General features: G+C 66.1%; 7 protein-coding genes across 8 annotated transcripts in view; 6 read left to right on the forward strand and 1 right to left on the reverse strand.

Annotated features, from left to right (window-relative positions):
* The first annotated feature begins 449 nt into the window (after window positions 1-449).
* RCE1 (Ras converting CAAX endopeptidase 1) lies at window positions 450-5219 on the forward strand. Its single transcript, XM_068998096.1, has 8 exons — window positions 450-633; window positions 1090-1192; window positions 1296-1379; window positions 1841-1919; window positions 2795-2962; window positions 3407-3478; window positions 4169-4231; window positions 4977-5219. The coding sequence occupies exons 1-8, from the start codon at window positions 461-463 to the stop codon at window positions 5186-5188; spliced, it is 954 nt and encodes a 317-aa protein (XP_068854197.1). The 5' UTR covers window positions 450-460; the 3' UTR covers window positions 5189-5219.
* Window positions 5220-5749: 530 nt separating this feature from the next.
* Window positions 5750-8305, reverse strand: ZBTB3 (zinc finger and BTB domain containing 3). The gene is given in 4 exon segments (XM_068998083.1): window positions 5750-6817; window positions 6819-6866; window positions 6868-7584; window positions 8249-8305. Coding segments are annotated over 3 exon segments (1107 nt in total). The 5' UTR covers window positions 7581-7584; window positions 8249-8305; the 3' UTR covers window positions 5750-6471.
* A 488-nt stretch (window positions 8306-8793) lies between these two features.
* Window positions 8794-29880, forward strand: GANAB (glucosidase II alpha subunit). The gene is made up of 25 exons (XM_068998103.1): window positions 8794-8856; window positions 9429-9518; window positions 9640-9748; window positions 10515-10642; window positions 11257-11436; window positions 11669-11722; window positions 12255-12339; window positions 12451-12535; window positions 13309-13405; window positions 14375-14555; window positions 15078-15231; window positions 18200-18435; window positions 20103-20229; window positions 20683-20762; window positions 21222-21365; window positions 22765-22861; window positions 22968-23069; window positions 23864-24107; window positions 25269-25333; window positions 25455-25531; window positions 25627-25701; window positions 26512-26625; window positions 27231-27343; window positions 28257-28357; window positions 29708-29880. The coding sequence occupies exons 1-25, from the start codon at window positions 8837-8839 to the stop codon at window positions 29815-29817; spliced, it is 2868 nt and encodes a 955-aa protein (XP_068854204.1). The 5' UTR covers window positions 8794-8836; the 3' UTR covers window positions 29818-29880.
* A 1471-nt stretch (window positions 29881-31351) lies between these two features.
* On the forward strand, window positions 31352-37323 carry B3GAT3 (beta-1,3-glucuronyltransferase 3). Its single transcript, XM_068998097.1, is given in 6 exon segments — window positions 31352-31453; window positions 31727-31859; window positions 32460-32790; window positions 35468-35608; window positions 35610-35759; window positions 37092-37323. Coding segments are annotated over 6 exon segments (936 nt in total). The 5' UTR covers window positions 31352-31371; the 3' UTR covers window positions 37191-37323.
* Window positions 37324-38869: 1546 nt separating this feature from the next.
* Window positions 38870-51170, forward strand: EML3 (EMAP like 3). Of its 2 annotated transcripts, XM_068998078.1 has the most exons (21): window positions 38870-38927; window positions 39254-39355; window positions 39992-40020; window positions 40661-40687; window positions 40762-40885; window positions 41473-41622; window positions 42942-43011; window positions 43547-43657; window positions 44271-44366; window positions 45053-45187; window positions 45273-45393; window positions 46236-46387; window positions 46963-47088; window positions 47195-47326; window positions 47748-47815; window positions 48153-48241; window positions 48626-48723; window positions 48822-48909; window positions 49544-49642; window positions 49732-49862; window positions 50894-51170. In XM_068998078.1, exons 5-21 carry the CDS (start codon window positions 40779-40781, stop codon window positions 51038-51040), a joined length of 1920 nt encoding a protein of 639 aa, XP_068854179.1. In that variant the 5' UTR covers window positions 38870-38927; window positions 39254-39355; window positions 39992-40020; window positions 40661-40687; window positions 40762-40778; the 3' UTR covers window positions 51041-51170. The 2 variants fall into 2 exon arrangements, with proteins under 2 accessions (XP_068854179.1, XP_068854178.1); XM_068998077.1 differs by lacking the exons at window positions 38870-38927; window positions 39254-39355 and having other exon boundaries at window positions 39995-40020; window positions 45300-45393.
* A 310-nt stretch (window positions 51171-51480) lies between these two features.
* Window positions 51481-63540, forward strand: MTA2 (metastasis associated 1 family member 2). Its single transcript, XM_068998076.1, is given in 20 exon segments — window positions 51481-51737; window positions 52771-52838; window positions 52939-53032; window positions 53854-53971; window positions 54079-54142; window positions 54239-54356; window positions 54438-54540; window positions 54621-54720; window positions 56140-56328; window positions 56416-56490; window positions 57340-57398; window positions 57507-57604; window positions 57869-58008; window positions 59846-60074; window positions 61299-61388; window positions 61806-61957; window positions 62396-62461; window positions 62463-62545; window positions 63365-63461; window positions 63463-63540. Coding segments are annotated over 20 exon segments (2043 nt in total). The 5' UTR covers window positions 51481-51709; the 3' UTR covers window positions 63535-63540.
* Window positions 63541-63969: 429 nt separating this feature from the next.
* Window positions 63970-64757, forward strand: part of TUT1 (terminal uridylyl transferase 1, U6 snRNA-specific) — a 6554-nt gene continuing 5766 nt past the window's right edge. Inside the window, 2 exon segments of the mRNA XM_068998138.1 lie at window positions 63970-64202; window positions 64319-64509. Coding sequence (XP_068854239.1) covers window positions 63986-64202; window positions 64319-64509 — 408 coding nt within the window. The 5' untranslated portion in view covers window positions 63970-63985.

Genomic DNA, 64757 nt, shown 5'->3' on the forward strand with positions numbered 1-64757 from the left:
TCCCAGTCCCTCCCAGTTCCCCAGACCCCTCGTCCCTCCCAGTCCATCCCAGTCCCTCCCAGTCCCTCCCAGTCCCTCCCAGTTCCCCAGACCCCTCGTCCCTCCCAGTCCCTCCCAGTCCCTCCCAGTCCCTCTCAGTCCCTCCCAGTCCCTCTCAGTCCCTCCCAGTTCCCCAGACCCCTCGTCCCTCCCAGTCCCTCCCAGTCCTTCCCAGTCCATCCCAGTCCTTCCCAGTCCTTCCCAGTCCCTCCCAGTCCCTCCCAGTCCATCCCAGTTCCCCTCGGCTCCGCCCCGTTTCCCACCCAATTAATCCCGCCCCGCCCACTCCGCCTTGGCCCCGCCCCTTTCCTCAAGCCCCGCCCACCTCCCGCTTCCCCATCGCTGCTCCGGCCCCGCCCCCCGCGCAGGCCCCGCCCCCGCCGCCCCCGGCCCCGCCCCCCGCGCAGGCCCCGCCCCCGCCATGGCGGCCCCGCAGCCCCCCGGTTCCCCCTGGGCCGGGCCGGGGTCGGGAGCGGCCCCCGGAGCCCCCGGAGCCGCCCGGGCCGGGCCGTGCTGGGCCGCCGTGCTCGGCTGCCTCAGCCTGGCCTGCTCCTACGTGGGGAGCCTGTACGTGTGGGGCAGCCCCCTGCCCAGGTACGGCCCGCGGGGCTTTGGGGGGCCTGGGGGGGGGGGGGGCTTCGGGGGCGTCCAGGGAGCGTCGGGGAGGGATCCGGGGGGGATCTGTGGGGGAAACTTGGGGGGGTCTGTGGGTTATGGGGGGGCTGAGGGTGCGTACAGGGTGTTGAGGGGGGTCTGGGGGGGGGATTGGGGGGTGTGTGGCTTGTGGGAGGGGGCTGGGGGTTCCTGGGGAGCTTTGGGGGGTTCTGGGGACACGTTCAGGGTATGGGGGGGGGTCCCTGAGGTACCTGGGGAGGATTTGGGGTCCCTGGAGGGGTTGTCCAGGGTTGGGACGGGCCCTTGGGAGCTTTGGGGGGGGTCGGAGGTAAATAAATGGGCGCTGGGGGTTCTCCTCAGGGCCTGGGGATGGGGGGGGGAGGGGGGATTATCGGGGGGATTTTGGGGTGCAAACCCCCCCTCCCCAAACGCCAGGGACCACCCGTCGGTCATCAAGCGCCGCTTCACGAGCGTCCTGGTGGTGTCGGGGCTGTCCCCGGCCCTGGTGTGGCTCTGGAAGGAGCTCACGGGGGTCAAGGTGAGCTGCTGGGGGGGGGGGGGGTCCTCTAAAATGTGGGGAGGGGTCTCAGAGCCCTCCCCAGACCGCGCTGACCCCCCCATTGTGTCCCCTCCCCCCCCAGGCTGACACCCCCCTGCCCGCGCTGCTGGGGCTGCGCCTCGAGGGGCTGGTCCCGGCCACGCTGCTGCCTCTGCTGCTCACCATGGTGGGTCTGGGGGGGCTGCGACCCCCCCAAAAACCCCCTCGGGACCCCCAATATCCCCCTGACCTCCCATGACCCCCAGGATCCCCCCCCAGACTTCCCTGACCCCCTCCCCCCCGCCCCGATCCTCTGCCTGGGCCCCAATCCTGCTCTCCAGGGTGGGCGTGAGAGGGGCTGGGACCCCCCCGAAATCCCCCCTGGACCCCCAAAACCCACCCACAACCCCCCCCCAAACCCTCCTGGACCCCACAAGCCTCCGCTGACCCTCCCAGGACCCCCCCAAAACCCCCCCAGCCCCCAAACAAATCCTGTTCCTGCTCCTCTCTCTGACCCTGCTCCCCATGGTGGGTGTGGGGTGGAAAACGGGGACCCCCCCCAAAAAACCCCCCCCAAACCCCCCCATTGACACCCCAGGGGATGGAAAAGGGGGGTGCGACCCCCCCCAACCCCCCCTGGCCCCCCAGATCCTGTTCCTGGGGCCCCTGATCCAGCTGTCCATGGATTGTCCCTGGCGGTGGCTCGATGGCATCAGGGTGGCCCTGGGTAAGGGGGGCACAATTTGGGGAGGGGGCGCGAATTTGGGGGGGCTCAGGAATGGGGGTCCCCAACACGGGGAGTGGAACTGGGAGCGGGGGGGTTGGGGGGGTTTCTGGGGGGGGTTTTGGGGGGGTTTGGGGGATTTGGAGACCCTATGGGAGCCCAGGGTTTTGGGGTGGGTCTCGGTGGGTTTTGGGGTCTCCACTGGGATTTGGGGTCCCTTTGGTGCCCCCCAGAACCCCGATTTGGGACGTAGAACCCGGGGGCTGCGTGGAACGGGGGGTGGGGTTTGGGGGGGATAATCTGTGTGGTTTTTTGGGGTGTTCTCGGGGGACTCGCTGGGTGGTTTTTGGGGTGTTTTGGGGGGATTTTCTGGGTGGTTTTGGGGTGTTTGGGGGGGATTTTCTGGGTGGTTTTTGGGGTGTTTGGGGGGGTTTTCTGTGTGGTTTTTTGGGGTGTTCTGGGGGATTCGCTGGGTGTTTTTGGGGGCGTTTTTTGGGGATTATCTGTGTGGTTTTTGAGGTGTTCTGGGGGGATGTTCTGGGTGGTTTTTGGGGTGTTTTTGGGGGATTGTGTGGTTTTTGGGGTGTTCTGGGGGATTCGCTGGGTGTTTTTTGGGGATTATCTGTGTGGTTTTTGGGGTGTTTTGGGGGGATTCGCTGGGTGGTTTGGGGGGGATTTTCTGGGTGGTTTTGGGGTGTTTTGGGGGGATTTTCTGTGTGTTTTTTGGGGTGTTCTGGGGGGATTATCTGTGTGGCTTTCAGGGTGTTTTTGGGGGATTCGCTGGGTGTTTTTTTTGGGGGTGTCCGTTCAGTTTGCAGCCCCTGTGTGGGTTTAGGGTTCTGGGGCTCAGTTCTCTGGGGCTTTTGGGGTGTCCCCAGACCCGCGGGTGTGGGCGCTGTGCCTGGGGGACGTGCGCTGGCTGCGGAACCAGGTGGTGGCCCCGCTGACCGAGGAGTTGGTGTTCAGGGCCTGCATGCTGCCCATGCTGGTGCCCTGCACCGGGCCCGGCCCCGCCGTGCTGGCCTGCCCGCTCTTCTTCGGGGTGGGTGAGTGAAACCCCCAAAATATCCCAAAAACGCCCCAAAAATACCCCCCCGTGCTGGCCTGCCCGCTCTTCTTCGGGGTGGGTGAGTGGAACCCCCAAAATATCCCAAAACCAGCCCCTAATGCTGGCCTGCCCCCTGTTCTTTGTGGTCGGTGAGTGGGACCCCAAAACCCCCCAAACCCCTCCCAAAATCCCCCAAACCCCCACCCCAAAACTGGCCTGTCTTTTCTTCTTTGGGATCAGCGAGTTGCACCCCAAACCCCCCCAAAATAACCCCAAAAACAACTCCCTGCGCTGGCCTCTCCCCTCTTCTTCGGGATCAGTGAGTGAGGACCCCAAACCACCCCCAAACTCCCTCTGCCTCTTCCCCCCGTACCCCAAAACGCTCCCTGGCCCCCCAAAAACCCCCAAAGCCCCCCAAAACCCCAAACCCCGCTGCCCCCAGCCCATTTCCACCACGTGATCGAGCAGCTGCGCTTCCGCCACGGCTCCGTCGGCAGCATCTTCATGGCAGCGGGTGAGGGGGGGTCTGGGGGGTCTGGGGGCAATCTGGGGGGGTCCAGAGGGAGTTTGGAGTGTCCAGAGTGAAGATTTGGGGTGTCCGGGGATGCCCAGAGGGAGTTTGGGGTGCCCTGAAAGCATCTGGGGTGTCCAGGGGGGAATTTGGGGGGTCTGGGGGAGAATTTGGGGTGTCCGTGGGGGAATTTGGGGTGTCCAGGGGGGAATTTGGGGGGTCTGTGGGGGAATTTGGGGTGTCCAGGGGGGAATTTGGGGGGTCTGTGGGGGAATTTGGGGTGTCCAGGGGGGAATTTGGGGGGTCTGGGGGGGAACTTGGGGTGTCCAGGGGAGAGTTTGGAGTGTCCACGGGGAAATCTGGGGTGTCTGGGGGAAAATTTGGGGTGTCCAGGGGGGAGTTTGGGGTGTCCAGGGAGAATTTGGGGTGTCCGGGGCTGTCCAGGGGGAGGTTGGGATGTCCTGAGTGGAATTCGGGGTGTCCAGGTGGGGTTTGAGGTGCTCAGGGTGGGGTTTGTAGGGCCAGGGTGGCTCTTGGGGTGCCCTGGCAGGGGTGAGGAGGGGACATTGGGGTTCCTGGGGGCCTTGGGGTGGATTTGGGGGTCCTGGGGTGGATTTGGGGGCCTTGGGGTGGATTTGGGGGTCCTGGGTGGGATTTGGGGTGTCCCTGACCCCCCCTTTTCCCCACCTCCAGCGTTCCAGTTCTCCTACACGGCCGTGTTCGGGGCCTACACGGCCTTTCTGTTCCTCAGGACGGGTGGGTTTGGGGTCCCGGGGGGGTTTGGGGGTCCCAGAGGGGTTTGGGGGTGGTCCCAGAGGGGTTTGGGGCTCCCAGAGTGGGTTTGGGGTTCTGGAAGGGTTTGAGGTTCTGGGGGCGGTTTGGAGTCCCAAAGGGGTTTGGGGGTCCCAGGGGGATTTGGGAGTGGTCCCAGGGGGGTTTGGGGGTCCCAGGGGGGTTTGGGGGTCCCAGGGGGATTTGGGAGTGGTCCCAGAGGGGTTTTGGGGTCCCAGAGGGGTTTGGGGGTCCCAGGGGGATTTGGGAGTGGTCCCAGAGGGGTTTTGGGGTCCCAGAGGGGTTTTGGGGTCCCAGGGGGGTTTGGGGGTCCCAGGGGGATTTGGGGTTCTGGAAGGGTTTGGGGTTCCCGGCTGTGTTTTTGGGGTTCCCGGCTGTGTTTCTGGGGTTCCCGGCTGTGTTTCTGGGGTCCCGGCTGTGTTTTGGGGTTCCCGGTTCGGTTTGGGGTTCCTGGCTCTGTTTCTGGGGTTCCCGGCTGTGTTTCTGGGGTCCCGGCTGTGTTTTTGGGGTCCCGGGGGCGGTTTGGGGTTCCCGGCTGTGTTTCTGGGGTTCCCGGCTGTGTTTCTGGGGTCCCGGGTTGGTTTGGGGTTCCCGGCTGTGTTTCTGGGGTCCCGGGTCGGTTTGGGGTCCCGGCTGTGTTTCTGGGGTCCCGGCTGTGTTTCTGGGGTGTTTCTGGGGTGCCCGACGGCCCCGATCCCGCTGTGCCCAGGTCACCTGGCGGGCCCGGTGCTGTGCCACTCCTTCTGTAACTCCATGGGGTTCCCGGCGCTGGGCGCGGCCCTGGGGCACCCGCGGCGCCGGGCGCTGCTCCCCGCGTACCTGCTGGGGGTCCTGGGCTTCCTGCTGCTGCTGCACCCCCTGACCGAGCCCGCCTTCTTCGGGGCGCGGCCCCCCTGCCGCGGGCCCCCCGCCTGCTCCTGACACGGGCGGGGGGCGCCCGCCCCACCCCCACCCCCGCCCCCGCCCCCTTTTTATAGCAGCCGCCGCACAGAGTCTCTATTTTTGTGATTAAAGTGGTTTAAGGCTTTGCGGGCCGCACTGGGGTGGACTGGGAGGGGACTGGGGTGGGACTGGGGGAGACCTGGATGGGACTGGGATGGATTGGGGGGGACTGGGAGGGGACTGGGATGGATTGGGGGGACTGGGAGTGGACTGGGGGGCACTGGGAGGGGACTGGGGTGGGACTGGGGTGGACGGGGGGACTGGGAAGGGACTGGGATGGATTGGGGTGGACTGGGGTGGGACTGGGAGGGCACTGGGAAGGGACTGGGGGGTACTGGGAGGGGACTGGGGTGGGCGTGGGGGACTGGGGGGTACTGGGAAGGGACTGGGAGGGGACTGGGAAGGAACTGGGATGGATTGGGGGATGCTGAGGTGGACTGGGAGGGGACTGGGATGGATTTAGGGGGACTGGGATGGACTGGGAGGGGACTGGGATGGACTGGGGGGGACTGGGAAGGGACTGGGATGGATTTAGGAGGGACTGGGATGGATTTAGGGGGACTGGGATGGACTGGTGGGGACTGGGGGGATTTAGGGGAACTGGGAGGGAGTGGAAGGGGCCTGGGACTGAGCGGGATGGACGGGAAAGGGGAATGGAAGTGACTGGGATGGAAGCGGAGAAGGGAACTGGGATGGACTGGGACAGACGTGATGGAATCGCCACGAACTGGGCCGAACTGGGCCGGCACCGAGCGGGGCCTGGGGCTACCCGAGGTCCTCCCAGCCGCCAGGCGGCGCCGCCCCCAGAGACCCCCCTCACCCATTGGACAGAAGCGCAGCCAATGGGCAACGCCGGGCCAGGCCCCGCCCACCGCCCGTGTCCAGCGGCGCTTTATTCCCACGTGACCCCCGTACACCCGCGCCAGGCCACGCCCCCAAAAGGCCACGCCCCCAAAAGGCCACGCCCCCACCGCTCCCTCTTGGGGCGGGGTCCCGGGGGTCCCGCTCAGGGCAGGGGCGCGTTCCCGGTCCCGGGGGTCCCGCTCAGGGCAGGGGCGCGTTCCCGGTGCCGGGGGTCCCGGGGGTCCCGCTCAGGGCAGGGGCGCGTTCCCGGTGCCGGGGGTCCCGCTCAGGGGTGCTGTCCCAGTCCCGGTGGTCCCGGTGGTCCCGGTGGCGCAGAACAGTCCCGGCGTCCCCGTCCCGGCCCCGCTGTCGCCACCCCGCAGCCGTGCCTGTCCCCGTTGCCTGCGCGGCTGCCGCGGTCAGGACGGGTTGTCGCCGTCGCGGGCGGGGTCCCGGGGGTCGCGGGGGCCGCGGGCGGGCCCGCCGTGGCTGTGGGCCTTGCGGACGTGCCGGTACAGGTCCCCGGACTGGGTGTAGGAGCGCAGGCAGTGGCGGCACTCGTAGGGCCGCTCGCGCGTGTGCACCGTGGCGTGCCGCCGCAGCGTGTACGAGCACGAGAACGTCTTCCCGCACGTGGGACACGTCGGGGCCTCCTCGGCGAACAGCCCGAAGCCCCCGCGGGGCTCCAGCGGCGCCAGGAACAGCGGCTCCCGCAGCCCCCCCAGCGCCGGGCCCAGCGCCGCCCCCTCCCCAAACGCCGCCGCTCGGGGCGGGGGGCGGCGGCGGCGGCGGCGGGGGAGGGGGCGCGGGGGGGGCGGCGGGCGCCGTCGGGCTCCTCGTCCGAGATCACGATGGCCTCGGCCTTGACGGCGGCGCCCGGGGCGGGGGGCGCGGCCCAGCCCGGCCCGCAAGGACCCCCGCCCGCAGCGGGGGCGGCTCCGGGCCCCGGCGCGGCCTCGCTGGAGCTGCTGGGGCTGGGCGGGGGTCGCTCGCCCCCCACGCCGGGCTGGGTCGTGTCGGCCGCGTCCACCAGCGGCGGCTCCGGGGGTGTCCCCGCGTCGGCGAGCGGGGGCTGGGGGGGCTGCGGCGGGCGGGGCGGCGGCGGGGGCGGGCTGGGGGCGTCCTCCTCGCGCTTGGTGCTGTCGGCCTCGGCCGGGCCCCGCGCCTGCAGCTTCTTCTTGCACAGCTTGACCACGTCGTTCATGTGCAGGTAACTGGCGGCCGCCAGCACGTCCTCGAGCGGCGCCGCCAGCGCCAGCCGCCCCTCGTACATGAACTCGAGCAGCAGCGCGAAGGCCGGCGCCGTGACGATGTCGCTGTTCAGGGCCACCACGGCCCCCCGGGCCCCGCCAGCGCCGCCGGGCTCGGCGTAGCACAGGTGGAAGAAGGAGCTGCAGGCGGCCAGGACCGCGCGGTGAGCGGGGAACGGCGCCGAGCCCACGAGCACCGTGCAGTCGCACAGGATCCCCCGGGAGCGCTGCTCCCGCAGCCCCCGCAGCAGCTGCCGGCTGTGCTCCGGGAACTCCATGGGGCTGGGGAAAAAGAGGGGGAAACGGGGGGAAAAGGAGGGGGAAACGGGGAGAAAGAGGCGGTCAGTGCTCCGGGAACGCCATTGGGTTGTGGGGAAAATGGGGGAAAATCAGGGAAAAACGGGGAGTCGGTGCTCCGGGAACTCCATCGGGCTGGGGGGAGATGGAACCGAGGATGGGGAGAAAGGGAGGGCGAGCGCGCTTGGAATTCCGGGGGGGGCTGGAGAGGGAGAAAAGGGGTTTAGGAGGAGGAAATTGGGGGGGTGGTCTGTGAACTCCATGGTGGGAGAAAAGGGGGGCGAGGAAAAGGGGGGATCAGTGGTCCTGGAATGCCGGGGGGCGGCTGGGGGGAGGTGGGGGGGCTAAAGGGGGTGGGGGGACACATGGGGAGGGGCTGCTCCGGCTGGGCAATCCCGGTGCGGCCCAGTCCATCCCAGTCGGGCCCGGTGGGGCGCATCCCAGTCCATCCCAGCTTGGCCCTGTGTCACCAACTGGGTTCCAGTCAATCCCGAGGGGGCCCATCCCAGGCAATCCTGGTCAGCCCCAGTGCGTCCCAGTCAATCCCAGCTGGGCCCAGCGGTACCCGACGAGTCCCGGTTTGCCCCAGCCCGTCCCAGTTGGCCCCAGTTTGTCCCAGTTCCCCCCCAGCGCCCCCGGCCCCGCTCACCACAAAGCCGCGGCCTGCCGACGCCCCGCCCCCCCGCGCTGATTGGCGGCGCGGCACGCCCGCCGCTCCGCTCTCATTGGTCAGCTTATCTGTCATTCAGTGTGACCGGGGCGAGCAGAGGAGCGGCGCTCGTTGATTGGCTGGAAGCGCCGCCGCTCAGGAATACGCGCTGTTGATTGGCTCTTCGGAAAGGGGCGGCCCGCGGTCGCCAGGGCCGTGGTCGCCATGGGCGCGGGGGCGGGGCGTTGCCAGGGAAGCCCTCGGGGGCGGGGCATCAGGCAGAAGCAGCATTCTGATTGGGCGCGGGGATGTGTCACTCAGCGTTCCCGCGCTTTCATTGGATTTTCGTTCCTCCCTCACGCCGCGTTCCCGCCTCTTCCCGGAGCCGCGCTCTGATTGGCTCAAGCCGCCGTCGCTCATCTCCCGCGCGCGAATCAAGACGAGGGAGGCGGGGTCTTCGTCTCCCCGGCAACCAGGTGAGGCGGGAACCCCCGCCAGGGGGCGGGGCGGGGGGCGGGGCTCCGCGCAGCCAATGGGACGCGGCGGCGTCGGGCCGGGGGTGGGGTCAAGGGTCAGGCCGGATCCAAGATGGCGGCGGCGCCGGGGCGGTGAGCGCGCGCCAGGGGCCCGACCCCCCCCCCCCCGCCACCCCCTGGGACCCCCCCAGGGTCACCCCCGACCCCCCCCCCCCCGCGACCCCCCGCCCCAAGAACCCCCCGGGACCCTCCCCGGGACCCCCCGGCCGGGCTCTGGGTGCCCGGGACCCCCCAACCCCCCGGGCCTGGGCTGCGGCCCAGCCCCCCCGCAGCCCCCCCCACACCCCCGGCCTCCCCCCCCAGCCCCTGTGGGACCCTCCCCCTGCAGAACCCCCGGGACCCCCGCCCCATGTGCTCTGTGACCTCCCCCGTGGCCCCCCCATGCTGCCTCCAGGCGGGGTTGGGGGGTCCCTGTGCCTTTGGGGAGGGTCCCTACCCCGGCTTTGACTCCCCCAGCGCCCCCCCCCACGTCCTCCCCGCTGGTTTGGGGTGCCCGTGCCCCCGCGGTGCCCCCCAGATGCCATTCGGCGCTCCTTGAAGCCCCCCGTGCCCACCTCAGGGGGGCTTGGGGGGGGTCCCCTTCCCTCCCCCCACCCCCCCCCGGCGTTCCGGGGGTCGCTGACCCCCCCCCCCGTGCCCCCCAGGTGGCCGCTGTGGGTGACTCTGTGCCTCGGGGCCGCGCTCGCCGTCGACCGAAGCAACTTCAAGACGTGCGAGCAGAGCGGCTTCTGCAGGTGGGGGCGGGGCGGGGGGGGCGGGGAGGGGGCACTGAGGGCCCGGGGGGGGCGGGGAGGGGGCACTGAGGGCCCGGGGGCGGCACTGAGGGCCCGGCTCCCCTCCCGTCCCCTCCCGCAGGCGCCAGCGCCGCCTCCAGCCCGGGAATTCGCCGTACCGGGCACTGCTGGAGTCGCTGGAGCTCGGCCCCGACGTGGCCAGGATCCAGCTGGTCAATGAGGCCACCCAGGTGAGGGGGCAGGGGGGCACAGAGGGCATCGGGGGGGCACCGGGGGGGCACAGCGGCACAGGACCCAGCTGGTCAGTGAGGTCACTCAGGGACAGGGGGGCACAGGGGCACAGGGCCCAGCTGGTCAGCGAGGTCACTCAGGTGAGGGGACAGGGGGGGGCACGGGGGGGGGGTACAGGGGGGTCAGACGGGCACAGGGCCCAGCTGGTCAGTGAGGTCACTCAGGTGAGGGGACACTCAGGTCAAGGAGGGGTCGCTGCGTCCCCGTGCCCGCCTTTCCCGGTGCCACCCGAGCGCTGTCCCCGCTTTTCCAAGGTGTGGGGTGACCCTGTCCAGGTGTGGGTGACCCTGTCCAGGTGTGGGTGACCCTGTCCAGGTGTGGGTGACCCTGGGGCTGTGTGGGTGACCCTGGGTGACCCTGTCCAGGTGTGGGTGACCCTGTCCAGGTGTGGGTGACCCTGGGGCTGTGTGGGTGACCCTGGGTGACCCTGTCCAGGTGTGGGTGACCCTGTCCAGGTGTGGGTGACCCTGGGGCTGTCTGGGTGATCCTGGGGCTGTGTGAGTGACCCTGGGTGACCCTGTCCAGGTGTGGGTGACCCTGAGGTTGCCTGGGTGACCCTGGGGCTTTCCAGGTGCCCCCGTCCAGGTGTGGGGTGACTGTGTCTGGGTGTGGGGTGACCCTGGGGCTGTGTGGGTGCCCCTGTCCAGGTGTGGGTGCCCCTGGCTGACCCTGGCTGAGCCCATCCCTGTGCCCGTGCCCTGGCAGGTGCCGCTGCTGCTGGAGGTGTGGGGGCTCTCGGGGAACATCACTCGCCTGCGCATCTCGGAGCTGGCCCCGCTCCGGCCCCGCTTCCAGGTGCCCGACGTGCTGGTGGGGGAGCCCCCGGCCGAGAGGTGAGGGGGGCACCGCGGGGGGGTCTCTGCCGGTCACCCCCATGCCCGCGGTGCCCTGGGTGCGGGGGGCGCCCTGCAGCTGGCCCTGGGCCCCTGGGGGGGGGGAATCGCACGGCTTTGGGGGGCTCTGGGGTGTCCCAGCCCCCTCCCCAAATCCTGCTGTCCTCAGGCTGGAGCTGTCCCTGTGCCCCAGGGGTGGTTCTGGGGTGTCCCAGGCCCCCCAAATCCTGCTGTTCCCAGGCTGGAGGTGACAAGGGGGCACCCTGGACTTGTCCCTGTGCCCTGGGGGTCTCTGGGGTGTCCCAACCCCCCCAAATCCCACTGTCCTCAGGCTGGAGGTGACAAGGGGGCACCCTAGACCTGTCCCTGTGCCCTGGGGGTCTCTGGGGTGTCCCAACCCCCCCAAATCGTGCTGTCCCCAGGCTGGAGGTGACAGAATGGGGTGAGGGCACCTTGGAGCTGTCCCTGTGCCCCAGGGGTGATTCTGGGATGTCCCAGCCCCCCCAAATCCCGCTGTCCCCAGGCTGGAGGTGACAAGGGGGCACCCTAGACCTGTCCCTGTGCCCTGGGGGTCTCTGGGGTGTCCCAGCCCCCCCAAATCCCGCTGTCCCCAGGCTGGAGGTGACGGGCCGTGACGAGGGCACCCTGGAGCTGTCTCTGGGCCCCGGGGGCCACCGGCTGCTGGTGACGGAGCGGCCGTTCCGCCTGGACCTGCTGCGGCAGCGGGAGCTGCTCTGCAGCGTCAACGCCCGCGGCCTCCTCGTCTTCGAGCACCAGCGGCGCCGCCGGGACTCGTGAGTGATCCCCCCCCCCCTCTCAAAAACCCCCCCAAAATTACCCCAAAACCCCTTCTCCCCCCCCCCCCACTTCGATTGCAGCGGGAGCGGGGCCGGCAGCGCTTTTTTGGGGGGGTGGGGGTCGCCCCCCCGAGGCGCAGGGGGGTCCCCTTGGGCCGGGGGGGGGCGGCGCTGACCGTGTCTGTGTTTCTGTTTTGGTGCCCCCCCCTCACCCCGCCCACCCCCCCAGTCTGGCGGATAAAGTTAGTTCTGTGTGGGATAAGATCAAGAGCCTTTTCCGTAGGTAAATCCATGGATTCGCTGCGCCCCCCAAATCCCCCTCCCCCAACACCCCCAAATCCACCCTCTGGACCCCCCCTCTAAAGGGGAACCCCCCCCTGCCCTGCCCCGGCTCCCCGGACCCCCCCTCGTTCAGGGCAGGCTGCGGTGGGAGGGGGCAGCAGCAGCTGGGGGGGGGTTGGGGTCAAATCCCCCCCCAGAAATAAAAAAGGGGTGGGGGTGCAGGAGCAGCTGGGGGGTCCCTGCAGCCCCCAAAATTGGGGAGGGGGCCAGAGCAGCCTGGGGGGAGGGGAGGGGTCAGTGCCCCCCCCCAGATTGAGGGGTCAGGTGCAGCCAGGGGGGGTCTGTGCACCCCAAAAATGAGGAGTCCCCCCTCACTCCTCTCACCCCCCCAAGCGGGCAGGAGCAGCTGGGGGGGGGGTGGGGGTGCATGTCCCCCCCCTCCCCCCCCCCCCCCCCCCAAAATTCGGGGTGCTGGGGGTGCCCCGTGTCCCTGCCCCCCCCCCGGGGCACCCCAGGACCCCGAATTCCCACAGGGACCCCCCCAAGGACCCCCCGGGCGAGGAGGGGGCGGCGCAGGAGGGGCCCGAGGACGGCGCCGGCGCCCCCCGGAGCGAGAAGGTGCCGGGGGAGGGGGGTGGGGACACCCCAAAATAACCCCCCCAGCTGTTTTGGGGAGGGGTCTCCGCGTTGCTGATGGGATTTTCCTGCCCCCCCCCCCCCCCCCCCCAGGCTGAGGAGCCCCCGGCAGAGCCCGAGGAGGAGCCGGGGGCGTGGGAGGAGACGTTCAAAACACACACGGACAGCAAACCCTACGGTGGGGGACTGGGGGGACTGGGGAGACTGGGGAGACTGGGGGGACTGGGGGAGACTGGGGATACTGGGGAGACTGGGGGGACGGGGGAGACTGGGGAGACTGGGGAGACTGGGGGGGATTGGGTGGATTGGGGGGTACTGGGAAGACTGGGTGTACTGCAGGGGACTGGGGGGACTGGGAGGTAGTGGGGAGACTGGGGGGTACTGGGGGGATTGGGGGACGGGATAATGGGGGAGACCGGGGGGACTGGGGCGGGCTGGAGATACTGGGGGTATTGGGGTGACTGGGGGGTACTGGGGGGACTGGGGAGACTGGGGCAGACTGGGGCGGACTGGGGGTATTGGGGAGACTGGGGGCACTGGGGATAATGTGGAGGACACTGGGGATACTGGGGGAGACTGGGAGATACTGGGAGCATTGGGGATATTGGGGATACTGGGGGACACTAGGGATGCTGGGGGGGACACTGGGGGTACCGGGGGAGGTACTGGGAGTACTGGGGATATTGGGGGTAGTGGGGATACTGGGGAGGATACTGGATACTGGGGGAGACTGGAAGATACTGTGGGTATTGGGGGATATTGGCGACACTGGACGATACTGGTGGGGGATACTGGACACACTGGAGAATATTGGAGGGGACACTGGCGGAGGACATTGGGGGACACTGGGGATAGTGGGGACGTGGGAGGGGATACTGGGGGACACACTGGGGCATACTGGGGGACACCGGGGGGGGAAACCCCCGTGACCTCCCCCCTCCCTCCCCGCAGGACCCACCTCGGTGGGGTTGGATTTCTCCCTGCCGGGGTTCGAGCACGTCTACGGCATCCCCGAGCACGCCGAGAGCCTGCGGCTGCGGCCCACCGAGTGAGGGCACTGGGGGCACTGGGGGCACTGGGGAGGGGCACTGGGGGCACTGGGGAGGGTCACAGGGACACTGGGGGCACTGGGGAGGGTCACAGGGACACTGGGGAGGGTCACAGGGGCACTGGGGGCACTGGGGAGGGTCACAGGGACACTGGGGAGGGTCACAGGGGCACTGGGGGCACTGGGGAGGGTCACAGGGACACTGGGGAGGGTCACAGGGGCACTGGGGGCACTGGGGAGGGTCACAGGGACACTGGGGAGGGTCACAGGGGCACTGGGGGCACTGGGGAGGGTCACAGGGACACTGGGGAGGGTCACAGGGGCACTGGGGACGCTGGGGGCACTGGGGAGGGTCACAGAGACACTGGGGGATACTGGGGGCACTGGGGAGCGTCACAGGGACACTGGGGATGCTGGGAGTGCTGGGGGACACCGGGGGACACTGGGGAGGGTCACAGGGGCACGGGGGGATACTGGGTGACACTGGGGATGCTGGGAATGCTGGGGGACACTGGGGACATTGAGGGACACTGGGGAGCGTCACAGGGACACTGTGGATACTGGGGACACTGGGGACACAGAGGGACAAGGAGGACGTGGGGACACAGGAGTGGGGGGGTGACCCTGGTGCCAAGGGGACATCCCTGAGTCCCCTGGCAGTGACCCCGACCCATCCCTGAGTCCTCTGGCAGTGACCCCGACCCATCTGTGCCCCCCTGGCAGTGACCCCGACCCATCCCTGCTCCCAGGGGGGTGACCCTGACCTGTCCCTGTCCCCAGGGGGGTGACCCTGACCCATCCCTGTCCCCAGGGGGGGTGACCCTGACCCATCCCTGTCCCCGGGGGGGTGACCCTGACCCATCCCTGTCCCCCGGGGGGGTGACCCTGGTCTGTCCCTGTCCCCAGGGGGGTGACCCTGACCCATCCCTGTCCCCAGGGGGGGTGACCCTGACCCATCCCTGTCCCCAGGGGGGGTGACCCGTACCGCCTGTACAACCTGGACGTGTTCCAGTACGAGCTGTTCACGCCCATGGCCCTGTACGGCTCCGTGCCGCTGCTGCTCGCCCACCGGCCCCGCCTCAGCCTCGGCCTCTTCTGGCTCAACGCCGCCGAGACCTGGGTGGACATCGGCTCCAACACGGCCGGCAAGGTCCTGGGGGGTCATCCTGGGGGGGTCCTGGGTGGACATCGGCTCCAACACGGCCGGCAAGGTCCTGGGGGGTCATCCTGGGGGGGTCCTGGGTGGACATCGGCTCCAACACGGCCGGCAAGGTCCTGGGGGGTCATCCTGGGGGGGTCCTGGGTGGACATCGGCTCCAACACGGCCGGCAAGGTCCTGGGGGGGTCATCCTGGGGGAATTTGGGGGGTCCCGGGTGGGATTGGGGGTGGCCTAGGGGATATTTGGGGTGCCTGGAGGGGATTTGGGGGTCCTGGCGGACTCTGAGGGATCCATGAGAGAGGTTTGGGGTTCTTAAAGGGCTTTTGGAGGGGTCCTGAGCGCCTTTCCCAGCCCCAGACCCTTTTTGGGAAGCTGCTGGATTACGGAGGAGCATCTCTGGTTATCCCAGTGCGAATTTGGGGATTCCTGGGGGGAATTTGGGGGTCTGCGCTTATCCCAGCGGGGATTTGGGGTCCCTGACCCCCTCTCCACCCCCCGTGTGCCACCCCCAGACCCTTTTTGGGAAGCTGCTGGATTACATGCAGGGGGGGGGCGAGACCCCCCAGACCGAGGTGCGCTGGATGTCCGAGAGCGGCGTCATCGACGTCTTCCTGCTGCTGGGGCCGGCGCCCGCCGACGTCTGCGCCCAGTACGGGGCCCTGACCGGTACGGGACGGGCACTGGGACAGGGACACTGGGACAGGGACACTGGGACAGGGATGGGGACACTGGGACAGGGATACTGGGACAGGGATGGGGACACTGGGACAGGGATACTGGGACAGGGATACTGGGACAGGGATGGGGACACTGGGACAGGGATACTGGGACAGGGATACTGGGACAGGGATACTGGGACATTGGGACAGGGATACTGGGACAGGGATACTGGGACAGGGATGGGGACATTGGGACAGGGATGGGGACACTGGGACAGGGATACTGGGACATTGGGACAGGGATACTGGGACAGGAATGGGGACACTGGGACAGGGATACTGGGACAGGGATGGGGACACTGAGACAGGAATGGGGACACTGGGACAGGGATGGGGACACTGAGACAGGGATACTGGGACAGGGATGGGGACACTGAGACAGGAATGGGGACACTGGGACAGGGATACTGGGACAGGGATGGGGACACTGAGACAGGAATGGGGACACTGGGACAGGGATGGGGACACTGGGACAGGGATACTGGGACAGGGATGGGGGCACTGGGGTGGGGACGGCGGGACGGGGACACTGGGACAGAGACAGGCACACTGGGATGGGGACCGTGGGACAGGGACACTGGGATGGGGACACCGGGATGGGGACAGGGATGGGGACAGGGATGGGGACAGTGGGGCAGGGATGGGGACAGTGGGGTGGGGACAGCAGGACAAGGGATGGGGACACTGGGATGGGGACAGTGGGACGGGGATGGGGACACTGGGATGGGGACGGCGGGGTGGGGACAGCAGGGTGGGGATGGGGACAGGGATGGGGACACAGGGACAGCGGGACAGGGACACTGGGATGGGGACAGTGGGACAGGGACAGTGGGGTTGGGATGGGGACAGGGATGGGGACACTGGAACAGGGACAGCAGGATGGGGACAGGGACAGCGGGACAGGGCCACGGGGACGGGGACAGGGATGGGGACATTGGGATGGGGACAGCAGGATGGGGACAGGGACACGGGGACGGGGACAGGGATGGGGACACTGGGATGGGGACAATGGGGTGGGGACAGCAGGACAGGGACAGCAGGACAGGGATAGCAGGACAGGGATTGGGACAGTGGGATAGGGATAAGAACAGGGATGGGGTTAGGGATGGGAACAGGGACAGTGGGGTGGGAACACTGGGATGGGCACAGGAACAGCGGGATGGGGACAGGGTTAGTGGGACAGGGACAGGGATTGGAGAAGGGGACAGGGACAGTGGAGTGGGGACACTGGGATGGGGATGAGGACAGGAATGAGGACAGGAACAGTGGGACAGGGATGGGGACAAGGACAGCAGGATGGGAGCAGTGGGATGGGAACAGGGACCCTGGGATAAGGACAGGGACAGCGGGATGGGGACAGGGATTGGGGACAGGGACAGTGGGACGGGGACAGGGACAGCAGCACAGGGCTGAGGACGCTGGAGCTTTTTTCCTGTAGCCGTTCGAGGCTCATTCTGTTCCCGTTTTTAGGGGATTTTCAGGGGGGTTTTGCCCCATCCCCATTTTTAGGCCTCTTTTTGGGGTTTTCTGTTTTCTGGCACTGCCCCATCCCCATTTTTCGGGTTCTTTCCTAGGGATTTCTGCCCCATTCCCATTTCCAGGGCATTTCCCCTCCCCACCCCACCCCCATCCCCATTTTTGGGGCTGTTTCCCGGAGATTTCTGTCGCCCCCATCCCCATTTTTGGGGCTGTTTCCCAGGATTTCTGTCCCTATCCCCATTTTTGGGGCTGTTTCCCAGGATTTCTGTCCCCATCCCCATTTTTGGGGCTGTTTCCCGGCCATTGCCGCCGCCCCCATCCCCATTTTTGGGGCTGTTTCCCGGGATTTCTGTCCCCATCCCCGTTTTTGGGGCTGTTTCCCAGGATTTCTGTCCCCATCCCCATCCCCATTTTTGGGGCTGTTTCCCAGGATTTCTATCCCCATCCCCATTTTTGGGGCTGTTTCCCAGGATTTCTATCCCCATCCCCATCCCCATTTTTGGGGCTGTTTCCCAGGATTTCTATCCCCATCCCCATTTTTGGGGCTGTTTCCCAGGATTTCTGTCCCAAACCCCATCCCCATTTTTGGGGCTGTTTCCCAGGATTTCTATCCCCATCCCCATTTTTGGGGCTGTTTCCCAGGATTTCTATCCCCATCCCCATCCCCATTTTTGGGGCTGTTTCCCAGGATTTCTGTCCCCATCCCCATTTTTGGGGCTGTTTCCCAGGATTTCTATCCCCATCCCCATCCCCATTTTTGGGGTTGTTTCCCAGGATTTCTATCCCCATCCCCATCCCCATTTTTGGGGCTGTTTCCCAGGATTTCTATCCCCATCCCCATCCCCATTTTTGGGGCTGTTTCCCAGGATTTCTATCCCCATCCCCATCCCCATTTTTGGGGCTGTTTCCCAGGATTTCTATCCCCATCCCCATTTTTGGGGCTGTTTCCCAGGATTTCTATCCCCATCCCCATCCCCATTTTTGGGGCTGTTTCCCAGGATTTCTATCCCCATCCCCATCCCCATTTTTGGGGCTGTTTCCCAGGATTTCTATCCCCATCCCCATCCCCATTTTTGGGGCTGTTTCCCAGGATTTCTGTCCCAAACCCCATCCCCATTTTTGGGGCTGTTTCCCAGGATTTCTGTCCCCATCCCCATTTTTGGGGCTGTTTCCCGGGATTTCTGTCCCCATCCCCATTTTTGGGGCTGTTTCCCGGGATTTCTGTCCCCATCCCCATTTTTGGGGCTGTTTCCCAGGATTTCTATCCCCATCCCCATCCCCATTTTTGGGGCTGTTTCCCAGGATTTCTATCCCCATCCCCATCCCCATTTTTGGGGCTGTTTCCCAGGATTTCTATCCCCATCCCCATCCCCATTTTTGGGGCTGTTTCCCGGCCATTGCCGCCGCCCCCATCCCCGTTTCCCCCCGCCCCGCAGGCACGCAGGCGCTGCCGCCGCTCTTCTCCCTGGGCTACCACCAGAGCCGCTGGAATTACCAGGACGAGGCGGACGTGGAGGCCGTGGAGCGCGGCTTCGAGGAGCACGAGCTGCCCCTGGACGTGCTGTGGCTGGACATCGAGCACGCCGACGGCAAGCGCTACTTCACCTGGGACCCCGCCAAGTTCCCCAAGCCCCGCGAGATGCTCGAGCGCCTGGCGGCCCGCAAGCGCAGGGTGGGGACGGGAACGGGGTTGGGAATGGGGTTGGGAACGGGAATGGGTTCATTTGGGATCCCCAGGAGCGCCTGGCAGCCCGCAAGCGCAGGGTGGGGACGGGAACGGGGTTGGGAATGGGATTGGGAATGGGAATGGCTTCATTTGGGATCCCCAGGAGCGCCTGGCGGCCCGCAAGCGCAGGGTGGGGACGGGAACGGGGTTGGGGTGGGGTTGGGAATGGGATTGGGAATGGGAATGGGATGGGATTGGGGTTGGGGTGGGATTGGGAACGGGAATGGCTTCATTTGGGATCGCCAGGAGCGCCTGGGGGCCTGCAAGCGCAGGGTGGGGACGGGAATGGGATGGGAATGGGGTTGGGATTGGGAATGGCTTCATTTGGGATCCCCAGGAGCGCCTGGCGGCCCGCAAGCGCAGGGTGGGGACGGGAACGGGGTGGGAACGGGGTTGGGATGGGGTTGGGAATGGGAATGGGATGGGATTGGGGTTGGGATGGGGTTGGGAATGGGAATGGCTTCATTTGGGATCCCCAGGAGCGCCTGGCGGCCTGCAAGCGCAGGGTGGGGACGGGAACGGGGTTGGGGTGGGGTTGGAAACGGGAATGGCTTCATTTGGGATTCCCAGGAGCGCCTGGCGGCCCGCAAGCGCAGGGTGGGGACGGGAACGGGGTTGGGAATGGGATTGGGATTGGGAATGGCTTCATTTGGGATCCCCAGGAGCGCCTGGCAGCCCGCAAGCGCAGGGTGGGGACGGGAACGGGGTGGGAACGGGGTTGGGATGGGGTTGGGAATGGGAATGGGATGGGATTGGGGTTGGGATGGGGTTGGGAATGGGAATGGCTTCATTTGGGATCGCCAGGAGCGCCTGGCGGCCTGCAAGCGCAGGGTGGGGACGGGAATGGGATGGGATGGGATGGGTTTGGGGTGGGATTGGGATGGGGATGGGGATGGGGTTGGGATGGGGAATGGGGTTGGGATGGATTTGGGGTTGCGATGGGGCTGGCATTGGGTTTGGGATGGGTTTGAGGTGGGTTTGAGGTGGGTTTGGGGTTGGAATTGGGTTTGGGATGGGAATGGGGTTGGGATGTGTCTGGAGTGGGTTTGAGGTCTCTGGGAGGGCTTGGTGGCCCAGAAACGCCGAGGGGATGGGATTAGGAACGGGATTGGGATGGGGGTCGGGAATGGGTTTGGGAAAAGGGGCAGGGATGGGTTTGGGGTCGGGTCTGGGGTTGGGATCGGTCAGGAACAGGGTTGGGAGGGGGATGGGGAGCACAGAACGAGGAACGGGGCTGGAACGGGATCGGGATCGGGAATTGGGATCAGGATTGGGAATTGGGAATTGGGATCGGGATTGGGAATTGGGATTGGAATTGGGAATTGGGATTGGAATTGGGATCGGGATTGGGGATGGGATCGGGATTGGGAATTGGGATCGGGATCGGGGATGGGATTGGGATTGGGAATTGGGATCGGGGTCGGGAATTGGGGTCCCCCCCTTCCCGGGCAGACAGTGGGGGAGGGGCGGCTGCTCCAGGCCGCTCGTTCCGGGTGGGTTTTTTTTTTCTATCCGGGCTCGGGCTCAGGACGGGAATTTGGGCATTTGGGAATTATTTGGGAACTTTGTGGGGCCGTCGCCGTGGCCGCTGAGCCCCGGTGCCGGCCCCACAGCTGGTCAGCATCGTGGACCCGCACATCAAGGTGGACGGGGGGTACCGGGTGCACGCGGAGCTGCGGGCCCGCGGCCTCTACGTCAAAACCAAGGACGGCAACGACTACGAGGGCTGGTGCTGGCCCGGTCAGTGGGGCTGGGGGGGGGTTTGGGGGGGTCCTGAGGGGATTTTGGGGGGGATTTTGGGGGGTTTGGGGTGCTCGGGGAGTTCCGAGGTCTCTGCGCGAAGGCCGAGGATGGCAACGGCGACGAGGGCCGGTGCTGCTCGGGTCAGTGGGGCTGGGGAAGGGTTTGGGGGCTCCTGGGGAGGGTTTGGGGTGTCCTGGAGGGGTTTTGAGGGGGGTTTTTGGGGGGGGATTTGGGGGGGTTTGGGGCCGGGGGTGCTCGCAGAGCTTCGCATCCCGACCGAGAAGGGCGACGGCTGCAAAGGTCGGTGCTGGTGCGGCCAGGGGGGCTGGAGGGGGGTTTTGGGGTGGTTTGGGGGGATTTTGGGGTGGTTTGGGGGGTTTTGGGGTGGTTTGGGGGGGTTTTGGGGTGGTTTTGGGGTCTCCAGAGGGGTCACAGCCCCCCTGCCCCCAGGCTCCTCGGCGTACCCCGACTTCACCAACCCCGAGATGCGCGAGTGGTGGGCGAACATGTTCGCCTTCGACCAGTACGAGGTGGGGACCCCCAAAATCCCTGTCAGACCCCCCCAGAGCCTTGGGGACCCCCCCCAAAATCCCCAAATCATTCTCAGACCCCCTCCCCAAAAGCCCGGGACCCCCTCCCCACCCTTTTCCTTTTTACCTCCCTCTCCTCCCTCAGGGCTTTTTTGGGGACCCCCCCCCCCCCCCGCGATTTTGGGGGATCCCACAGAGGTTTTGGAACCTCCCCTTAAGTTTGGGGCACCCCCTGAGCCCCAAACTCCCCCTGATTTTGGGGGAAATCCCCCCTCAACCCCCCCCTCACCCCTTCACCCCCTCCTCCTCTCCCGCCGCCGGTTCGGATCTCTTGGATTTTAGGGGATCCCCTGGAGATTTTCGGAACTCCCCCCTCCCAAATCCTCCTCCCCTCATCGTATTTCTGGGGCGTCCCCGCTGATTTCTGGGGTGTCCCCGCTGGTTTTTGGGGTCCCGCAGGGCTCCACGGAGGCTCTGTTCACGTGGAACGACATGAACGAGCCGTCGGTGTTCAGCGGCCCCGAGGTGACGATGCACAAGGACGCGCGGCACTTCGGGGGCTGGGAGCACCGCGAGCTGCACAACCTCTACGGGCTCTACGTGGTGAGACCCCCCCCCAAAAACCCCAGAGAGACCCCCCTAGGCTCCTCCAAAACAACCTCAAACCCCCAAAAAACCCCAGACCTCAAAAAAAAAACCCAAACCCCAAAAAAACTCCCTAAAAAACCCCAAACGCCCAAAAAACCCCAGACCTCAAAAAAACCCAGACCTCAAAAAAACCCCCCAAAAAAACCCCAAACCTGCAAAAAAACCCCAAACCCCCAAAACAACCCCAAACCCCAAAACAGCCACAAACCCCAAAAAATCCCCAAACCCCCCAAAAAACCCCAAACCCCCAAAACAGCGCCCAACCCCAAAAAACCCCAACCCCCTCCAAAAAACCCCAACCCCCCAAAAAAACCCCAAACCCCCCCAAAAACCCCAAACCCCCAAAAAACCCCAAACCCCAAAAACCCCCAAATCCCCCAAAAAACCCAAAAAAAACCCCAAACCCACAAAAAACCCCCAAACCTCCAAAAAACCCCAAACCCCCAAAACCACCCCAAACCCCCCAAAAAACCCCAAACCCCCAAAACAACGCCCAACCCCAAAAAACCCTGAAACCCTCAAAAAACCCCAAACCCCAAAAAACCCCAAACCCCCCAAAAAACCCCAAACCCCAAAAAAGCCCCAAACCCCACAGAGAGCCCCGAGCCCCTCAGGGCAGGGGGATGCCCCTGTGAATTTGGGGCCTGGGAGCACCGGGGGCTTTGGAACCTCTACGGGCTCTACGTGATGAGACCCCCCCCCCAAAAAACCCCACAGGGATCCCCAAATCCTTTTAGGACCCCCCAAATCCTTTTAGGACCCCCCAAACCCCTTTAGGATCCCCCAAACCCCTTTGGGATCCCCCAAACCACCTCATTCCCCCCCAGTTCCTCCTTCATTTCTCCCTCAACCCCTTCAGGTCCCCCCCAAACCCTTTTAGAACCCCCCAAATCCCTTTGGGGTCCTGTTTGAGGTCACTGACCCCGTTTTTGGGGTTGCTGACCCCGTTTTCAGGGTGCCTGACCCCGTTTTTGGGGTCCCTGACCCCGTTTTCGGGTCCCTGACCCCGTTTATGGGTCCCTGACCCCATTTTTGGGTCCCTGACCCCGTTTTTGGGGTCCCTGACCCCGTTTTCGGGTCCCTGACCCCGTTTATGGGTCCCTGACCCCATTTTTGGGTCCCTGACCCCGTTTTTGGGGTCGCTGACCCCGTTTTTGGCGTCCCTGACCCCATTTCCAGGGTCCCTGACCCCATTTCCGGGCTCCCTGACCCCGTTTTCGGGTCCCTGACCCCGTTTTTGGGGTCCCTGACCCCGTTTTTGGGGTCGCTGACCCCGTTTTCGGGTCCCTGACCCCGTTTTTGGGGTCGCTGACCCCGTTTTTGGGGTCGCTGACCCCGTTGCCCCCCGCTGCAGCACAAGGCCACGGCCGAGGGGCAGATCCGGCGCTCGGGGGGGCGGCTCCGGCCCTTCGTGCTCAGCCGCGCCTTCTTCGCCGGCTCCCAGCGCTACGGTGAGGATTTGGGGGCAAATCCCGGCAGTTCGGGCAAATCCCGGGATCCTGGGGGGCCCTTCGGGATCGAGGGGACCCCCCCCCTGACCCCCCCGGCCCCCGCCAGGCGCGGTTTGGACCGGGGACAACACGGCCGAGTGGGAGCACCTGCGCATCTCCATCCCCATGTGCCTGAGCTTCGGGCTGGCCGGGCTGGCCTTCTGCGGGGGTGAGGCCAACTGGGAGCACTGGGAGGCACTGGGAGGCACTGGGATGGACTGGGAGCACTGGGAGGCACTGGGATGGACTGGGAGCACTGGGAGGGCACTGGGAGCGCTGGGATGGACTGGGATGGACTGGGAGCGCTGGGATGGACTGGGGGCACTGGGAGCACGGAGAGCACTGGGGTGGACTGGGGGCACTGGGAGCACTGGAAGCGTGGGGGGCGCTGGGATTGGGGTCAGGGAATGGGGTCAGGAATGGGACCCAGAATGAGATCAGGGCTGGGACCAGGATTGGGATTGGGATCAGGATCAGGATGAGCTGGGATCTGGGCTGGGATCCAGGATCAGGAGTGGGATCAGGATGGGGCTGGAATCAGGATGGGGATCAGGATCAGGATCAGGATGGGGCTGGGATCCGGGCTGGGATCAGGATCAGGACTGGGATCAGGATCAGGATGGGGCTGGGATCCGGGCTGGGATCAGGATCAGGATCAGGATGGGCCAGGATCCAGGCTGGGATCAGGATGGGCTGGGATCAGGATCAGGATGGGCTGGGATCCGGGCTGGGATCAGGATGGGGATCAGGATGGGCTGGGATCCGGGTTGGGATTAGGATCAGGACTGGGATCAGGATGGGGATCAGGATGGGGCCGGGATCCGGGCTGGGATCAGGATCAGGATCAGGATGGGCCGGGATCCAGGCTGGGATCAGGATCAGGACTGGGATCAGGATCAGGATGGGCCGGGATCCGGGCTCAGTCCCGGGCTCACGGCGCCGCTCTCCCCGCCCCGTTGCCAGCGGACGTGGGGGGATTTTTCCAGAACCCGGGCCCGGAGCTGCAGGTGCGCTGGTACCAGGCCGGGGCGTTCCAGCCGTTCTTCCGCGCCCACGCGCACCTGGACACGGCGCGCAGGGAGCCCTGGCTGCTGCCCCCCGAGCACCTGGCACCCGTCAGGGCCGCGCTGCGGCGCCGCTACGCCCTCCTGCCGCTCTGGTACTCGGCCTTCTACCGCTGCCACCGCCACGGCGTCCCCGTCATGAGGTGTGCGAGCCCGAAAACCCCATCCAAAAACCCCAAATCCATCCCAAAATCCATCCCAAAATCCCCCAAACACGCCCCAATCGCCCTCCTGCCGCTCTGGTACTCGGCCTTCTACCGCTGCCACCGCCACGGCGTCCCCGTCATGAGGTGTGCGAGCCCAAAAACCCCAAATCCACCCCAAAAACCCCAAATCCATCCCAAAATCCATCCCAAAATCCCCCAAACACGCCCCAATCGCCCTCCTGCCGCTCTGGTACTCGGCCTTCTACCGCTGCCACCGCCACGGCGTCCCCGTCATCAGGTGTGCGAGCCCGAAAACCCCAAATCCGCCCCAAAAACCCCATCCAAAAACCCAAAATCCATCCCAAAACCCACCCCAAAATCCCCCAAACACACCCCAATCGCCCTCCTGCCGCTCTGGTACTCGGCCTTCTACCGCTGCCACCGCCACGGCGTCCCCGTCATGAGGTGTGCGACCCCGAAAACCCCAAATCCGCCCCAAAAACCCCATCCAAAAACCCAAAATCCATCCCAAAACCCACCCCAAAATCCCCCAAACACACCCCAATCGCCCTCCTGCCGCTCTGGTACTCGGCCTTCTACCGCTGCCACCGCCACGGCGTCCCCGTCATGAGGTGTGCGAGCCCAGGAACCCCAAATCCATCCCAAAAACCCCAAATCCATCCCAAAATCCATCCCAAAATCCCCCAAACACACCCCCTCCTGCCGCTCTGGTACTCGGCCTTCTACCGCTGCCACCGCCACGCCTCGGCCATGGGGTCAGGGCTATCCCAAAATCCCAAATCCACCCCAAATCCCATCCAGGGTGCTGCAAAATCCCATCTGAAATACCCCCAAAAGTCCCAGAACACCCCCAAAAAAACCCAAATCCCCCTGACCCCAAACCCCGTGACCCCGACCCCACTGACCCCCTGACCCCAAACCCCCCTGACCCCAAACTCCCCTGACCCCAAACCCCCTGACCCCCTGACCCTGACCCTGCTGACCCCAAACCCCCCTGACCCCAAACCCCCGACCCCAAACCCCCAACCCTAAAACCCCCGACCCCAAACCCCCCCGACCCCAAACCCCCTGACCCCATACCCCTGACCCCAAACCCCCGACCCCAAACCCCCTGACCCCGCCCCCGCTGTCCCCCAGGCCGCTGTGGATGGAGTTCCCGGACGACCCCCACACCTTCGCCATGGATGACCAGTACATGATCGGTGAGGGGGGGGGGGGGGAGGGGTCCCTGACCCTTTTTAGGGCCCTTTTTAGGGTCTCTGACCCCTTTTGGGATCCCTTTTGGGGTCCCTCGCAGGGTTTTGACCCCCCTGTCCCCCCCAGACCGGGTGCTCCTGGTGCACCCCGTGACGGAGCCGGGCGCCCGCGGGGTCCACGTGTACCTGCCCGGGGAGGGCGAGGTGAGTCTGGGGGGGCTTTGGGGGGGGGGGTTTTAGGGTTTGGGACCCCCCTGGACCCCACAATGTCCCCCCTCTCCCTCTCTGCTCCGTGCCAGGTGTGGTACGACGACGAGAGCCACGAGCGGCACCGCGCGCCCCAGACCCTCTACGTGCCCGTCACCCTCAGCACCGTGCGTGGCTCCGGGGGGCTCGGGGGGGGGGTCTGGGGAGGGGGTTGGGACCCCAAAAGGCTCCTGGAGATCCCAAAAAAAAACCCCGTGGAGATCCCAAAAAAACCCCCCTGGAGATCCCAAAAAAAACCCCGTGGAGACCCCAAAAACCCCCCTGGAGACTTCAAAAAGCCCCTGGAGACCTCCAAAAAAACCCCCCTGGAGACCCCAAAAATCCTCCTGGAGACCCCAAAAACCCACTGGAGACCCCAGAAATCTTCCCCTGAAGACCCCAAAAGAAACCCCATGGAGACCCCAAAAAAAGCCCCCTGGAGACCCCAAAAATCCTCCTGGAGACCCCCAAACCCCCGTGGAGACTACAAAAACCACTGGAGACCCCAAAAATCTTCCCCTGGAGATCCCAAAAAAAAAACCCCTGGAGACCCCAAAAAAACTCCCGTGGAGACCCCAAAAAAACTCCCCTGGAGACCCCAAAATTCCTCTTGGAGACCCCAAAAATTCCACTTGGAGACCCCCAAGCCTCCCTGGAGACCCCAAAAAAAGTCCCTGGAGACCCCAAAACCCACTGGAGACCCCAAAAATTCCACTTGGAGACCCCAAAAACCCCCCTGGAGACCACAAAACCCCCCTGGAGACCCCAAAACCGCCCTGGCAACCCCAAAATCCTCCCACAGGGAGGGTGGTGCGGGTGACTCTGAGCTCTGGGGGTGACGTGGGGGGGTTTTTGGGGGGGCTAAAAGGGGTTTGGGGAGGGGTCTGGGACCCCCCAACCCCCCCTGGAGACCCCAAAAGGGCCCGAATCGGCCGCAGATCCCGGTGTTCCAGCGGGGCGGGACGGTGATCCCGCGCCAGGACCGGCCCCGCCGCTCCACCGAGGCCATGAGGGGCGACCCCTTCACCCTCTACGTGGCCCTGAGCCCCCAGGTGAGTGCGGGGACCCCCAAAAACCCCCTGAGACCCCCAAAAGCATCCTCAGGACCCCCAAAAACCCCCCCCAGGGACCCCAAAAACCACCCTGGGACCCCCAAAAACATCCCCGGGGACCCCCCAAAACCCCCTGAGACCCCAAAAATCACCCTGAGACCCCAAAAATCACCCTGGGACCCCAAAAAAACTCCCCTGGGGACCCCAAATCCTCCCCCAGGTGAGTTCAGGGACCCCAAATCCATCCTGGGACCCCAAATCCCCCTTTTTTCTCCCCCAAATTCCCCTGGGACCCCCCAAATCTCTCTTGAGACACCCCCAGACCCCCCTGGGAGCCCCCCAAATCCCCGCAGGATCCCCCAAACCCTCCTGGGACTCCCCCAAATCCCCCCAGCATCCCCCCAGGCCCCCCTGGGACCCCCCCAAATCCCCCCTGTCCCTCCCCCAAACTCTCCTGGGACCCCCCCAAATCCCCCCACGATACCCCCAAATCCCCCCTGGGACCCCCTCAAATCCCCCCAGGATCCCCTAAGTCCCCCCAGGATCCCCCCAGGACCCCCCAAATCCCCCCAGGACCCCCCCAAACCCCGTTTCCCCCCCCCCAGGGCACGGCGTGGGGGGAGCTGTACCTGGACGACGGCGTCAGCTTCGACTACGCCACCAAAAACCAATTCCTGCACCGGGAGTTCCGCTTCGCCAACGGCACCCTGACAGCCAGGTACCCCAAACAGCCCCGAGCACCCCAAAACAGCCCCGAAACGGCCCCGAAACGGCCCCGAAACACCCCAAACAGCCCCGAGCACCCCAAAACAGCCCCGAAACGGCCCCAAAACACCCCAAACAGCCCCGAGCACCCCAAAAACGGCCCCGAAACGGCCCCAAAACACCCCAAACAGCCCCGAGCACCCCAAAAACGGCCCCAAAACACCCCAAACACCCCAAAAACGGCCCTGAAACACCCCAAACAGCCCTGAACACCCCAGAAACGGCCCCAAAACGGCCCCGAAACACCCCAAAAATGGCCCCGAAACGGCCCCAAAACAGCCCCGAGCACCCCGAAAACGGCCCCAAAACGGCCCCAAAACACCCCAAACACCCCAAAAACGGCCCTGAAACACCCCAAAAACGGCCCCAAAACAGCCCCAAAACACCCCAAACAGCCCCGAGCACCCCAAAAACGGCCCTGAAATGGCCCCAAAACACCCCAGACAGCCCCGAACACCCCAAAAACGGCCCTGAAACACCCCAAAAACGGCCCCAGAACACCCTGAACACCCCAGAAACAGCCCCAAACACCCCTGAGACACCCCAGAAACAGCCCCAGAACACCCCAAACACCCCAAAGCACCCCAAAAATGGCCCCAAAACACCCCAGAACACCCCAAACACCCCAAAAATGGCCCTAAAATGGTCCCCAAACACCCCAAACGCCCCAAAACCCCCTAAAAAAATCCCCAAACCCCTCAAAACCACTTGGGGGCTTTTGGGGGGTCCTGAGGGGATTTTGGAGTTCCTGAGGGGGGCTGGGGGGTCCTGGGGGGGTTTTGGGGGGTCCTGAGTGGGATTTTGGGGGGGTTTGGGGGGGCTGGGACCCCCTGACCCCTCCGTGACCCCTCTGTGCCCCCCCCCAGCTCCGCTGACCCCCGGGGGACCCTGCCCAGCCCGGCCTGGCTGGAGCGAGTGGTCATCGTGGGGGTGGGGCGGCCGCAGAGCGCCGTGCTCAGCACCGACGGTGAGGGGGGGGGCCTGGGGGGGATTTTGGGGGGGTCCTGGGTGGATTTTGGGGGCTTTGGGTTGGATTTTGGGGGGTAAAAGGGGATTTTGGGGGCATTTGGGGTGGATTTTGGGGGGGCTTTGGGGGTCTCATCCGGGGTGCGGGACGGCCGCAGAGCGCCGTGCTCAGCACTGATGGTGAGGGGGGGTCCTGGGGGGCCCGGGGGGGAAATTTTGGGGGGTCCTGGGTGGACTTTGGGGGGTCCTGGGTGGATTTTGGGGGCTTTGGGGTGGATTTTGGGGGTTCAAAGGGGATTTTGGGTGGATTTTGGGGGGGTTTTGGGGGTCTCATCCTGGGGGCGGGGCGGCCGCAGAGCTCCGTGCTCAGCACTGATGGTGAGGGGGGGCCTGGGGGGTTTTGGGGGGTCCTGGGGGGGATTTTGGGGTGGATTTTGGGGGATTTGGGGTGGATTTTGAGGGGTTTTGGGGGCATTCTGGGGGGGTTGTGGGGGGTTCCTCCTGGGTGCGGGGCGGCTGCAGAGCTCCGTGCTGAGCACGGGGGGGATCTGGGGGGGATTTTGGGGGTCCTGGGTGGATTTTGGGGGGTCCTGGGTGGATTTTGGGGGCTTTGGGGTGGATTTTGGGGGTTCAAAGGGGATTTTGGGGATATTTTTGGGGGGATTTGGGGGTCTCATCGTGGGTGCGGGGCGGCCGCAGAGCTCCGTGCTCAGCACGGGGGGGCCTGGGGGGAATTTTGGGGTTTCTTGCGGGGTTTTGGGGAGTCCTGGGTGGATTTTTGGGGGTCCTGGGCGGATTTTGGGGGTTAAAAGGGGATTTTGGGGGCATTTTGGGGGTCTCATCGTGGGGGCGGGGCGGCCGCAGAGCTCCGTGCTCAGCACTGACGGTGAGGGGGGGGCCTGGGGGGCTTTGGGGGGTCCGGGGGAGATTTTGGGGTGTCCGGGGGGGTTTAAAGGGGATTTTGGGATCCTAAAGTGAAATTCGTGAGTTCCTGAGGTCGAACTTTGGGATCCCTGATGGGAAATTTGGGGGTCCCTGAGCTGGGATTTGGGGTCCCTGGGGGGTTTTGGGGTCCCTGGGGGTTTTGGGGGTCCCTGAGCCGGGATTTTGGGGTCCCTGGGGGTTTTGGGGGTCCCTGGGGGTTTTGGGGGTCCCTGAGCCGGGATTTCGGGGTTCCCTGGGGGTTTTGGGGGTCCCTGGGGGTTTTGGGGGTCCCTGAGCCGGGATTTCGGGGTCCCTGGGGGTTTTGGGGGTCCCTGGGGGTTTTGGGGGTCCCTGAGCCGGGATTTCGGGGTTCCCTGGGGGTTTTGGGGGTCCCTGAGCCCGGATTTCGGGGTGCCCGCCCCCCCAGACGGCTCGCAGACCCCGCTGCAGTTCTCCCACGACGCCGAGCGCTCGGTGCTGACCCTGCGGCGCCCGGGGGTCCCCATCGGGGCCGACTGGAGCATCTCCCTGCGATAATGGACGGGGGGGGCCCCCGGACCCCCCCCAAAATCCCCTCAGCCCCCCCCGGGCCCCCCAGAAAGCCCCCCCCCCCCCCTAAAATCCCACCCCCTCCCATCCCCATTTTACCCCAAATTTTGGGGGGGGGGTGGGGGGGTTGGGGTCTATGAGCCCCCCAAATTGGAGGCTGGGGAGGGGGGGGGGAGGGGTGATTCCGCCCCCTCCCCCCAAATTGGGGGGGGGGGGGCCTTGAACCCCCAGGATGGGGGGGGGGATCCCCCTCCCCAAATTTGGGGGCAAATTCTGCCTCTGCCCCCCCCTCCCCCTTTCCTCTCCCAAATTTGGGGGGGGGGTCGCGTCGAGGGGGGGGGTTGGGGACCAAGGCTCTGCGGGCGCCCCCTCCCCAACTTTTTCCGCCCCTCCCCCACCCTGGGGGGGGCAGAGCCGCTTCCCCCCCCCAAGGCACGGGGGGAGGGGGGGGATGAGGGGTGGGGGCGGGGGGGAGGGGAGGGGAGGGGCGGCGCCGCGCGGAGTTTTGATAAAACATAAAATAAAACCAAGGAAAAAAAACCAACAAAAAACCCCCAAAATCGGGAATTTGGGGAATTTCGGGGATCCCGGAACCTTTCTTGCTCCCCCCCCGGAACTTTCCAGCGCGGGGGCCGAGTTGGGAGGGGGGAACACAAAAAGGGCGGACCGGAAGTGGTCGTCAGACCGGAAGTGCTGCCCCACCGGAGCCTCCGAGCCCCCGAAAGCGGCCCCGGCCCCGCCCCCCCCCGGGACCCCCCCGGGACCCCCCGGCCCCTCCCCAGGGACCCCCGGCAGCCCCAGAAACCCCCCCGGACAGCCCCGAGCCCGCGGCAGCAGCGCCACGTCCGCACTGGGAGTGAACGGGGAACGGGGGGAGGCTGGAGGGGGGAACTGGGGGTGAACTGGGAGCGCTGGGGGAGGGAACTGGGAGCACTGGGGGAGGTGAACAAGGAGCTGTGAGGGCGGTGGACGGGGGGGGGAACTGGGAGTACTGGGGGGAAGCATCGAGTGGAACTGGGGGTGGAATTGAGCGAACTGGGGGTGAACTGGGAGCGAACTGGGAGCACTGGGGGTGAACTGGGAGCACTGGGAGCGAACTGGGGGTGAACTGGGAGCACTGGGAGCGGCCGCCAAGGACCCCCGCGGGGGGAGGGGCGATGTAAAACCCGGGACCCCCTGAGAGACCCCCGGGACCTCCCAAAGCCCCCCCGGGGCCCCTCAGGAGCCGCCCAACCCCCCCAGGATCCCCCCCGGGGAGCCCCTGGGACCCCCCCGAGAGACCCCGGGACCCCCCGGGACCCCCCGAGACCCCCCCGGACCCTCCCCAGGACCCCCCAGGACCCCCCGGACCCCCCAGGACCCCCCGAGACCCCCCCGGACCCTCCCCAGGACCCCCCAGGACCCCCCGGACCCCCCAGGACCCCCCGAGACCCCCCCGGACCCTCCCCAGGACCCCCCAGGACCCCCCGGACCCTCCCCAGGACCCCCCCAGGACCCCCCAGGACCCCCAGGACCCCCCCAGGACCCCCCGGCCCCCCCGCCATGCGGCTCCGCCTCAGGAACGTTTTCCTCGTTTATTTCGCGGCGTCGCTCGTGGGGCTCTTCTGCGCCCTGCGCGAGCTCGGTGAGGCCGGGGGGGCTTTGGGGGGGTCCTGGGGGGGCTTGGGGGGCTTTTGGGGGGGTCTGACCCCTCCCCGGGCCGGGTTGGGCCCTCCAGGAGGAGATTTGGGGGGGCCCTGAGGGGGTTTTGGGGGGGATTTTGGGGGGTTTGGAGAGGGTCTGACCCCCCCCGGGCCGGGCTGGGCGCTGCGGGAGGGGATTTGGGGGGGTCTGGGGGGGATTTGGGGGGGTCTGGGGGTGTTTCGGGGGTCCCTGACGCCCCCTCCCCTCCCCCCAGGCCGGCCCTGCCCCTGCCCCCCCCCCGAGGCCGAGCGGCGCCGGGGCCGCTTTGGGGGGGCCCGGGAGGACCCCCAGGGTGGGGAGGGGGCGGCGCTGCCCCCGATCTACGTGGTGACCCCGACCTACGCCAGGTGAGCCCCCCCAGAGCCCCCAGACCCATTTCAGCCCCCCCAGAGCCCCCTCAGTGCCCCCCCAGAGCCCCCAGACCCATTTCAGCCCCCCCCCATTCCCCTCCAGGCCAGTGCAGCCCCCAAACCCCCTCCTGGCCGCCCCCAGCCCCATTTCCCCCCTTAACCAGCCCTGAGCCCCCTCCCCCGATCCTCTGGGCCCCCCTGGGCCCCTCTGACCCCCCCAGGGCCGCCCCCAGCCCCATTTCACCCCCGCTGAGCCCCCATTTCCCCCCCCCAGGCTGCTGCGAGGGCAGAGCTGCTGCAGCCCCCAGCCCCATTTCCCCCCCTTACCCAGCCCTGAGCCCCCTCCCCCGATATCCCCCGATCCCCTGCCCCCCCAGGGCCGCCCCCAGCCCCATTTAAGCCCCCCTTAACCCCCCCTGAGCCCCCATTTCCCCCCCAGGCCGCTGCGAGGGCAGAGCTGCTGCAGCCCCCAGCCCCATTTCCCCCCCCTTACCCAGCCCTGAGCCCCCTCCCCCGATATCCCCCGATCCCCTGCCCCCCCCCAGCGCCGCCCCCAGCCCCATTTCACCCCCGCTGAGCCCCCATTTCCCCCCCCAGGCCGGTGCAGAAGGCGGAGCTCGTTCGCCTCTCGCAGACGCTGCTGCACGTCCCCGCCCTGCACTGGGTGGTGGTGGAGGACGCCGCCGCCCCCTCGGCGCTGGTCGGGGGGGTCCTGGCGGCCTCGGGGCTCTCGTTCACGCACCTGAGCGCCGAGACCCCCCCCGAGCTGCGCGGGGGCCCCGGGGCCCCCCCCTGGCTGTTCCCGCGGGGGGCGGAGCAGCGGAACCGGGCGCTGCGCTGGCTGCGGGACACGCGGCGCCGCGACGAGCCCGGCGTGGTTTACTTCGCTGACGACGACAACACCTACAGCCTGCGGCTCTTCGAGGAGGTGCGGGGCGGGGAGCGCCGGGAGGGAGCGAAAATCCCCGAGAAAGACCTAAAATCCCCGGAAAAAAGCAAAAATCCCCGAGAAAAAACCCCAAATCCCCGGAAAAAAGCAAAAATCCCAGAAAAAATCCGACCTGGAAGGACCCAAAATCATCCCAATCCCCTTGGCACCCCCAGCCTGTGGCTCTTTGAGGAGGTGCGGGGTGGGGAGCGCCGGGAGGGAGCGAAAATCCCCGAGAAAAACCCCAAATCCCCGGAAAAAAGCGAAAATCCCCGAGAAAAAACCCAAAATCCCCGGAAAGAAGCGAAAATCCCAGAAAAAATCCGACCTGGAAAGACCCAAATCCCCCCCAAAATCACCCAAATCCCCTTGGCACCCCCAGCCTGCGGCTCTTCGAGGAGGTGCGGGCTGGGGAGCGCCGGGAGGGAGCGAAAATCCCCGAGAAAAACCTAAAATCCCCGGAAAAAAGCAAAAATCCCCGAGAAAAAAACCAAAATCCCCGGAAAAAAGCAAAAATCCCCGAGAAAAAAACCCAAAGTCCCCGGAAAAAAGCAAAAATCCCCGAGAAAAAAAACCAAAATCCCCGGAAAAAAAGCAAAAATCCCCGAGAAAAAAAACCCAAAGTCCCCGGAAAAAAGCAAAAATCCCCGAGAAAAAAAACCAAAATCCCCGGAAAAAAGCAAAAATCCCCGAGAAAAAAACCCAAATCCCCGGAAAAAAGCAAAAATCCCAGAAAAAATCCGACCTGGAAAGACCCAAATCCCCCCCAAAATCATCACAATCCCCTTGGCACCCCCAGCCTGCGGCTCTTCGAGGAGGTGCGGGGTGGGGAGCGCCGGGAGGGAGCGAAAATCCCCGAGAAAAACCTAAAATCCCCAGAAAAAAGCGAAAATCCCCGAGAAAAAAACCAAAATCCCCGGAAAAAAGCAAAAATCCCCGAGAAAAAAACCAAAATCCCCGAGAAAAAAAACCAAAATCCCCGGAAAAAAGCAAAAATCCCCGAGAAAAAAACCAAAATCCCCGGAAAAAAGCAAAAATCCCCGAGAAAAAACCCCAAAATCCCCGGAAAAAAGCAAAAATCCCCGAGAAAAAACCCAAAATCCCCGGAAAGAAGCGAAAATCCCAGAAAAAATCCGATCTGGAAAGACCCAAATCCCCCCCAAAATCATCACAATCCCCTTGGCACCCCCAGCCTGCGGCTCTTCGAGGAGGTGCGGGGTGGGGAGCGCCGGGAGGAAGTGAAAAATCCTCAAAAAAGCCCTAAAATCCTGGAAAAAACCCCAAAATCCCCGAAAAAAAAGCAAAAATCCCCGAAAAAATCCAACCTGGAAAGACCCAAAATCATCCCAATCCCTTTCAGCACCCCCAGCCTGCGGCTCTTCGAGGAGGTGCAGGATGGGGGACACTGGGAGGGAGCGAAAATCCCCGAGAAAAATCCCAAAATCCCCGGAAAGAAGCGAAAATCCCAGAAAAAATCCGATCTGGAAAGACCCAAATTCACCCAAACTCACCCAAAGTCACCCAAATCCCCTTGGCACCCCCAGCCTGCGGCTCTTCGAGGAGGTGTGGGCTGGGGAGTGCTGGGAGGGAGCGAAAAATCCTCAAAAAAACCCCAAAATCCTGGAAAAAACCAAAAATCCCTGAAAAAAACGCAAATCCCCGAAAAAAAGCAAAAATCCCCCAAAAAATCCGACCTGGAAGACCCAAACTCACCTGAGCCGCCAAAATTTCCCTGAAATCCCCCCAAAATTCCAATTTCCTCCCGGTTTTCCCCCCTTAATTCCCCTGTAAAACCCCCCCAAACCCCCCCAATCCCCTATAACCTCCCTAAATCCCCTATAAACCCCCCCAAACTCCCTATAACGCCCCGAAATCTTCCCTAAACCCCCCCAAATCCCCTGTAAACCCCCCAAACTTTCTATAACCCCCGAAATCCCCCCTAAATCCCCTATAAATCCCCTATAACCCCCCCAAATCTCCCCCCAAATCTCCCCCTAAATCCCCTAGAACCCCCCCAAATCCCCTATAAATCCCCTATAACCCCCCCAAACCCCCCCAAACCCCCCCTTTCCCCCCCCCCAGATGCGCAGCACCCGCGGGGTCTCGGTGTGGCCCGTGGGTTTGGTGGGGGGCACCCCAAACCCCCCCAAATTCCTCCTAAATCCCCTATAACCCCCCCAAATCCCCCCTAAATCCCCTGTAAACTCCCCCAAAGCCCCCCAAAGCCCCTCAAATCTCCCCCAAATCCCCCCCAAATCCCCTATAACCTCCCTATATCCCCTATAACCCCCCCAAATCCCCTATAACCCCCCCATAACCCCCCCAAACCCCTCCTAACCCCCCCTTTCCCCCCCCCCAGATGCGCAGCACCCGCGGGGTCTCGGTGTGGCCCGTGGGTTTGGTGGGGGGCACCCCAAACCCCCCGAAATCCCCCCCAAATCCCTATAAATCCCTATAACCCCCCAAATCCCCTATAAATCCCCTATAACCCCCCCAAATCTCCTCCTAAATCCCCTATAACCCCCCCAAATCCCCTATAAATACCCTATAACTCCCCCAAATCTCCCCCTAAATCTCCTATAACCCCCCCAAATCCCCCCCAAATCCCCTATAACCCCCCCAAACCCCCCCAACCCCCCCCAAACCCCCCCTAACCCCCCCTTTTCCCCCCCCCCAGATGCGCAGCACCCGCGGGGTCTCGGTGTGGCCCGTGGGTTTGGTGGGGGGGCTGCGGCTGGAGCGGCCCCTGGTGCGGGGGGGTCGCGTCGTTGGCTTCCACACGGGCTGGCGGCCGGAGCGGCCGTTCCCGCTGGACATGGGCCGGGTTCGCCGTGGGGCTGCGGCTGCTGCTCGCCCGGCCCCGCGCCCGCTTCGACCCCCGCGCCGAGCGCGGCTTCCTGGAGAGCTCCTTCCTGGGGGGGCTCGTGACCCCCGCGCAGCTGGAGCCGCTCGCCGCCAACTGCACCCAGGTCCGGGGGCTTGGGGGGGAGGGGGGTCCTGGGGGGGGCCTAGGGGGGTCCTGGAGGGGTTTGGGGGGGGTTGGGGGGTCCTAGGGGGGTCCTGGAGGGGTTTGGGGGGGGGTTGGGGGGTCCTAGGGGGGTCCTGGGGGGTCCTGGGGGCAGTTTGGGGGGGTCCTGGGGGGGGTTGGAGGGTCCTGGAGGGGGTTTGGGGGGGGGGTTGGGGGGTTCTAGGGGGGTCCTGGAGGGATTTGGGGAGGGGTTTGGGGAGTCCTAGGGGGGGTTGGGGGGGTCCTGGGGGAGTTTGGGGGATCCTAGGGGAGTCCTGGAGGGGTTTGGGGGTTCCTAGGGCGTTCCTGGGGGGGGTTGGGGGGTCCTGGAGGGGTTTGGGGGGGGATTGGGGAGTCCTAGGGGGGTCCTGGGGGGGTCCTGGAGGGGTTTGGGGGGGGGTTGGGGGGTCCTAGGGGGAGTTTGGGGGGGTCCTGGGGGGGGGGTTGGAGGGTCCTAGGGGAGTTTGGGGGGGTCTTTGGGGGGTTTGAGGGGTCCTGGGAGGGGGTGGGGGGGTCCTAGGGGAGTTTGGGGGAGTCCTGGAGGGGTTTGGGGGGGGTTGGGGGGTCCTAGGGGAGTTTGAGGGGGTCCTGGGGGGGTGGGGGGGTCCTAGGGGAGTTTGGGGGGGTCCTGGGGGGATTTGGGGGGTCCTGGGGGGGGTTGGAGGGTCCTAGGGGAGTTTGGGGGGTCCTGGAGGGGTTTGGGGGGGGGTTGGGGGGTCCTAGGGGGGTCCTGGAGGGGTTTGGGGAGTCTTAGGGGGGGTTGGGGGGGTCCTGGGGGAGTTTGGGGGGTCCTAGGGGAGTCCTGGAGGGGTTTGGGGGTTCCTAGGGGGTTCCTGGGGGGGGTTGGGGGGTCCTGGAGGGGTTTGTGGGGGATTGGGGAGTCCTAGGGGGGTCCTGGGGGGGTTGAGGAGGGGCTTGGGGGGGGTTTGGGGGGTCCTGGGGGGGCTTGGGGGGGGTTTGGGGGGGTCCTGGGGGAGTTTGGGGGGTCCTAGGGGGGTCCTGGAAGGGTTTGGGGGAAATTTGGGGGGTCCTGGGGGGAGTCCTGAGGAGGATTTGGGGGTCCTGGGGGGTTGGGGAGGGTTTGGGGGATCCTGGAGGGGATTTGGGGTCCTGGGGGTGATTTTGGGGCAGTTTTGGGGTGACTCCGGGCGGGTTTTGGGGCGGTTTTTGGGGTGGTTTTGGGCCGTTTTTGGGGTGACTCCGGGCTGTTTTGGGGCCGTTTTTGGGGTGACTCCGGGCGGGTTTTGGGGCCGTTTTTGGGGTGACTCCGGGCGGGTTTTGGGGCGATCCGCAGGTGCTCGTGTGGCACACCCGCACCGAGAAGCCGAAGCTGCGCCAGGAGGAGCAGCTGCAGCGCCAGGGCCGCGGCTCCGACCCCAACATCGAGGTTTAGGGGGACCCCCCGGACCCCCCCGGGACCCCCCCGGCCTCAGGACCCCCCCAGACTCTTTATTTATGGCCAGGACCCCCCGTTTTTTGGGGGACCCCCCCACGGTCCCGTCTCTGCAATAAACGCTCCCTCCCCAGCCTCGTCTCTCTTTTGGGGGGGGGGGTCTCAACTTGGGGGGGTCACCCCGAGGTTTGGGGTACTGGGGGGGCAGCGGGGGGGGGTGGTTGGGGTCACCCCCGGACCCCCCGGACCACGATTTTGGGGTGCAGTGGGGTGGGGGGGGGCACTGAGGACCGCGGTGACCCCGATTTTGGGGGGGGGTCCCGTAAGAGTTTTGGGGGGGCAGCAGAGCCCCCCCAACTGTTGAGGGGGGGTCACTGTCCCCCCCTCCCCCCCCATTTTGGGGGGCCCTTCACGAGTCTGCTTTTGGGGTGTCCCCGCTGTTTTGGGGGGCCTGGGGGGTGCCGCGTGACCCCAAGTTTGGGGGTGTCCCTGGGGTGCCCCCCCCCCCCATTTCGGGGTGTCCCGGGGCCCCCCCGGGCCCCCCCCGCCGGGGGAAGTGACTCGGCCGCGCTTCCTGGGGCGGTGTCGGAGCGGCCGCGCCCGCCCGGCCATGGAGCCCCCCCCCGGAGCGCGGTGAGACCCCCGGGGGGGCGGGGGGACCCCCGGCCGGGACCCCCCCCCCGGAGCCCCCCCGGGACCCCCCGGAACCCCCCCGGGCCGGGGCGGGGGCGGCGGCGGCGGCCGGGACGGGGCGGGGAAGGGGGGGCGGGACACGTGGGGAGCCGGGGGGGGGGCACCGGGGGGGCCGGGGGGGGCACCGGGGGGTCCCGGGTCACGTCTGGGGGGGGGACGGGGGGGGTCCCGGAGTGCTGGGGGGGGGGGTCGCGGAGTTGGGGTGGGGGGGGACGACAGGGGGGTGTCCCAAGAGCTGGGGGGGACACGGGGGGGGTCCCAAGTGACATCTGGGGGGGGCACGGGGGGGTCCCCGAGTGTCCGGGGGGGTCCGCGCGTCCCTCTGGGGGGGGGGAACACGGGGGGGGTCCCCAAGCGCGGGGGGGTGCGGGGGGGGGGTGCGGGATGGGCGCTGCTGTGGGAGGGGGGGGGGAGGTGGCGCGGGGGTCCCTCCCGGTGCCCGGGTGCCCCCCCCGAGTGCCCAGCGAGCCCCGTGCCCCCCCCAGGCGAGCCGGGGGCCCCCCCCCGGTGAGCGGGACCCCCCCCCGGCGGCGCTGGAGCCGCGGCTGCGGGCGGTGGAGCGGGAGCTGGCGCTGGTCAAGGCGGCGCTGGGGGAGACCCTGCGGAGGTTGGGGGGCTGCGACCCCCCCCGGGGGCTCGGTGAGTGCCGACCCCCCCCCCCCCCCCCCCCACGAGGGGCTGGGGTCTCCGTCTGGGGGCGTCCCCCGCCCTTTTTTGGGGTCCCCATTCCTTCCCGGCACCCCCAGCTCGGGGTCCCGGGGGGGCTTTTGGGGGTCCTGACCTTTCTCTGCCCCCCCCCAGCACCCAGCGGAGCCCCCCCGGAGCCCCCCCCGGAGCCCCCCCGGAGCATCAGCGTGGGGACGCAGACGGAGGAGCCCCCCCCGAGCCCCCCGGAGCCCCCCGGGACGGGCGGGGCCCCCCCGGAGCCGCCCCCGCCGGGGTCCCCCCCGTGCCCCCCCCGCGCCGGCCTCCCCGGAGCCCCCGGCCCCCGAGCCCCCCCCCGGCGCCCCCCAGCCCGGCCCCGCGGGGACCCCGCAAAGAGCTGTGAGGAGGGGGAGGGGGGGACCCCCAAACTGGGGGGGGGCTGGGAGGGCTGGGAAGGGCCCCAAAGAGCCCCGTGGACCCCCCCAAACCCCTCGGGACCCCCCCGGGACCGCCCACTCATCCCCCTGACCCCCCCCCCCGTGGGAAATGGGGGCTGTGGGGGAGGGGCTGGGAGGGTTTGGGGGGGTGCGGGTGGGATTTTGGAGGGGGGGGGGGTGGGAGGTCTTCCCTGACGGTGCCCCCCCCATCCCCCGCCCTTCCCCTCGGACCCCCCAAATTCCCCCCTGTGCCCCCCAACCCCCCCAACCCCCCCGTGCCCCCCCCAGGCTGCGCCGCCACAGCTCCTCCTCGGGCCCCCCCAGCCCCCGGCAGCGCCTGAGCCGCAAAGCGGCGTCGTCAGCGAACCTCCTGCAGGGCAGCCCCGACAGGTGGGGACCCCCGCCCCAAAACAGCCCAGAACACCCCAAAGTACCCCAAAACAGCCCAGAACACCCCAAAGTACCCCCAGAACACCCCAAAGTACCCCAAAACAGCCCCAGAACACCCCAAAACAGCCCAGAACACCCCAAAGTACCCCCACAACACCCTAAAATACCCTAAAATACCCCCAAAATACCCCAAAATACCCCCCAAACCACCCTAAAATACCCCAAAATACCCCCAAATCACCCTAAAATACCCCCCAAAACACCCTCAAATACCCCAAAATCCCCCCAAATCCCCCAAAACACCCCAAAATACCCCCCTGGACTCCAAAATATCCCAAACACCCTAAAATACCCCCCAAACACCCCCCCCCCAGACCCCAAAATACCCCAAACACCCCCAAAATCCCCCAAAAATCCCCCCAAAATCCCCTCAAAATCCCCCAAATACTCCAAAATACCCCCCCCCCCCGGACCCTAAAACCTTCCCCCCACCCCCCCCCCCAAATCCCCCCCACGGCCAATCAGCTGCCGGGGAGACCCCAGAATTGGGGACCCCCCCCTCCCAGGCCCCCCCAAACCCCCCCAAACCCCCCCAGGTCACCCCAAAGCCCCCCAACCTCTGCCCCTCTCCCGCAGCCGCCCCAAGGAGCCGACCCTGAGCCCAGGTGGGGCCCGGGGGGGTTTTGGGGTGCGGGGGGGGGGTCTGGGGGGGATTTTGGGATGCAGGGGGGGATTCGGGGGCTTCGTTTTGGGGTTTTTTTGCGGGTCTGGGGTGCTCATTTTGGGGTAATTTCGGGGGGTGCAGGGGGTTATTTTAGGGGTTCATTCTGGGGGTTCAGGGGGTTCTTTTGGGGGTTATTTTTGGGGTTCTTTTGGGGGTTCGTTTTGGGGGTTCTTTTGGGGGTAATTTTGGGGGGTGCAGGGGGTTATTTTTGGGGTTCTTTTGGGGTTATTTTGGGGTGATTTTGGGGGTTCTTTTGGGGGTTCTTTTGGGGTGATTTTGGGGGTTCAAGGGGCTCTTTTTAGGGTTATTTTTGGGGTCATTTGGGGGGTTCTTTTGGGGTTCTTTTGGGGGTTCAGGGGGTTCTTTTGGGGTTACTTTTGGGGTTATTTGGGGGGTTCATTTGGGGGGTTCTTTTGGGGTTCTTTTGGGGATTATTTTTGGGTTGTTTTGGGGTTATTTTGGGGTTCTTTCGGGGGGTTATTTTTGGGGGGGGGTTCTGGGCCTTCATTCAGTGGCTTCATTCTGCTCATTTTGGGGCCGGGACCCCCCTTTTCCCCCTCCCCGCCCCCCCCCTTTTCCAGGGTCTCGCCGTGGGAACTACAACCTGGGTGAGGCTCGGGGGGGCCGGGCTGGCCCGGGGGGGTGCCGGGGCTTTTGGGGTGACCCCCGGGCCCCCCCACAGAGGGGGTGTCGGTGAAGATGTTCCTGCGGGGCCGCCCCATCACCATGTACGTGCCCTCGGGGCTCGGCCCCGTCGGGGGGCTCCGGGCAGAGCTGCCCCCGGAGCGGCTCCAGCTCGACTGGGTGTATCCTGCTGCAAGGGGGGGAGCCCAAAAATCCCGGGGAGAGCCCAAAAATCCCGGGGAGAGCCCAAAAATCCCGGGGGGGATCCCGAAATCCGGGGCGAAATCCCAAAATCCCCAAGGGAAATCCCAAAAATCTGGGGGGAAATCCCAAAATCCTGAGGGAAATGCCAAAATCCCTGAGGGAAATCCCAAAATCCTGAGGGAGATCTCTAAATCCGCAAGGGAAATCCCAAAAATTTGGGGGGAAATACCAAAAATCCTGAGGGAAATGCCAAAATCCCGAGGGAAATCCCAAAATCCCTGAGGGAAATCCCAAAAATCCCCAAGGGAAGTCCCAAAATCCCGAGGGAAATCCCAAAATCCCAAGGGAAATCCCAAAATCCCCAAGGCAAATCCCAAAATCCAAGGGGATCCCAAAAATCCCTGAGGGAAATCCCAAAATCCGAGGAAATCCCAAAAATCCTGGGAAAGGGCCCTGAAATCCCGGGGGTGGGGTCCACAAAACCCCGGGGGAGGACACCCCAAAAATCCCCCGAGGGATTCCCAGCGCTCCCAGTGCTCCCAGTGCTCCCTTGACGCCGTCCCAGTTACGGGTACCGGGGCCGGGACTCGCGCTCCAACCTGCACGTGCTGGGCTCGGGGGAGCTCGTTTACTTCATCGCCTGCGTCGTGGTGCTGCTGCAGCTGCCGGCGCGGCGCCAGCGGCACTACCTGCGGCACAGCGACTGCGTGCGCTGGTGAGGGCACCCCAAAACACCCAAAACACCCCAAAAACCCAAAAAACATCCCTGAAAACCCCAAAAAACCCCCCTGAAAACCCCATAGAGACTCCTCTGTACCCCGAACAGCCCCACCTGCGGCACAGCGACTGCGTGCGCTGGTGAGGGCACCCCAGAACACCCAAAACACCCCGAAATCACCCCAAAAACACCCAAAACACCCAAAAACCCCAAAAAACACCCCTGAAAACCCCAAAAAACACCCCTGAAAACCCCATAGAGACCCCTCTGTACCCCGAACAGCCCCTACCTGCGGCACAGCGACTGCGTGCGCTGGTGAGGGCACCCAAAAACACCCAAAACACCCCAAAAACCCCAAAAAACACCCCTGAAAACCCCAAAAAACCCCCCTGAAAACCCCATAGAGACCCCTCTGTACCCCGAACAGCCCCTACCTGCGGCACAGCGACTGCGTGCGCTGGTGAGGGCACCCCAGAACACCCAAAACACCCCGAAATCACCCCAAAAACACCCAAAACACCCAAAAACCCCAAAAAACACCCCTGAAAACCCCAAAAAACACCCCTGAAAACCCCATAGAGACCCCTCTGTACCCCGAACAGCCCCTACCTGCGGCACAGCGACTGCGTGCGCTGGTGAGGGCACCCAAAAACACCCAAAACACCCCAAAAACCCCAAAAAACACCCCTGAAAACCCCAAAAAACCCCCCTGAAAACCCCATAGAGACCCCTCTGTACCCCGAACAGCCCCTACCTGCGGCACAGCGACTGCGTGCGCTGGTGAGGGCACCCCAGAACACCCAAAACACCCCGAAATCACCCCAAAAACACCCAAAACACCCAAAAACCCCAAAAAACACCCCTGAAAACCCCAAAAACCCCCCTGAAAACCCCATAGAGACCCCTCTGTACCCTGAACAGCCCCTACCTGCGGCACAGCGACTGCGTGCGCTGGTGAGGGCACCCCAGAACCCCCAAAACACCCAAAACCCCAAAAAACACCCCTGAAAACCCCAAAAAACCCCCCTGAAAACCCCATAGAGACCCCTCTGTACCCCAAACAGCCCCACCTGCGGCACAGCGACTGCGTGCGCTGGTGAGGGCACCCAAAAACCCCCAAAACACCCCAAAAACCCCAAAATCCCCATAGAAACCCCCCCAAAAACCCCTTAGAGACCCCCCTGTGCCCCGAACAGCCCCCACCTGCCCCACAGCGGCGCTGCCCGATGGTGACACCCCACAAAACGGGGGGACCCCCTTTGGAGACCCCCTTACAGACCCCAAACCGGGGGGTCCCCCCCGTTTCCCCCCCCCAGCCTGGCCGTGCACCCCGACCGGCTCCGCGTGGCCACCGGACAGGCGGCCGGAGTGGACAAGGACGGAAAGGTGGGGACCCCCCAGGGACCCCCAGGACACCCCCAAGGACCCCCCCCGGGACCTCCCCCAGCACCCCTCCAGGGACCCCCAGGACCCCCCCAGGGACTCCCAGGGACCCCCAGGACACCCCAGGGACGCCCCCCAGGACCCCCAGTGACCCCCCCAGGGACCCCCAGTGACCCCCAGTGACCCCCAGGGACTCCCAGGGACCCCCAGGACACCCCAGGACACCCCCAGGACACCCCAGGGACCCCCAGGGACTCCCAGGGACCCCCAGGACACCCCCAGGACACCCCAGGGACCCCCCCCAGGGACCCCCAGGACACCCCCAGGACCCCCAGGGACCCCCCTGGGACCCCAATGCGGGCGTGGGGTGGGACAGGAGCCCCAAGACCCCTCGGGACCCCCTGGGACCCCTCGGTGACCCCGAGAAGGACAAACCCTGAACGGGCCAGGCCCCAACCTCCTCCTCCGTGACCTGAGACCCCAAAACCCCCCCAAGCCTCCCCAAAAACCTCCCCAAACCCCCCCAAAATGCCCCCAGCCCCTGCAGCCCATCGTGCACATCTGGGACTCGGCCACGCTCCAGACCCTGCAGCAGATCGGCCTCGGCTCCTTCGAGCGCGGCGTCGGCTCCCTCGCCTTCTCCACGGCCGTGAGTGCCCAAAGCACCCCTGACCGCCCCCAAACCAGCCCAAACCACCCCAAAACCACCCCTAAAATAGCCCCAAAACCCCCAAAACCGCCCAAACCACCACAAACCAGCCCAAAACACCCCAAAACCAGCCCAAACCACCCCAAAACCAGCCCAAAAACCCCCAAAACCCGCCCAAAGCACCCCTGACCGCCCCAAAACCAGCCCAAACCACCCCAAAACCAGCCCAAACCACCCCAAAAACCCCCAAAACATCCCAAAAACTCAAAACCAGCCCAAACCACCCTAAAAACAGCCCAACCCCCCCCCAAAACACCCCCAAACCAACCCAAAGTACCCCAAAACACCCCCAAAACAGCCAAAAACCCCCAAAACCAGCCCAAACCAGCCAAAAACCACCCCAAAAGCACCTGGGAACCCCAAAAGTCCCTCAAAACCCCTGGGACTCCCCAAAACCCCCTCAAAATGCCCCCCAAACACCCCAAACCCTCCAAAAAAAACCCCAAAAAAACCCTGGGAGCCCCAAACCCACCTCCCCAAAATGCCCCCCAAAACCCCTGGGACTCTTCAAAACCCAGGGCCGGGGGGGTTTGGGGTTTTTGGGGTCCCCCAGGACCAGGGCGCGTTCCTGTGCGTGGTGGACGACTCCAACGAGCACATGATGTCAGTGTGGGACTGCGCCCGCGGCACCAAGCAGGCCGAGGTCAAGGTGAGACCCCCAAAACCCACCCCAAACCACCCCAAAACCCACCCTAAACCCCCCAAAACCACCCCAATCCCCCCCAAAACCCACCCCAAATGCCCCAACCCCACCCCAAACCACCCCAAACTCAGATCAAAGCCCCCAAATCCATTCCTGAACCCACCCAAACCATCCCAAAACCCACCCAACCCCACTCCAAAACCCCCTAAAAACCCCCCAAACCCCTAAAACCCCATCCAAACCCCCCCAAAACCACCCCAAAACCCACCCAACCCCACTCCAAAACCCCCTAAAAACCCCCCAAACCCCTAAAACCCCACTCAAACCACCCCAAAACCACCCCAGAACCACCCCAGAACCCACCCAAACCACCCCAAAACCCACCCAACCCCACTCCAAAACCCCCTAAAAACCCCTAAAACCCCATCCAAACCCCCCCAAAACCACCCCAAAACCTACCCAACCCCACTCCAAAACCCCCTAAAAACCCCCCAAACCCCTAAAACCCCACTCAAACCACCCCAAAACCACCCCAGAACCACCCCAGAACCCACCCAAACCACCCCAAAACCCACCCAACCCCACTCCAAAACCCCCTAAAAACCCCTAAAACCCCATCCAAACCCCCCCCAAACCACCCCAAAACCCACCCAACCCCACTCCAAAGCCCCTAAAGCCCCCAAACCCCGCAGAGCACCAACGAGTCGGTGCTGACGGTGGAGTTCAACCCCCGCGACAGCAGCAGCATCATCAGCAGCGGCAAATCCCACGTCTACTTCTGGACCTGGAGCGGCAGCGCCCTGACCAAGAAGCAGGGGGTTTTTGGGGTGGGCTTCTGGGGTTTTTGGGGTGGGGTTCGGGGCCGGGGGGTGTTTTTTGGGGTGGCTGAGCCCCGGCTTGGCGGCCCCACAGAAGTACAAGAAGCCAAAGTTCATCCAGTGCTTCATCTTCGACGCGGCCGGCGCGGTGCTGACCGGGGACTCGGAGGGGAACATCCTCACCTGGACCAGGACGCCGGGCAAGGGGGGGAAAGGTGGGATTTGGGGGGGATTTGGGGGGTTTGGGGTGGGATTTGGGGAGATTTGGGGAGTGGGTTTTAAGGGGGAGCATCCTCACCTGGACCAGGACGCCGGGCAAGGGGGGGAAAGGTGGGGTTTGGGGGGGATTGGGGGGATTTCAGGGATTTGGGGTGGAGTTTGGGGGGTTTGGGGTGGGATTTGAGGGATTTGGGGAGATTTGGGGGGTTTGGGGTGGGATTTGGGGGGTTTGGGGTGGTTTTAAGGCAGTTTGAGGGGGTTTGGGGGAGATTTGGGGAGTGAGTTTTAAGGGGGAGCATCCTGAGCTGGAGCAGGATGCCAGGAAAGGGGGGGAAAGGTGGGATTTGGGGGGATTTGGGGGGTTTGGGGTGGAGTTTGGGGGGTTGAGCGGGTTTAGGGTGGGTTTGGGGTGGTTTTAAGGGAGTTTGGGCTGGGATTTGGGGAGTGGGTTTTGGGCTGGTTTTGGGCTGGTTTGAGGTGAATTTGGGCTGGTTTTGGGGTGGGTTTTAAGGGATGATTTTGTGGGGTGTTCTGGGGGTGGATTTGGGGTGAGTTTAGCGGCTGTTTTTGGGGTGGTTTTGAGCTGGTTTTGGGCTCTTTCTGGGGCTGCTTTTGGGGTGGATTTGGGGTGGATTTTGTGCTGGCTTTGGGCTCTTCCTGGCGCTGTTTTGGGGTGGATTTGGGGGATGATTTTGTGCTGGCTTTGGGCTCTTTCTGGGGCTGTTTTTGGGTGGATTTGGGGTGGATTTGGGGGATGATTTTGTGCTGGCTTTGGGCTCTTCCTGGCGCTGTTTTGGGGTGGATTTGGGGTGGATTTGGGGCTGACCCGGCCCCGCAGAGACGTACCAGATCGGGCTGCAGACGCGGGCCCACGAGGGCAGCGTGTTCGCGCTGTGCCGCCGCCGCGACGGGACCGTGCTCAGCGGGGGTGGCAAGGACCGCAGGGTGCTCAGCTGGAGCCCCACGCTCCAGCTGCTGCACGAGGTCGAGGTGGGAGACCCCAAAACCCACCCTGGGTACCCCAAAAATCTCCCTTAGTGCGCTAAAACCTTCCCTCGGTAGCCAAAAACGTTCCTGGGTACCCCAAAAATCTCCCTGGACACCCCGAAACCCACCCTGGGTACCCCAAAAATCTCCCTGGACACCCTGAAACCTGCCCTGGGTACCCCAAAACTCTGGGTGTCCCAAAACCCACCCTGGGTACCCCAAATCCTGCCAGGGCATCCCTCAAAATCCCCCCTGGATCCCGGATTCCGAAGGGCTGCGGGATGGGGGGGATTTGGGGGGGTGTTTGGGGGGTTTTTTTTGGGGTCTACCAGCTCCCCGAGCCCTTCAGGCGGTGCTGACGGGGGGATTTGGGGTTTTTTTGGGGTCTCCCAGCTCCCCGAGCCCTTCAGGCGGTGCTGACGGGGGGATTTGGGGTTTTTTTTGGGGTCTCCCAGCTCCCCGAGCCCTTCAGGCGGTGCTGACGGGGGGATTTGGGGTTTTTTTGGGGTCTCCCAGCTCCCCGAGCCCTTCAGGCGGTGCTGACGGGGGGCTTTGGGGTTTTTTTTGGGGTCCCCCAGCTCCCCGAGAGCTTCGGGGCCGTGCGGACGATCGCGGAGGGTCCCGGCGAGGAGCTGCTGGTCGGGACCACCCGGAACGCGCTGCTCCAGGGCACGCTGGGCTCCGGCTTCACCCCCATCGTGCAGGTGGGCTTTGAGGGGGGGGCTTTGAGGGGGGGGCTTTGGGGGGGGGGCTTTGGGGTGTCCTGGCACGGACACAAGGTGCTGACCCCCCCACTCCCCACCCCCCCAGGGTCACACGGATGAGGTTTGGGGTCTGGCCACGCACCCCAACTGCTGCCGCTTCCTGACGTGCGGCCACGACCGGCAGCTCTGCCTGTGGGACGGGCGGGAGCACGCGCTGGCCTGGAGCCTGGCGCTCGAGGTGGGCCGGGACCCCCGGGTTTGGGGCTGGGGGCACCCCAGGGGGGTCAGGGGGGTGGTTTGGGGGGGGTTGGGGGTCCAGAACGGACTGGGGAGGAGCAGGAGCGCGCCCCGGCTGGAGCCTGGTGCTGGGGGAGGGCGGGACCCCCAAATTTGGGGAGGGGGGCATCTGGGGAGGGGTCAGGAGCGCGGGTTGGAGCGGTTTGGGGGGTCGGGGGGGGGGTTTGGGGGTGCAGGGGGGGCTCCGGGAGCGGGAGCACGCCCCGGGTGGAGCCCGGTGCTGGGAGCCCCGAATTGGGGCTGGGGGCGCCGAGCCTGGGCTGGTGTCCAGGGCGGACCTTGGGGGTCGGGGCTCTGGGGGGGGGGTGGGGGGGTGTCCCGGGGTCCCTTGTTCCCCTCTGTGACCCCCCCTGACCCCCCAGGACACCGGGCTGTGCGCTGACTTCCACCCCGGGGGACACGTGGTGGCCGTGGGGCTCCTGACGGGGCGGTGAGGGACGGGGGGGACACGGGGGGGGACAGGGGGATGGGAGGGGGACACGGGGGGGACAGGGGGATGGGAGGGGGACACGGGGACGTGGAGGGGACAGGGAGATGTGGGTGGGGACACAGGGATGGGGGGACACAGGGATGGGGGGACACAGGGATGGGGGGGACAGGGGGACATGGGGGGACAGGGATGGGGGGGACAGGGGGAGACACAGGGATGGGGGGACAGGGGGACATGGGGGGCACACAGGGATGGGGGGGCACACAGGGATGGGGGGAGAGTGCCCATGGTCCCCTGGTGCCCCCCCGGTGCCCCCCCGGTGCCCCCCGCCCCGCAGGTGGCTGGTGCTGGACACGGGCACGCGGCAGCTCCTGGCCGGGGGCTCGGACGGCAACGAGCAGCTCTCGGTGGTGCGGTTCTCCCCGGGTGAGCCCCGGACCCTGAAGTGACCCCAAACTGACCCTGAAGTGACCCCAAACTGACCCCAAACTGACCCTGAAGTGACCCCGAAGTGACCCCGACCTGACCCTGAACTAACCCCGAACTTTCCCTGAAATGTCCCCAAACTGACCCTGAACTGACCCCGAACTTTCCCCGAAATGTCCCCAAACTGACCCCAACCTGACCCCAAAATGTCCCTGAAATGTCCCTGAACTGACCATGACCTGACCCCGAAATGTCCCTGAAATGTCCCCCACCTGTCCCTGACCTGCCCCTGACCCTCTCCCTGTCCCCAGCTCATGGGGAGCCCCCCCAGTGTGTGGGACCCCCCCCAACCCCGTGTCCCCCCTCGCCGCCCCCCAATTGCAGACGGGACCTTCCTGGCCATCGGCTCCCACGACAACTTCATCTACATCTACAGCGTGGCCGAGGGCGGCCGCAAGTTCAGCCGCTTCGGCCGCTGCACGGTGAGAGCGCCGGGCTTTGGGGGGGCTCTGGGGGGCTTTGGGGGGCTCTGGGGGTCCCCACCCCCCTCGGACCCCCGGTAAGCTCCCCTTGCCCCCAGGGCCACTCGAGCTTCATCACCCACCTGGACTGGTCCAAGGACGGCCGCTTCATCATGTCCAACTCGGGCGATTACGAGATCCTCTACTGTGAGGCTGGGGGGGGGTTGGGGGGGCTTCCCCTGGGTCTGATGGGACCCCCTGACCCTGCCAGGACCCTCCTGACCCTGCCAGGACCCCCAGGGCTCACCCTGACCCTGCCAGGAACCCCCTGACCCTGCCAGGACCCCTTGACCCTGCCAGGACCCCCAGGGCTCACCCTGACCCTGCCAGGAACCCCCTGACCCTGCCAGGACCCCTTGACCCTGCCAGGACCCTCCTGACCCTGCCAGGACCCCCAGAACTCACCCTGACCCTGCCAGGAACCCCCTGACCCTGATGGGACCCCCAGAGCTCCCCCTGACCCTGCCAGGACCTTTCTGAGCCTGCCAGGACCCCCAGAGCTCACCCTGACCCTACCAGGAACCCCCTGACCCTACCAGGACCCCTAGAGCTGATCCTGACCCTGCCAGGAACCCCCTGACCCTACCAGGACCCCTAGAGCTGATCCTGACCCTGCCAGGAACCCCCTGACCCTGCCAGGACCCCACTGGGACCCCCTGGATTTTAAAGCGGGGGGGGGGGGGGGGGGTGTATTTTCCCTCCCATCCCCAGATTTTCAGGGGGGTTTCACAGCCCCCTCCCCAAATTCCGGAGGTCTCCCCTCCCCTCCCCACCCCCCCAGGGGACGTCGCCGGGGGCTGCAAACTGCTCCGGAACCGCTTCGAGAGCCGCGACCGCGAGTGGGCCTCCTACACCTGCGTGCTGGGCTTCCACGTCTTCGGTGGGTCTGGGGGCTCCGTGGCGCCGGCCACGGGCATTTTTGGGGTGCTCCCCCCACCCCACGAGCCCCCCCTCCCCAAATCCCCGCAGGGGTCTGGCCCGACGGCTCCGACGGCACCGACATCAACTCGCTGTGCCGCTCGCACCACGAGCGCGTCGTGGCCGTGGCCGACGACTTCTGCAAGGTTCACCTGTTCCAGTACCCCTGCGCCCGGCCCAAGGTGGGCGGGGGGCTCCGGGGGGCTCCGGGGGGGCTCTGGGGGGCTCCAGGGGGGATCTGGGAGGTCTGGGGGAGCTGTGGGGGGCTCTGGGAGGCTCCGGGGGGGGCTTGGGGGGCTCTGGGGGGCTCCGGGGGGGTTCCAGGGGGCCTCTGGGTGGGCTGTGGGGGGCACGGGGGGGTCCGGGGGGGCTTGGGGGGCTCTGGGAGGCTCCGGGGGGGGCTTGGAGAGCTCAGGGGGGCTCTGGGGGAGCTGTGGGGGGGCTCTGGGGGGCTCCGGGGGGGCTTGGGGGGCTGAGGGGGGCGCCAGGGGGGGATTGGGGGGCTCAGGGGGGCTCCAGGGGGGCTCTGGGGGGGTACCGGGGGGGGCTCCGGGGGGGCTTGGGGGCTCTGGGGGGCTCCAAGGAGCTCCGGGGGACTCTGGGGGGACTCCGGGGGGCTCTGGAGGGCACCGGGGGTCTCTGGGGGAGTCTGGGGGGCTCCGGGGGAGCTCTGAGGGGCTCTGGGGGGCTCCAGGGGATCTGGGGGGGCTCCGGGGGGCACCGGGGGGCTCCAGGGGCGAGGAAAGGGGGGGTTATGGGGGTCCCGCACCCCAATTTTGGCCGTCGGGAGGGTCCCGGTTGTGCAAAGTTTGGCGGGTCTGGGGTCTCTGTGGGCGGGGGGAGGCTGGGGGTCGTGGGGGGGTGGGGAGGGGGACAGATCCTCAGGAGGGGGGGTCAGGGGGGTCCCAGATGCCAGTTTGGGGGGTCAGGAGGGGTCCAGACCCCAATTTGGGGGGGTCAGGTGGGTCCGGACTCACCTGGGGGGGGGCTTGGGGTGCCCAAGAGGGTCCCAGGCCCCAATCCGGGGGGGTCAGCGCTGGTCCCACCCCCCCAGGTTGGGCATTTTGGGGTGGGGGGGGTCCCCAAGCCCCCCAATTTGGGGTGGGAGCGGCTCTGTGTGTGTGAGGGAGACACCACGTGACCCCTCACGTGTGCCCCTCACGTGTGCCCCTCACGTGTGCCCCTCACGTGTGCCCCCCACACACCCCCTCAGGCGCCCAGTCACGTGTACGGCGGGCACGGCAGCCACGTGACCAACGTGCGCTTCACGCACGACGACGGGCACCTGGTGTCGCTGGGCGGCAAGGACACCAGCGTGTTCCAGTGGCGAGTGCTGCCCGGCGACCCCGAGCCGCGCTGAGCCCCGCCGCGCTTCCTCCTCGCTGCTTCCTCTTCCCTTTTCCCCTTCCTGGGACCAAAGAGCGGGTGGGTGCGTGGGTGTGAAGGGAGGGGTTGGTTGAAGCCTCCCCGCCCCTCATCCCCCCCCCCCGCCCCCCGCGTTTTCGCGCTGCACTGTGAGAGGCGTCAATAAAGCCTTGGGGTCAGGGCTGGGGCCCCGCCGCTTGCTCGCGCCGGAGATCGCCGCCACTTCCCGGAAGCGCCGCGGGTTCTTCCTCCTCCGCCCTCGAGGCCTTTCCGGTGCTGGCGGAACTCGCCGAGCGCGTTCCGGAAAGAGACGAGGCCCAGCGGAGGAGTGGCGGAAAGAGCCGAGGTTAAGCCGAGGCTTCCCCGAAGCCTGGCCGAAAAGTGACGAGGCCGCTCCGGAAGCGCCCGAGGCGCCGCCGAGCTCGTGCCGGGGGTGTCCGAGCAGCTCCGGAAGTGCCCGAGCGACTCCGGAGGAGCCCGAATCCTCTCCGGAGGTGCCCGAGAGGCCGTGTCGGAGGTTCCCGAACTTTTCCGGGAGCGCCCGAAGCTGCTCCGGAGGTGCCCGAAGGGCTCCGAACCGGCCGTGCCGGCGCGGAGGCGGCGGGAGCGGCGATGAAGCGCGGCCGGGGCCGGGCCCGGGGGTAGCGCGGCCGAGCGAGCGGCCATGGCGGCCAACATGTACCGCGTCGGCGGTGAGCGGGCCGGGGGCCGCGGGGCGCCGGGACGGGGCCGGGAGGGACGGCAGGAAGGGGCCGGGGGGGGGCCCTGAGGGGATTTGGGGGGTCCCGGAACGCGGGGCGGTCTGTGAGGGGATTTGGGGGTTCCGTGAGGCGCGGGGAGGCCCGTGAGGGGGTTTGGGGGGGGTCTGTGAGGAGAGACGGGTCCCGGAAAGGGGAAGGCGTGAGGGGAGTGGGGGTCCCACAACAAAAAGGGGGGGTCTGTGAGGGGAGGGGAGTCCCGGAAAGAGGCGGGGGGGTGTCGTGAGGGGGTTTGAGGGTCCCGAAAGGGAGGGGGGTCCTGTGAGGGAATTTAGGGGGTTTCAGAAAGGAGAAGGGGGATCCTGTGAGGAGATTTGGGGGTCCCGTGAGGGGATTTGGGGGGTTCCGGAAAGGAGGAGGTCCCGTGAGGGATTTAGGGGGTCCCGTGAGGGATTTAGGGGGTCTGTGAGAGGAAGGGGGGTCCCAGGAAGAGGGAGGGGTCCCAAAAAGAGGGAGGGGTCCCGTGAGGGGATTTTGGGGGGTCTCGTGGGGAGGAGTTGGGGGGGGTCCTATGGGGGAATTTGGGGGGTTCGTGAGGGGTTATGAGGGGAGTCTGTGTGAGGACGGGGGGGTCCCGTGAGGGGATTTGGGGGTTCATGGGGAGGGACCCCAATTCCTGAGGCCCGGAGGTGGGAGACCCCCCTCCCTCCCCCCAAAAATCTAAAGGGAAAAGTGAGGGGGGGGGGGCTCTTGGATGAGAGGGAGAATGGGGAGCCCAGGAGGGGGAACCCCGACATTTTGGGGGGGGTCTTGTCCTCCCCATCTGTGAGGGGAGGGTCTGGTCTATAATGGGGGGGCTTGGGGGTCCCCATGTCTGCAAGGGGAAGGGGGGGCTGGGGGTGCATCTGTGAGGGGGGGGACCCCCAAATTTTTGCAGGAGAAGGAGGATGGGCGAGAAAATGGATTTTGAGGGGGGGCTCCCCTCATGGCCCCCCCATTTTTCCTCCTCCCCCCACCCCTTCCCCAGACTACGTCTACTTCGAGAACTCCTCCAGCAACCCCTACCTGGTGCGGCGCATCGAGGAGCTCAACAAGGTGAGCCCCCCGCCCCACAACCCTCCCCGTGGTCCTGGGGGGTGTCCTCAAGCCTGGGGGGGCTCCCCTTGACCCCCTGTGCCCCCCAAACCCCCCCCAGACGGCCAATGGCAACGTGGAGGCCAAGGTGGTTTGTCTGTTCCGGCGGCGCGACATCTCCAGCAGCCTCAACAGCCTGGCCGACAGCAACGCCCGTGAGTGGGGGGTTTTGGGGGGGTTTGGGGGGGGTTTTGGGGGGTTTTAGAGACAGTGGGGGCAGCCTTAACAGCCAGGCTGACAGCAATGCCTGTGAGCGGGGGGTTTGGGGGGGTTTTGGGGGGGTTTAGAGAGGGTGGGGGCAGCCTTTAAAGCCTGGTCTACAGCAGTGCCTGTGACTGGGGGGTTTTGGGGAGTTTGGGGGGGGGTTTAGAGAGGTTGGGCGCAGCTCCAACAGCCTGGCTGACAGCAACGCCCGTGAGTGAAGGGTTTTGGGGGGATTTTGGGGGGTTTGGGGGGGTTTTGGGGAGGGTGGGGGCAGCTTCAGCAGCCTGGCTGACAGCAATGCCTATGAGCTGGGGGTTTGGGGGGATTTTGGGGGGGGATTTTGGGGGGTTTTGGAGGGGGTGGGGGGTAGATCCTCCCTTAGTGTTGCTGCTGGTTTGGGGGGTCAGGGTTTTGGGGGGGTCAGGGTTTTGGGGGGGTCCCCTCCCAAAGGAGTGCCCCCAATTCAAGGGGGGGGTGGAGCTGCTCTGGTCATCCCCGCCACCCTTGGGATGATTTTTGGGGGGGGGCTTTGTTCATTTTGGGGGGGTCACAGCTGCACCTCAGTGTGGGGGGGGAAGGACTGGACCCCCACCCACACCCCTCCCTCAAACTGGGGGGGCTCTGCCCTTCCTGGGGGGGTCCCCACTCTCCCTCCCCTCCCTGGGGCCGCTGCCAAAACACCGGGGGGGGGGTTTTGGGAGAACAATGGCCCTCCCAGCTGGATTTTGGGGGGGGGGGACACCCCCGTGTGACCCCCCCGCGGCCCCCCCAGGCGAGTTCGAGGAGGAGTCGAAGCAGCCGCCGATGACGGAGCAGCAGCGGCACCAGCTCAAGCACCGGGAGCTGTTCCTGTCCCGCCAGTTCGAGTCGCTCCCGGCCACCCACATCCGGTACGGGGGGCAAAAAGGGGGCTGGGGGGGCAAAAAGGGGGCTGGGGGGGCACCCCGTGCCTGGGGAGGGGGCTCGGGGTGAGCCCTCCCCGCGATTTCCTGCGCAGGGGGAAATGCAGCGTGACGCTGCTCAACGAGACCGACATCCTGGGGCAGTACCTGGAGAAGGAGGTGAGCTCTGTGTGCCCCAAAAACGGGGCTGGGGGGGCGTTTTGGGGGTCTCCCCACCCCGTTGAGCCCCCCCCTCGATGCGCCCCCTCCCCACAGGATTGTTTCTTCTACTCGCTGGTGTTCGACCCCGTGCAAAAAACGCTGCTGGCGGACCAGGGCGAGATCAGGGTGGGCTGCAAGTACCAGGCCGAGATCCCCGAGCGCCTGGCTGAAGGTTTGGGGGGTTCTGGGGGGGGCTCTGGGGGGTGCAGGATTGATTGAGGGGGGGGTCACCCTGAGAGCCCCTCCCCCCCAGGTGAGTCGGACAACCGGAACCAGCAGAAGATGGAGATGAAGGTGTGGGACCCCGACAACCCCCTGACCGACCGGCAGATCGACCAGTTCCTGGTGGTGGCTCGGTGAGGGGGGAACTGGGAGAGCTGGGAGGGGGTTGGGGGGATCGAGGGGACCCCCCTGACCCCCCCTGTGTCCCCCCCAGGGCCGTGGGGACGTTTGCCCGGGCGCTGGACTGCAGCAGCTCCATCCGCCAGCCCAGCCTGCACATGAGCGCGGCCGCGGCCTCGCGCGACATCACCCTGGTGAGAGGGGCCCCCGAGCCCCCCGGGCACCCCAGAACTGCTCAGAGCCCCCCATTTCACACTGAGGCACCCCAGAACTGCTCAGAGCCCCCCATTTCACACTGGGGCACCCCAAAGCTTCCTCAGAGCCCCCCATTTCACACTGGGACACCCCAAAGCTTCCTCAGAGCCGCCCATTTCACACTGGCATGCCCCAAAACTTCCTCAGAGCCCCCCATTTTTCACTGAGACACCCCAGAACTCCTCAGAGTCCCCCCCATTTCCCACTGAGACACCCCAAAAGCACCCGAGGTTCTCCCAGCTCCCATGGGACACCCCGATATCTCCTTAGGGCCACCTGGGACTGCTCATAAATCAGCCCAGTTCTCTGCTGGGGTACCCCAAATCCTCCCTGGAGCCCCCAGATCCTCGCCAAACCCCCTTTAGCCACCCCAGGAGTCCTTTAGAGCCTCTGTTAGAGCCTTCCCAGTGCCCCCAGTGCCTCCAGTACGCCCCATTGCCCCCAGTTCCACGCCATGGCCACACTGGTGCCACCGGGGGACCCCCAAACCTGCCCCAAACCCCCTGTTTGAGCCCCTCCCAGTGCCCCCAGTACACCCCATTGCCCCCAGTTCCACGCCATGGACACGCTGCAGAGGAATGGCTACGACCCGGGGGGGCTGTGGGACCCCCAAACCCCCTCCAACCTGCCCCAAACTCCCTGTTCGAGCCCCCCCCAGTGCCTCCCAGTGCCCCCAGTTCCACACCATGGACACGCTGCAGAGGAATGGCTACAACCTGGGGGGGCTGTGGGACCCCCAAACCTGCCCCAAACCTGCCCCAAACCCCCTGTTTGAGCCCTCCCAGTGCTCCCAGTGCCCCCAGTACTCCCCCTTGCCCCCAGTTCCACGCCATGGACACGCTGCAGAGGAATGGCTACAACCTGGGGGGCTGTGGGACCCCCAAACCCCCTCAAACCTGCCCCAAACTCCCTGTTTGAGTCCCCCCAGTGCCTCCCAGTGCCCCCAGTACGCCCCATTGCCCCCAGTTCCACGCCATGGACAGGCTGCAGAGGAACAGCTATGATCTGGGGGGCTGTGGGACCCCCAAACCCCCTCAAACCTGCCCCAAACTCCCTGTTCGAGCCCCCCCAGTGCCTCCCAGTGCCCCCAGTTTCACGCCATGGACATGCTCCAGAGGAATGGCTACAACCTGAGGGGCTGTGGGACCCCAAACCCCCTCAAACCTGCCCCAAACTCCCTGTTTGAGTCCCCCCAGTGCCTCCCAGTGCCCCCAGTACTCCCCATTGCCCCCAGTTCCACGCCATGGACACGCTGCAGAGGAACGGCTACGATCTGGGGGGGGCTGTGGGACCCCCAAACTCCCTGTTTGAGCCCTCCCAGTGCTCCCAGTGCCCCCAGTACTCCCCATTGCCCCCAGTTCCATGCCATGGACACGCTGCAGAGGAACGGCTACGACCTGGCGCGGGCCATGGCCACGCTGGTGCCGCAGGGGGGGCCGGTGCTGTGCCGGGACGAGATGGAGGAGTGGTCGGCGTCCGAGGCCATGCTCTTCGAGGAGGCCCTGGAGAAGTACGGCAAGGACTTCAACGACATCCGGCAGGACTTCGTGAGTGGGGGAGGGTCCTGGGGGTGGGGAGGGGGCTCAGGGACCCCCCCCCAGCCCCACCCCGAGCTCAGGGTCCGCTGCCCGCAGCTGCCCTGGAAGTCGCTGGCCAGCATCGTGCAGTTCTACTACATGTGGAAAACCACGGACCGCTACATCCAGCAGGTGGGGGGCTGGGGGGGGGTGGGGGTTTGGGGGCTGAGATGGGGGTTTGGGGGGTGGTAAGGGGGTTTGGGGGGTGATAGGGGGGTTTGGGGGGTGGTAAGGGGGTTTGGGGGGTGATAAAGGGGTTTGGGGTCTGAGATTGGGGTTTGGGGGGTGGTAAGGGGGGGTGGTAAGGGGGTTTGGGGTCTGAGATTAGGGTTTGGGGGGTGGTAAGGGGGGGTGGTAAGGGGTTTTGGGGGCTGAGATGGGGGTGATGGGGGGTGGGGGGTGGTAAGGGGGTTTGGGGGGTGGTAAGGGGGGCTGGTAAGGGGGCTTGGAGGCTGAGATGGGGGTTTGGGGGGTGATTTGGGGGTCCCAGGGGCTGATAAAGGGGTTTGGGGGCTGATAAGGGGGGCTGGTAAGGGGGTTTGGGGGCTGAGATGGGGGTTTGGGGGGTGATAAGGAGGTCCCAGGGGCTGATAAAGGGGTTTGGGGACTGATATAGGGGTTTGGGGGGTGGTAAGGGGGTTTGGGGGCTGAGATGGGGGTTTGGGGGCTGGTAAGGGGGAGTGGTAAGGGGGTTTGGGGGCTGATAAGGGGGTTTGGGGGGAGATATGGGGGTTTGGGGGTTGATATCGGGGTCTGGAGGGCTGAGGTGGGGGTTTGGGGGCTGATAGGGGGGTTTGGGGGCTGATAAGGGCTCTGGGGGGGATGATTTGGGGGTGGTTCTGGGGGACTCTGGGGGTTCTGGTGAGCTGTGGAGTTTTGGGGCGCTGATTTGGGGGTCCCATGGGGCTGATTTGGGGGCCTGTGGGGTTTTGGGGGGGGCTCAGTGCCCCCCACCCCGCGTGACCCCCTCCCTGCTCGCAGAAGAGGCTGAAGGCGGCCGAGGCCGACAGCAAACTGAAGCAAGTCTACATCCCCACCTAGTGAGTGGGGGGGCTCTGGGGACCCCCTGCCGGGCCTGGGGGGGCACAGGAGACCCCCCAGCGACCCCCCCAAACCCCTCTGACCCCCCCTGCTCCCCTTTCCCGCAGCACCAAACCCAACCCCAACCAGATCATCTCGGTGGGCTCCAAGCCCGGCGTCAACGGGGCCGGCTTCCAGAAGGGGCTGAGCTGCGAGAGCTGCCACAGTCAGTGCGGCCTGGGGGGGCTTGGGGGGGTCCTCAGGGCGTCCTGGGGGGGGCTCCAGGGCGTTTGGGGGGGTCCCTGAGGTCTTTGGGGGTCTCTGGCGTTTGGGGAGCAGGAATTTGGGGGGGTTCCAGAAGGAGCTCCCTGGCGTTTTGGAGCCTCCTGGGATGGGGTCTGGGGAGGCCCCTGGGGGTTTGGGGGGTGGTCCCTGGGTCTTTCCTCAGCATCCCAGTCCTCCCAGTAACGCCCAGTTGCCCCCCCAACAGCGTCCCAGTCCCCCCAGTGGTACGCCTGGGGCCCCCCCAACATGCAGTGCCGCCTCTGCGCCTCGTGCTGGATCTACTGGAAGAAATACGGGGGGCTCAAGACCCCCACCCAGCTGGAGGGGGTGACCCGCAGCGCCTCGGTGAGCCCCCAGAGCCCACAGTTCCACTTAGGGACCCCCAAAAACCTCCTGGGACACCCCAAATTCCACTTAAGGACATCCCAAACCCCCCTGGGATGCTCCAGTCCCCACTTAGGGCCTTCCCGTTTCCTCCAGGACGCCCCAAACCCCCCCTTAGAGCTTCCTAAAGCCCCTTAAGAGCCCCCAGACTCACCCTAGAGCCCCCCAAAGCCCCGTTAGAATCCCCCAAACTCCCTTTAGAATCCCCCAAACGCCCCTTGGAGTCCCCCAACCCCCCCCTTGGGGTCTCCTAAACCCCCTTTAGAACCCCTCAAACCCCCCTAAACCCCCTTTGGAGTCCCCCCAGCTCCCTTTAGAGCCCCCAAACCCCTCTAAAGCTCCTTAATTTTCTCTGGGACCCCCCTGACCCCCCATAACTTCACAGAAACCCCACTCCTGGGGTCACCTGTCCCCATCCACCAACACAGGCTGGTTTTGGGGGGGGGTTGGGGGTGATTTTGGGGCTGTAGACCCCCCTGGGACACCCCTGACCCCCCGTAATCCCACAGGAGTCCCACACACAGGGTCACCTGTCCCCATACACCAACACAGGGTGTTCTGGGGTGGTTTTTAGTGGGGTTTGGGGGTGATTTTGGGGGTTGGGACCCCCCTGGGACCTCTCTGGGCCCCCCCTGGCCCCCCCATAATCCCACAGGAGCCGTACTCCCGGGGGCACCTGTCCCCATACACCAACAGAGGGTGGTTTTTGGTTGGATTTGGGGGTGATTTTGGGGGTGCAGACCTCCCTGGGACACCCCTGGAGTGTTCTGGGGTGGGTTTTGGTTGGGTTTGGGGGGTTTTTTGGGGCTGTAGACCCCCCTGGGCCCCCCCTGACCCCCCGTAATCCCACAGGAGCCACACTCCTGGGGTCACCTGTCCCCATACACCAACACAGGGTGGTTTTTGGTGGGATTTGGGGGTGATTTTGGGGGTGCAGACCCCCCTGGGCCCCCCTGACCCCCATAATCCCACAGGAGCCGTACTCCCGGGGGCACCTGTCCCCATACACCAGCACAGGGCGTTCTGGGGTGGTTTTTGGTTGGATTTGGGGGTGATTTTGGGGGTGCAGACCCCCCTGGGACCCCCTGGGCCCCTCCTGACCCCCCGTAATCCCACAGGAGCCGCACTCCCGGGGGCACCTGTCCCCATACACCAACACAGGGTGTTCTGGGGTGGTTTTTAGTGGGGTTTGGGGGTGATTTTGGGGGTGCAGACCCCCCTGGGCCCCCCCTGACCCCCCATAATCCCACAGGAGCTGTACTCCCAGAGTCACCTGTCCCCATACACCAGCACAGGGTGGTTTTTGGTTGGATTTGGGGGTGATTTTGGGGCTGCAGACCCCCCTGGGACCCCCTGGGCCCCTCCTGACCCCCCGTAATCCCACAGGAGCCGTACTCCCGGGGGCACCTGTCCCCATACACCAGCACAGGGCGTTCTGGGGTGGTTTTTGGTTGGATTTGGGGGTGATTTTGGGGGTGCAGACCCCCCTGGGCCCCCCCTGACCCCCCATAATCCCACAGGAGCTGTACTCCCAGAGTCACCTGTCCCCATACACCAGCACAGGGTGGTTTTTGGTTGGATTTGGGGGTGATTTTGGGGCTGCAGACCCCCCTGGGACCCCCTGGGCCCCTCCTGACCCCCCGTAATCCCACAGGAGCCACACTCCCGGGGGCACCTGTCCCCATACACCAACACAGGGCGTTCTGGGGTGGTTTTTAGTGGGGTTTGGGGGTGATTTTGGGGCTGCAGACCCCCCTGGGACCCCCTGGGCCCCCCCTGACCCCCCGTCATCCCACAGGAGCCGCACTCCCGGGGGCACCTGTCGCGGCCCGAGGCGCAGTCGCTGTCCCCGTACACGACGAGCGCCAGCCGGGCCAAGCTGCTGGCCAAGAACCGGCAGACGTTCCTGCTGCAGACCACGCGGCTGACGCGGCTCTCGCGCCGCCTGTGCCGGGACGTGCTGCAGCCGCGGCGCGCCGCGCGCCGGCCCTACGCGCCCATCAACGCCAACGCCATCAAGGCCGAGTGTGAGCGGGGTTGGGGGGCAAGAAATGGGGGTTTGGGGGGCAAAATGGGGGGGAAAATGGGGGTTTGGGGGAAAAATGGGGGTTTGGGGGGCAAAATGGGGGTTTGGGGGTGTATGGGGGTCCTTATGCTCCCATCAGTGCCATCGCCATCAAGGCTGAGTGTGAGCGGGGTTGGGGGGGCAAAAAATGGGGGGTTGGGGGTGTTTTGGGGGGTGTATGGGATCCTTACGTCCCCATCAACGCCAACGCCATCAAGGCCGAGTGTGAGAGGGGTTGGGGGGCAAAAAATGGGGGTTTGGGGGGAAAAAATGGGGGTTTGGGGGGAAAAATGGGGGTTTGGGGGGAAAAATGGGGGTTTGGGGGTGTTTTGGGGGTGTATGGGGTCCTTATGCTCCCATCAGTGCCATCGCCATCAAGGCTGAGTGTGAGCGGGGTTGGGGGGCAAGAAATGGGGGTTTGGGGGGAAAAAATGGGGCTTTGGGGGGAAAAATGGGGGTTTGGGGGGCAAAAAATGGGGGTTTGGGGGGAAAAATGGGGGTTTGGGGGTGTTTGGGGGTGTATGGGGTCCTTATGCTCCCATCAGTGCCATCGCCATCAAGGCTGAGTGTGAGCGGGGTTGGGGGGGCAAAAAATGGGGGTTTGGGGGTGTTTTGGGGGGTGTATGGGATCCTTACGTCCCCATCAACGCCAACGCCATCAAGGCCGAGTGTGAGAGGGGTTGGGGGGCAAAAAATGGCGGTTTGGGGGGAAAAAATGGGTGTTTGGGGGTGTTTGGGGGGAAAAATGGGGGTTTGGGGGGAAAATGGGGGTTTGGGGGGAAAAATGGGGGTTTGGGGGTGTTTTGGGGGTGTATGGGGTCCTTATGCTCCCATCAGTGCCATCGCCATCAAGGCTGAGTGTGAGCGGGGTTTGGGGGGAAAAATGGGGCTTTGGGGTGCATGGGCCCCCTTTCAATGCCAGCATTGTCAAGGCTGAGGGTGAGCGGGCTTTGGGGGGAAAAACGGAGATTTTTGGGGGGCTTTGGGGGTGTCTGGGACCCCCTACACCCCCATCAACCCCATCAAGGCTGACTGGGAGCGGGGTTAGGGGCAAAAACGGGGTTTGGGACCCCCGTCCAGGCCGAGCGTGGGTGTCAGGAGTGGGGGGGGGCGGGGGACCCCCGCTCTGTGCCCGAGGTGGGGGGGGGGGGCTCTGAGGCGCTGACCCCCCCCCCGGCCCCCCCAGGCTCCATCCGGCTGCCCAAGGCCGCCAAGGCCCCCCTGAAGATCCACCCGCTGAGCCGGCTGCCGCTCGCCGCCATCGTCAAGGAGCTGGGTGAGGGGGGGTCCTGGGGGTGTGTGGGGGGCTCTGGGGGGGTCCTGGGATGAGGGGGGGGGTCCCTGGAGTGAGGGGGGGCCCTGGGGGTGAGGGGGGTCCTGGGGTGACGGGGGGCCCTGGGGGGGGGTCCCTGGGGTGATGGGAGGTCCCTGGGGTGGTCCTGGGGGTGAGGGGGGATCCCTGGAGTGAGGGGGGGTCCTGGGGGTGAGGGGGGTCCTGGGGGTGACGGGGGGCCCTGGGGGGGGTCCCTGGCCTGGGGGGGGCTGGGGGATACAGGAGGGGGGGTCCCAGTGGCCATGAGGGGGGGGTGGGTGCAGAAAGGGGGGTGACCCCAGGGTGTGGGGCAGTTGTGAGGGGGGGGGTTCAGGGCTGGATTTTGGGAATGGGGCGGCCCTGACCCCCCCTCCCCCGCAGCGGCTCAAGCCCCCCTGAAGCCGAAGACCCCCCGAGGCACCAAGACCCCGATCAACAGGAACCAGCTGAGCCAGAGCCGGGGGCTGGCGGGGCTGGGGGGCAAGAGGGGCTACGAGGGGGGGGGCGATGGCCACCGGCCCCCCCGGATGAGGGTACGGGGGGGGGGGATGGGGAGGGGGCTGTGGGTGATTGACGGGGGGGGGCTGTGGGAGGGCAAAGGGCAATTTGGGGGTGATTGACGGGGGGTGGGGCCTGTGGGGGTGGGGTGGGAGGTGATTGACAGGAGCTGGGGTGATTGACAGGGAGCAGCGCCCTGGGGGTGGAGCTGGGGGTGATTGACGGGAGCGTGGCGGTTTGGAGGAGAGCGTGATTGGCCAGCAAGGGTTTGTGGGCGGGGACTGAGCTTGATTGACGGGGGGCGTTGTGGGGGGGGCTTGGGGCGGGGGGGTTTAGGGGTGACTGACAGCTCGCGGCGCGTTATGATTGGCCGCTTGGGGGGGCGCGCGCGCGCGGTGGGCTGCGATTGGCCGGGGGGGCGCGCGCGGCGCGCTGCGATTGGCCGGGGGGCGGGGCCTGACGCTCCCGCGCAGGTCGGGACGGCGGCGCTGCCGTTCTCGGCCAACGGGCGCCCCCTGGCGGCCGCGCTGCGCCCCGCGCCCCCCCCCCGGCACCAAACGGCAGAAACTGAACCCGGCGGACGCCCCCAACCCCGTGGTGTTCGTGGCCACCAAGGACACCCGGTACGGGCCGGGCTGGGGGGTCTGGGGGGGTCTGGGGGGGTCCCGAGCCTGGGGGTGTTCGTGGCCACCAAGGACACCCGGTACGGGCCGGGCTGGGGGGTCTGGGGGGGTCCTGAACCTGGGGGTGTTCGTGGCCACCAAGGACACCCGGTACGGGCCGGGCTGGGGGGTCTGGGGGGGTCCTGAAGCTGGGGGTGTTCGTGGCCACCAAGGACACCCGGTACGGGCCGGGCTGGGGGGTCTGGGGGGGTCCTGAACCTGGGGGTGTTCGTGGCCACCAAGGACACCCGGTACGGGCCGAACTGGGGGGTCTGGGGGGGTCCTGAACCTGGGGGTGTTCGTGGCCACCAAGGACACCCGGTACGGGCCGAACTGGGGGGTCTGGGGGGGTCCTGAACCTGGGGGTGTTCGTGGCCACCAAGGACACCCGGTACGGGCCGGGCTGGGGGGCCCCGAGGGGGTCTGGGAGGGTCCCGAACCCCGTGGTGTTCGTGGCCACCAAGGACACTCGGTACGGGCCGGGCTGGGGGGTCTAGGGGGGTCTGGGGGGGTCCCGAACCTGGGGGTGTTCGTGGCCACCAAGGACACTCGGTACGGGCGGGGGCTGGGGGGGTCCCGAGAGGGTCTGGGGAGGGTTGGGGGGTCGCCGGGGGGGTCCCGAGCCCGGTGGTGTTGGCAGCCACCAGGAACGCCCAATATGGGATGAATTTGGGGGGCCCTGGGGTAGGGAACCCACAGGAACCGGGGGGGGGGCAGGGGGGGTCTGAGGGGTTTTTGGGGCTCCGTGGGTGACCCCCCCTCTGTTCCCCCCCTCGCCAGGGCGCTGCGGAAGGCGCTGACGCACCTGGAGCTCCGTCGGGCCGCCCGGCGCCCCAACCTCCCCCTCAAGGTGAAGCCGGGGCTGCCCCTGCGCCCGGGGGGGGGCCCTGGCGCCCCCCGCCCCCCCCCACCCCGCCAGCACCTCGGAGCCCATCGTGCTCGAGGACTGACCCCGAGCCCCCCCCCGAGCCCCCCCGGCCCGGCCCCTTTTGTATTTTTTTTTATTTCCATAGAAAAACTCGCGGGGGGGGTTGGGGGGGGGGCTCCGGTGCCCCCTCCCCCGCTGTCCTTTCTCTCCCCCTCCCCCCCCCCAAGCCCCCCCCGCGGGCCCCTTTTGTACGTGGAGCGACGCCCCCGGTTTTGTATCTCGGGCTGTCCCGGTTCTGTAGCGACAGGAAATAAACGCGATGAGTTTTTCTTCAGCGGGACCCAAAAAACGGCGGCGGCGGCGGGGCGGGGGGGAGGAACCCGGGGATACCGGCGGGCACCGGGCGGAACGTTTGTGTCGGGTTGGGGGGAGGAAAAAGCGTGAGGGATGGATCGCGCGTGGGGGAGCGAGAGGCGAACGGACCGCTTCCGGCGGAAGTGGCTGAGGGACGGGCGCGGGAACCGGGAGCCGCCATGGAACCGGGGCCGGCCCCGAGCCCCGAGCCCCGCACCGGCCCCGCCGTGGAGCCGGACCCCGAGCCGGCAACGGGCCCCGGCCACGAGCCGGTGACGGACCCGGTGTCGGTGACGGACCCGGTGTCGGTAACGGATCCGGCAACCGACCCCGACGTGGAGCCGCTTCACCGGGGCGGCTTCCGCTGCCTCCTGTGCCAGATCACCGCGGCCAACCGTGAGTGAGGGCTCCGGGGGGGCTCCGCGACCCAAACGCGCGGCCCGGGGGGGCTCTCCCGGTGCCCGGTGCGGCTCTCCCGGTGCCCATGACCCCCCCCCCGTGTCCCCCCCCAGGCCCGAGCCTGCTCTCGCACCTCGCCGGGAAGCGGCACCGGCGGCTCCGCGAGCTCCGGGCCGAGCGCCGCGCGCAGGAGCTGCGGAGCCTCTTCGTGAGCGGCTTCCCCCGGGGCACGGAGCCCGCGCGGCTGCGGCAGCACTTCCGCGCCTTCGGGGATGTCGCGACAGTCGTGATGGACAAGGAGAAGGTGTGGGGGGGGAGGGGGCGGCGACGTCGGGGTGCGGGGGTGGGGACACACGGGGAGGGAGCTCCGGAGCTCTCCGGGCGCGCGGGGGCCTTTGGGGATGTCGCGATTGTCGCGATAGTCAAGGAGAAAGTGTTGCGGGGGGGTCCCTGTGGGGGGGGATCTGGTGACGTCCCGCAGCTCCTCCCCCCAGGGCCATCAGCTGGTGAGGGGATATCGCGACTGTCGCGATAGTTAAAGGGGGAGATCCT

This window comes from Aphelocoma coerulescens, chromosome 31 (genome assembly GCF_041296385.1).
Source record: "Aphelocoma coerulescens isolate FSJ_1873_10779 chromosome 31, UR_Acoe_1.0, whole genome shotgun sequence".
Taxonomy (NCBI): domain Eukaryota; kingdom Metazoa; phylum Chordata; class Aves; order Passeriformes; family Corvidae; genus Aphelocoma; species Aphelocoma coerulescens.

What these genes read in the sequence shown, in the direction of transcription:
- EML3 (XM_068998078.1), top strand. Translation starts at nt 40,779, where the DNA reads ATGTTCCTGCGGGGCCGCCCCATCACCATGTACGTGCCCTCGGGGCTC. An exon ending in GCCGCTTCGGCCGCTGCACG is followed by an intron (nt 48,724 to 48,821) that starts GTGAGAGCGCCG and finishes CCTTGCCCCCAG; the next exon opens with GGCCACTCGAGCTTCATCAC. An exon ending in CGATTACGAGATCCTCTACT is followed by an intron (nt 48,910 to 49,543) that starts GTGAGGCTGGGG and finishes CCACCCCCCCAG; the next exon opens with GGGACGTCGCCGGGGGCTGC.
- GANAB (XM_068998103.1), top strand. Translation starts at nt 8,837, where the DNA reads ATGGCGGCGGCGCCGGGGCG. An exon ending in TGGTCAATGAGGCCACCCAG is followed by an intron (nt 9,749 to 10,514) that starts GTGAGGGGGCAG and finishes GTGCCCTGGCAG; the next exon opens with GTGCCGCTGCTGCTGGAGGT. An exon ending in ACCTGCCCGGGGAGGGCGAG is followed by an intron (nt 25,532 to 25,626) that starts GTGAGTCTGGGG and finishes GCTCCGTGCCAG; the next exon opens with GTGTGGTACGACGACGAGAG.
- RCE1 (XM_068998096.1), top strand. Translation starts at nt 461, where the DNA reads ATGGCGGCCCCGCAGCCCCCCGGTTCCCCCTGGGCCGGGCCGGGGTCG. An exon ending in TGCCTCTGCTGCTCACCATG is followed by an intron (nt 1,380 to 1,840) that starts GTGGGTCTGGGG and finishes CTGGCCCCCCAG; the next exon opens with ATCCTGTTCCTGGGGCCCCT. An exon ending in CTTTCTGTTCCTCAGGACGG is followed by an intron (nt 4,232 to 4,976) that starts GTGGGTTTGGGG and finishes CGCTGTGCCCAG; the next exon opens with GTCACCTGGCGGGCCCGGTG.